This window comes from Scyliorhinus canicula, chromosome 2, assembly GCF_902713615.1.
Source record: "Scyliorhinus canicula chromosome 2, sScyCan1.1, whole genome shotgun sequence".
Classification (NCBI taxonomy): domain Eukaryota; kingdom Metazoa; phylum Chordata; class Chondrichthyes; order Carcharhiniformes; family Scyliorhinidae; genus Scyliorhinus; species Scyliorhinus canicula.
In genome coordinates, this window is record NC_052147.1 from 140,018,294 (window position 1) to 140,090,382 (window position 72,089).

The window sequence follows — 72,089 nt, forward strand, 5'->3', positions numbered from 1 at the left end:
TCACCTCTAAAAGTGAGTGTTTCATTGATGAACTGTCACAAGGCTTACAGAGAGTGTTTCATATCTTCATAACACCCCCAAGGGCCTCACAGCCAATGAATTATTATGGAGTGGGTTCACTGTTGTTTTTGAAACAGATGTGAGCCCAAGTTTGTACACAACACAGTCCCTTAAACAACCTATGGACGATGGACAAATCTCAGACACGATACCAGGGAAACTCCCTGCTCATTCATCAGATGACGTTATTGGGTCAGGTAGACAGGGCAACAACATTGTTCCCTCAGTATTGCACTGAAATGTCAGCATGGATAATTATCGTTAATTAATTGAGTCGGTCTTGAACACAGAATCTCCAGAAATTCTACCACTGAGGCTAGCTGGTACCTTCAGACTAAACGTGATAAGGAATCGGGCATTTGGATCATTATAGACCCGTTAATAATACAAGAGCTCACCACCTGGACTACTGCATATTGTTCAGAGCATTGCACCTCAGCGAGAAAATGTTGGAAAGGATTTGGTGCGATCCAGTCTAGATTCATTAGAATAATACCAGAGTTTAAACAGAATCTTCGAATCATAGAATCACAGAATTTTCAGTGCAGAAGGAGGTCATACGGCCTATTGAGTCTGCATCGGCCCTTACAAAGAGCACCCTACTCATAATAATAATAATAATAATCGCTTCTTGTCACAAGTAGGCTTCAATTAAGTTACTGTGAAAAGCCCCTAGTCGCCACATTCTGGCACCTGTTCGGGGAGGACGGTACGGAAATTAAACCTGCGCTACTGGTATTGTTCTGCATTACAAGCCAGCTGTTTAGTCCACTGTGCTAAACCTGCTCCTAACTAAACCCACGTCTCTACCCTATCCCCACAACCCAGTAACTCCCACTTAATTAAATTATGTTAAATTAAGAGGATAGATTGCATAGATTAGGTTTGTATTTCTTTGAGTATAAACGATAAAATTATGGCCATTCATAATTGCCTTGTCTGCCTTGTTGTTTTTGTTACCAAAGTGGATAACCTTGCCTTTCTCTAAATTATAATGCATCTGCCATTAATTTGCCCACTTACTTAACTTGTCCAAATCACACTGAAGGATCTCTGCATCCTCCTCACAGCTCACCCTCCCACCCAACTTGGTGTCAACTGCAAATTTGGAGATATTACATTTTGTTCCCTCATCTAAATCATTAATATATATTGTGAATAGCTGGAGTCCTGACACCAATCCCTGCCTCACTCCACTAGTCACTGCCTGCCAATTTGTAAAAGACCTGTTAATTCCACCAGTTTTCTATCCATCAATACATTACCCCTAATCCCATGCGCTTTAGTTTTACACACACTGGCTTCTAGTGGCGGGGATGTGCTGAGCAGTCGCACATCAGGTGACTCTTCTCGAGAAGACAGTAAAACAGTCACTTTTGGAAGAATTTAGCCCGATAATCCAGACTTATTCTCCCCTTAAACAGAAAAGGAAGAGAAAAAGAGGAATATGCCAGCAGGTGGAAGCTCAAAAGGCCACAGGGAAGCCAGAAGCGGGGGAAAAGGGCACAAGCAGCGAGCGAGTCAGCGGACCCACGAGGCGAGAGGCTCCTTGCCACCCCTGAGAGAGGGAGACAGGTGACCCAAACAGCAGGCACCTCCACCTCCCCCCTACCTGGAAAAGGATGAAGACATTCATGACCAAGGAATTGAACGCAATTAAGGAGGAATCAAAGTGGAGATCCAGGTGGCGGTAAAGGTGGCGATGGTGGAGATGCTAGTCGCCATGCAGACGGCGCATGATGGGATGGGGAAGAAGCTGGAGGCTCAGGGGAAGACGATAGAGAAGTTCGAAAAGGCATCTATTGACCAGAGCGACAGGATTGTGCCGTGGCCCCTCTTGCTTTCATACCTGTTGGCACTAGCTTTTCTCGTTAGCGTGGTGGCCCCATCCCGAGGCTAATCTTTCCCCACCTTATGCCCGGATTGTAGCTCTGAAAGGCGAGATAAAAAGCTCAGTGGCAACCCAAGGGAGCCTGAAGGGGAAGGTCGAGCATCAGGAGAACCGGTCACGGCATCAAAATATTCGAAGACTGGGCCTGCAAGAGGAGATATGGGCAGGGACCCATTCGACTATGTGGCCCAGATGCTGGGCAACTTGGTAGGAAGAGGCAGTTTCCCCAAGCTGCCAGAGGTCGAAAGGGCACACAGGTCACTCCGACCGAAGCCCAAGGCCAGGGAGCAGCAAATGGCGATAATCAACAAACTACGCAGGTACCAGAGGATCCTGCGTTAGGCTCGGCAGACCAAAGCGAGCAGTTGGAAAGGACACAGAATCCAGGTGTACCAAGACATTGGGAGACCTGGCAAAGCGTCGGACCGAGTTTAACCAAGCAAAATCTCCCCTGTACAAGAACGGAATAAAATTTGGTATGTTATTCCCAACCAGGCTCTGGGTGACATTGCAGAACAAAGGACATTATTTCACCACCCCATCTGTGTAAATAAATAAATGGCCTCGGCTAAAGGCAGACAAAGCAGCGATGAGGAATACGCAGGGAGAGAAAGGATAAAGAAAAGTGATGGACATGAACAATTTTTGCTCAAGAAAGTACTGCCCAGCTTTGAGCAAGAGCACCAGCTCACAGGAAGGAAAGGGCGAGGGCTGCGGAGCGCAGGAAAGGGTGAAGAGGAGACAGAGGGGACAGCAATTGATCGGGCATAAGGTGGGGAAAGATTAGCCTCGGGATGGGGCCACCACACTAACGAGAAAAGCTAGTGCCAACAGGTATGAAAGCAAGAGGGGCCACGGCACATCTCCAAGCGGGGATGGAGCATCTGGCAGGGTGGGGAGGGGGGAATCACAGGGGTAGGGAAGGGGAAGGTAGCGGGTGTGGTAGTCACCACTAGCTGTATTATATGTAATGCGGTAAGACACATATACTAGAGGTACAAGGGTAAATCCCTGCCTGCTGGCTCCGCCCAGTAGGTGGCGTATAAATCTGTGTGCTCGCCATTCTGGTAGCAGCTACAGGAGGCATAACATCTTTGCCCAATAAAGCCTCGATTATTCCACTACTCTCGTCTTTGTAGTAATTGATAATGCATCAACGGGGTGAATAGGAGAAGGGGCCATGGGGGGACAGGGGAGCGTAGAAAGGGTGGCAGAAGGGGAAAGGGGACCACAGGGGGGAGCATAATGATAAGGAAGGGAAGGGTTTTAGATTCGCTTCAGCAAGTCAGGTTTGGGTTGAGGGAACAATATGGCACCATAATCAACCACGTTGGAGGGTGCCTAAACAAAGGGAAACCCCAGAGTACAGAGGCTCACCCACGTGGCGTACATACAGTTGGAGGGCATGTTGGGTGGTTCTTGCACAAAGGGAAACCCCAGAGCGCAGGCCTCAGCCTCATGGTGAAAACGGTGACTACGGCCATTTCAGATGGCTCCCAACAAAGGGAAATCCCAGAGTACAGGGACGCATCCACAAAGGAAGTATGGTTGATCCCGCAGGAGTGGAGGGGGGGGGGACAGAAACCCCCACCAGTCACCTGGAATGTTAGAGGACTTAACGGCCTGGTGGAAAGATCCAGAATCTTCACCCATCTTTGACGTTTGAAAGCCAACATATTCTTTCTCCCAGAGATACGCCTGAGGGAGAAGGACCTGCGGGTAAGGCTTTACATCTCGGACCCGCAAATTGCATGAAAGAAATCATGACGTTCCTGGAAGAGTTCAGAGCCTTCTCGGGCTACAAACTCAACCTGTGCAAAAGTGAAGTTTTCCCGGTGAACCCAAAGCGGGTGAGGGGCAGAGCTGGAAAGTCTCCCATTTAAAATAGACCAAAACGAATTTGGCTACCGACGGATCCAGATAGCCCACGACTGGACACGGATCCACAAGTGGAACCCGACCAGACTGGCGGAGGAAGTTAAAAAGGACCTGCAGAGATGGGGTCCTCTCCTGCTTTCCCTGCCGGGGAGGGTACAAGCGATTACGTTGAACGTACTGCCAAGGTTCCTCTTCCTGTTTATCCGTAAGGCCTGTATCCAAAAAATAGACAATGGGATATTGGTGATTGTGTGGGGGTAGAAAGATGAAAAAATCCCTAGGACAACATTGCAGAGGAGAAGAAGCATGAGAGCCTGGCCCTCCCGAACCTGAAATACTACCACTGTGCAGAGAGAGTGAGGGGATGGGTAAAGAAACCAAACATGGAATGAGTGAGAATGGAGGAGTCCTCGTGCACGGGAATGGCCCTCTGAGCTCTCACCATGACAGTGCTCCTCAAATCACCAGCAAAACACACATCCAACCCAGTGATAGTAGCAACACCCAGAACCTGGAACCAGATGAGGCAGCACTTCAATTTAACTGAGGTGTCCACCATGACCCCCCCCCATCTGCAGCAACCACAGGTTCCCGCCAGCCATGCTAGATGCTATCTTTAAGAGGTGGCGATAGGACTGGAGGGGTGCTAGCGGTCAGGGACTTCTACACGGGGACGGACTTGAGACCTTAGAAGAGCTGATGGAGAGATTGGAACCACCGAATGGACAGAAACTCTAACATTTACAAGTCAAAAACATTCTCTGCAAGGAGACAATGAGGTCCCTGGAACACTGAAAGACAAAATGTTGGAAGAGCTACTGGACATGGACAGTATGCAAAAAGGGAACTGAAAGAACATATACGGATGACTTTTAGAAAGGAGGCACTCACCACTGGATGGGACAAGACAGAAATGGGAGGAAGAATACGGGACAGAAGTAGGGTGGGGACTCTGGAGTGAAGTGCTGAGCAGGGCAAACTCTACCTCCTGCTGAACAAGGCTGCCTCATGCAGTTCAAAGTAGTACACAGAGCACACCTGACAAGAACCCGAATGAACAGGTTCTTCCCGGAGGTAGAAGACAAGTGTGAACGGTGGCAGGGAGACCTGACCAACCACGCCCACATGTTCTGGGCCTGCCCCAGACTGTATCCAGTTCTGGACACCTTCTTTGAGGCAATGTCCAAGGTTGTTTCTGTGAGGGTGGAACCATGTCCGAGAGTGGCAGTCTTTAGGGTATCGGACCAGCTGTAACTTCATATGGGGAAGAGGGCCGTCGCCTTTGCATTCGCTTCCCTAACCGCCCGCTAGAGAATCCTGCTCAGCTGGCGATCAGCAGCACCACCCACAGCTGCAGACTGGCTGGCAGACCTATCGGAATTTCTCAATTTGGAGGAGATCAAATACACCATCCAAGGGTCAGACAATGACTTCTGCAAGACGTGGGGGCCATTCATCAGCCTGTTTCAAAACTTGTTCGAAGCAAATAATGGTGGGAAGGGGGCAGGGGGGTGCATGGGAACCACCATGGCCACAGAAAACAAACAGAACAAGGGTTCTGGGGGGGGGGGGGGGAGGGGAAGCAACAAGGAAATGCTAGGAGGGAATGCAGGGAGAGACCAACACAGGGACAACAATTGTACGCACTAATCTCTTATGCGGGACTTTATCAAAAGTCTTCTGAAAGTCTAAATATATCACGCCCACTAGCCCTCCCTCGTCAGCTCTACCAGTTACAACCTCAAAGAATTCCAGTAAATAATGGGCAGCATAGTAGCACAGTGGTTAACATTGTTGCTTCACAGTACCAGGGTTCCAGTTTCGATTCCTGACTTGGATCCCTGTCTGTGCGGAATCTGCACATTCTCCCTGTGTCTGCATGAGTTTCCTCCGGGTGCTCCGGTTTCCTCCCACAAGTTCCGAAAGTGGTGCTGTTAGGTAATTTGGACATTCTCAATCTCCCTCTGTATATCTGAGCAGGCACCGGAATGTGACAACTGGGGCTTTTCGCAGTAACTTCATTGCAGTGTTAATGTAAACCTACTTGTGACAATAATAAAGTTATTGTTATTATTAGATTTGTCAAGCATGATTTCCCCTTTATAAATCCATGCTGACTGTCCGATCTTTCCACTATTTTCAAAGTGCTCTGTTATAAAACGTTTGATAATAGATTCTAGAATTTTCCTCACTACTGAAATCAGGCTTACTAATCTATAATTCCCTGTTTTCTCTCTATCTCCCTGTTGAAATAATGGAGGTATATTAGCTACTTTCCAATCTGCAGGAACTATTCCAGATCTATAGAATCCTGGAAGGTGAACACCAATGCATCCATTATTTCTAGAGCCACTTTCCTTAAGTACTCTGGGATGTAGATTATCAGGTCCTGGAGATTTATCAGCATTCAATCCCATCAATTTCCCCAACACCATTTCTCTACTAATATCGATCTCCTTCCTTTCCTCCCTTTCACGAAACCCTGTGTTTCCTGACATTTCTGGTATCTGACTTATGTCCTCATTTGTGACATCAGGTCCAAAGTATGTGTTTAGTTGCTCAGCCATTTCTTTGTCCCCTATTATAAATTCCCTTGTTTCTAGTTGTAAGGGACCTACATTTGCCTTCATCAATCTTTTTCCCTTCATGTATATTTAAAAATATTTACAGTCAGTTTTTATCTTCCCTGGAAGCTTACACTTGTACTTCTCTTCTTAATCAATCCTTTGGTCCTTCTTTGCTGAATTCTAAACAGCTCCCGATCCTCAGACCTGTTGTTTTTCTTGGCCAATTTGTATACTTCTTCCTTGGATCTAATACTATCTCTAATTTTCCTTGTAAGCCATGGATTGGTCACCTTTCCCATTTTACTTTTTTTCCAGACAGGAATAAACATTGAAATTGATTTAGTTCCCCCATGTGCTCCTTGCATGTTTGCCTATCTACTGTCAATGCTTTAAGTAACGTTTCCCAATCTATCATAGCTCACTTCTGCCTCATACCATTGTAGTTTCCTTTATTAAAATTCAGGACTCTCGTCTCAGAATCAACTACTTCACTCTCCACCTTGGTGAAAAATTCCATTATATTATGGTCGCTCATCCCCAAAGGGTCTCCCACAACTGAACCTGTTACCTCTGGTGTAGGAGTCCAGAAGGAAGGAACTTAACCTTAAAATTAGTTGCGCTTCTTCACAGCGAGAGGTGTGGAAATCAAGAGATCTCCCTTCCTCACCATCCCTTCACTATCTCTGCTTGAAAAGGTTACTTGATGCCTGGGGTCAACTGAAAATATAAAAATGCGGGATTCATCAGTTTTCTTTGTTGGGCAAAGGTGTAAAGGGCATAAAATGTAGCGGGTGGATGGTGGTGTAGTGATATTGCCACTGAGCTTGTAATCTAGATGCCCAGCCTAATGCTCTGGGGACAGGGGTTCAGGAGGAGGTGAAAATAGAATTAGGGGCTGGTTTAGCACACTGGGCTAAATCGCTGGCTTTTAAAGCAGACCAAAGCAGGCCAGCAGCACGGTTCAATTCCCGTACCAGCCTCCCCAAACAGGTGCCGGAATGTGGCGACTAGGGGCTTTTCACAGTAACTTCATTTGAAGCCTACTTGTGACAATAAGCGATTTTCATTTCATTTCATTTCAAATCCCACCATGGCAGCTGGTGGAATTTAAATTGAATCAATAAATCTGGAATATAAAGCTGATCTCACATGAGTTTGTATCTGGTTCACAGATGTCCTTTAGGGAAAGAAATCTGCTGTCCTTACCTGGATCTAGCTTACTTGTGACTCACAGCAATGTGGTTGACTCTTACCTGCCCTCTGAAATGGCTCAGCAATCTACTCAGTTCAAGGGCAAAAATGGATGGGCGCACCCCATGAAATATACATTTTTTAAAGATGCAGATTGATTGTGATCTAACCGAACAGCAGAAAATGATGGAAGGGCTGCTTCTCAGTGCCTTTGATATGCATTTGAGGGCTTTAAATTGGCTTCAAGTATCTCTGGGCTAGCAAGGGGCCAATCAGCCTGGATCTCTGCTCCTTACTGCAATCCAAGGTCTTCCTGTGTTGCATGATTAAAATATGGCAACAATGGGAGAGGACAGCAGCAGATTTAGCTGTGTCACTAAAATAGCTCATTGACTCTTGCACATGTACAGTGTCTACTTTAGTCAAGTATTGGCTATCAGCCACAGAGCTGTTTCTCATCAAGAGGTGAAGAAAACTGAGAAGGAATGTGATCCACTACACAGGATGAGATTGCTATGTACAATTATGGCTAAAATCCCATCTGGCAGCTCAACATTGACAATGGGGCCATTTGGCCCTTTGAGCTTTCTCCCCCATTAATTATGATCATGGCTGATCATCAAGTTCAATACCCTGATCTTGTCTTCCCCCCATATCCTTTGATCTTTTTAGCCCCAAGAATGGCATGTAGTTCCAAGTTAGGATCGTGAGTGACTTGAAGGAGAATTTAGAGGTGTTGGCATCCACACATATGTAGCTTTTATCGTTCGGGAGAGTAGAGGTTGTGCATTTGGAAGGTGCTGTTGAAGAAACCTTGGCCAATTGCTTCAGTGTTTCTTGTTGGTACAAATGCTGTCACTGTGCACTGGTGGTGGAGGTAGTTTAAGGTGATGTATGGAGTGTCCACCAAACGGGGCTGTTTTGTCCTGGATGGTATTGTGCTTATGGAATGTTGCACTCATCCAGACAAGAGGAGACTATTCCATCACACTCCTGATTTGTGCTCTGTCGATGGTGGAAAGGCTTTGGAGAGTCAGGAGGTGAAGCATTCACCACAGAATTCCCAGATTCTGAAGTGCTCTTGTAGCCACAAATGTATATGGCCAAGTGTGGTTTCTGGTCAATGCTAACCCCATGAATGTTGAAAATGGGGTTCCGGCAATAGTATTGTCATTGAATGTTGGGAAGAGGTAGTTAACTTCTTTCTTCTTGGAGATGGTCATTGCCTGGTACTTGTTTAGCATGGATTTTACTTTCCACTTATCAGCACAAATCTGGATAGTATCTAGATCTTGCTGAATATGGGCATGGACTATTCAAGGATCTGAGGACAGTTCTGAAGAATTAGAAGAGGCTGTTGATCTTTTCAACCTGTGTTGATGAGAAATGAGGATGACGGTACAAATAGATCTCAAAACTCAAAATAGTTTTAATAAAAAATATAGATTTTGAAAAATAGGGAGACTTTAAACGGGCTGTGTTTAGAGCGCATTAACTTAGGCTGTGCTTGAGCATCTCTTTTAACATAATACAATGATGTTAATTTAAAGTCCATGACTTTTTCCATAAACAGGAAAGCATTTTTTCATAACATTTCTTGCAGCTGGGAATTCTTGAAACCGCAGAGAGCAGTTGGCACGCAAGAGAGCCTTCAATGCCAACTCTTTTAACTGGACAACGGTCATTATACATGGATGAGTGCTGGTCACGTCTTGTCATGGTGAGTGAACAGGATCATCTGAAATTGTTATCCAACTCATTATCTGCAGGCTCGTGCCTGAATCCTAACGAAGAATATCCCTCCTATTTTCCTGTGCTTTCCTCTGAAGGAACTGTCACTTGCTGCCATACACCCACTGAAAAAAAAACAACCTCAGGACATCCTAAAAGCACGTTGCTTGCAGCAAATCAAATATGATTGATTGCTGTTGTAACGTAGGAAACACAGCAACCAATTTACATGCAACATGGTCCCACAAACAGCAGTGAGGAAATGAGAAGATGATCTGCTTATTGAATGAAATAAAACAGAAACTGAGGGAAAAGCTCAGCAGGTCTGGCAGCATCTATAGAGGGAGAAACGGGGTTAACATTTTGAGTCCATACAACTCTTCTTGCTCTGAAAAAGAATCATTGGGACTCAAAATGTTAACTCTGTTTCTTGCTCCACAGACTCTACCAGATCTGGTGAGCTTTTCTAGATTTTCTACTTCATTTCAACTGCCCAGCTTCAGCAATATTTTACTTTTATGCTTAGTGAGTGATGTGGATTGTAGAATGCTGTGGGATCCTCAGATCACGGACACCAATGACTTTGAACAAAGGGAGTTTATTACCAAGCTCAACAGTTACACACAGTACTTGCGCTCTGCCCGAGATCCAGGGATGACTCCTGCACTCTTGCCACGTGATCTCTTATGTAGCCGTGTCATTACGTTCTCACATGTTCACTCGGTCTACATGGATTGAGGGGTGAAAATTGGGCAGGGCACTGAGAAGGTACCCCTGCTCATCTTGAATAGTGTCATGAGATCTTTCTAGCCGGGAGAGCAGTCAGGGCCACCCACTCGTCCCCGTGCTAACATGTCAGCACGCCTCTAGTGTTGCATCAGATTATAATAATAATTTAGTTTCCACAAGGTTTCTGTAGTGATCATTCATCCAATATCGTATGAACGCACTTAACGGTTACACAGAAAAGGTCTTGTTCGTTTTGCCCTCGTGTTGGTTCTTACACCACCTGCCACAGGCCCAGACTGGCATGTTATGTCCTTCAGGACTCAATTGGTAGTGCTTGCGTGCTGAAGATTCCCATCCGGACTATATTCTGTTGTCATGCAATCCTCAGGGCATCTTCCATGTGGTGTCTAGAGCTGTTCTGTCAGCTGAGGAAGGTTAATGTAATGAAATCCTTCTTGTCACAAGTAGCTTACATTGTAATGAAGTTACTGTGAAAAGACCCTAGTCGCCACATGTCGGCGCCTGCTCGGGCACACTGAGGGAGAATTCAGAATTATCTAACAGCATGTCTTTCGGGACGAGTGGGAGTAAACCGGAGCACCCGGAGGAAACCCACGCAGACACAGGGAGAACGTGCAGATTCAGCACAGTGACCCAGCTGGGACTCGAACCTGGGATGCTGGTGCTGTGAAGCCACAGTGCTAACCACAGTGCTACCCTATCTGCCTAGATCAAGCATCTAGGGTGTGACGTGAACGCACAGTCATCTAACTCAGAGGTGAGTGCTACCATTGAACCAAGGCTGACATCAAGGCAAACCAGCCAGGTATGAATACTAGATCCTTTTTGTGATCTTGAAGACTGGTGGTTGCCACAGCTAAGCCAGTGGGGGTATCAGCAATGCTCAATACTGATGTAGAATCTTACTATTAACAAGCATAGCTGCACAATCCGAGCACAATTGATATTGGATTACTGGTCTCGACACAGAATGAGGTTGGGACTCCAGTTTGAGCCTGATGAGCCTAAATATAAAGGGCGCGATTCTCCCAAAACGGGAGAAATCGTAAAGCTGCCGTAAAACCCGGGCGGGTTTTACGGCAGCGCGCCCCTTCCCGACCGGGGACCGATTCTGGTCCCCGGTCGGGGCTAGCAGCCCGACGCCGTAGGCTCCGGCAAGACGGGCTTAACGAAAATCGTTAAACCCGCTTGCCGGAGTTAGCGCCGGCTGACGCGTCATATGACGTCAGCCGCGCATGTGCAGTTTGGAAGACTCCAACCCGCGCATGCGCGGGTGACGTCATCGCGTTTTTGCGTGAAACCCGCGCATGCGCGGGCCGGGTTGCCCCTCAGCCGCCCCGCGAATGGATACTGCGGGGCAGCGGAAGGACAAGTAGTGCGCGGGCATCGGGCCCGCTGCCCGCGATCGGTGCCCACCGATCGCGGGCCCATGGCACCCTTGGCACGGCCGTGGTACGGCCGTGCCAATCAGTGCCATGGTTATTAATAGCGAGTTAGTCACGCCGTTTTTACGAACGGCAAGACCAGGTGTGTTTGCCGTTCGTAAAAACGACGTAAAGGGCTGGGGAGGGCTGGGACTTCGGCCCATCTAACAGCTGAGAATCGCTGCCGGCCGTAAAAAAAAACGGCGGCAGCGATTCGGGTCGGGACTTCGGCGGGGGGGGGGGGGGGGGGGGGGGGGGGAGAATAGCGGGAGGGCGGCAAAAATGTCGGGAAGGCCCTCCTGCTATTCTCCCACCCGTCGTGGGGGGCGGAGAATTTCGCCCAAAGTTTTGGCCCTTCTGTCTGGTCAAAGAGATCTGGTTTAAGCAGCAACAAGAAGAGGGTGAGGAAGAGGCAAAGAGGGTGAAGTGTTGGGCAGTGTAGACTTGTGAAGCAGACATATGCCACCAACACTGAAGAAGTTTCAACTCTATTTTATTAACTACTTATAAAATAATAGACATACGAGAACTGTGGGGGCGATTCTCCGCACTCACGACGGTGCGGAGAATAGCGGGAGTCGTAAATTTTTACGGCCACGCTGGTCTGACGCCCTCCCGCTATTCTACCCCCCCCCCCCCCCACGCCCGCCTCCCGATACGAATCGCTGCCCACTGTTTTTTTACGGCGAGCAGCGATTCTCAGCTGGCCGATGGGCCGAATTCCAAGCCCTTTACGACCGATTTTAGGAACGTCAAACACACCTGGTCTGACCGTTCGTAAAAACGGCCGTAAGGTCGCGATCTGGGGAACCATGGCACCGATTGGCACGGCAGTGCCACGGCCGTGCCAAGGGTGCCATGGGCCCGCGATCGGTGGGCACCGATCGTGGGCAGCGGGTACTTACCCCGTGCACTCTTTATCCTTCCGCCGCCCCGCTGTATCCATTCGCGGGGCGGCTGAGGGGCATCCCAGCCCGTGCATGCGCGGGTTTCGCGCAAATGCGTAATGACGTCATCCGCGCATGCGCGGGTTGGAGTCTTCCAATCCGCACATGCGCGGCTGACGTCATGTGACGCGCCAGCCGTCGCAAACTCTGGCAAGCGGGCTTAACGAAATTCATTAAGCCCGCGAAGCCGGAGTTCACGGCCGCGGGATGCTAGCCCCAACCGGGGACCAGAATCGGTTCCCGGTCGGGGAGGCGGAGGCTGGCGTCAAACCCGCCCGTTTTTGACGCCAGCCTCACGATTTCTCCCGGGTTCGGAGAATCACGCCCTGTGGGTTTAAACGATGCTAGTTTAACTTGAGGCCTGTGCCTGTCCGAACCAGTTGAATCTCCCAGCACGTGGTGTGAGTCTGTACTAAACTTGATGAGCTCTTGTGCTTCTGAGAGGCAACATCCAGAATGAACGGGAAAAGTGATGCCCTCTGTCTTTATAGTGCGTGTGTTCTAACTGGATTGGCTGCGGTGTTTGTGCATGTTGATTGGTCCTAGTGTATGTCCCTCAGTATGTGTCTGCACCATGATATACTGGTGTATATTATGACAGAGGGCATGAGAGGGAATTCCAGAAAAGACTGCCTAAAGAGCTGAAGCCTCAACTGCCAATGACATGGTGAAGACAAGGCAGAATGCACAAGAGACCAGAGGAAGAGATGGTGGAGGTCATTCACGGATTTGGATGTTGAAATGAGATTTTTAAAACGAGAGGCGATTACAGAGATGCAGCACCTTGAGTAGAGTACCAGCAGGTCAGAATGCAAGTCAAAACACTACAATTACCTTGTGCTATATTTATGGCTCACACTGTCATCTAGTCTGCCTCTGCTATCTAACATGGTCAGTCTACCTCGCCTTCTCCAGAAGGCACTCTCATTGAATTTACACTTTGCTATTTCTTAAAGCGTGCCAATGGGTGAAATCATGAGAGAATTGTAGACAGATTCCATGTCAAGAAGTTATAGATCATAGAATTTACAGTGCAAAAGGAGGCCATTCGGCCCATCGAGTCTGCACTGGCTCTTGGAAATGGTGACTCAATGGCCTTTGCCCATTCAATTTTTAAAATCTTTTCAACTGGTTCTTTTGCAACATTGTGTAGGTGTTAATCTGTTTCATACCGGAAAAAGGATGATGGATATCTTCAACAGCCAGAAATTGAGTTACTTTGGTCATCTGCTAAGGTGTGACAATATGCACAGAAGACTGCTCAAAGGCCGTATCAATGGTGAAAGGAGTTGAGGAAGACCAAGAATCTCTTGGACCAGCAGCATTAAGAAATGGGCAAACATGAGCCATTTGGAGGCTGAGAGGACATTGCATCCAATTCTCAGCAAGTGGGAGGAAGCTGAAAGAAGAAATCTGCCTTGAATAAGCTGTACCCTTTGGCAACTGGTCCACTAACCAGAGATTCAAGCAATCTAGAGGGGAGATGTGGAGAGACCTTTCCACTGAGAGAATTGTTGGGGAATGGAACACTCCACCTGAAAAGCTAACTCCAAAAATGATTTTGTAAAGGGAGTTGGGCAAGGTCTAGAAGATGAGGAACTTACAAGGTTAGGGACAAAAGGCAGGGGTGTGGGGTAAATATGACTACTCTTTCAAAGAGGCAGCGTAGGCATAATAGGTCAAATGGACTCCTTCAGTACTGTAAGTTTTAATGATTCTTCATTCTGTAGTTTTTGCCCCTTGATAAGATATTGGAGTGCCTGTGCATTATCCCCCACAGATGCTGGGACAAGTTTTTGGATGCTTTTAAGATGTTTTATAAAACAACATTATTAAATTCTGCACAGCATCTTGGAATGGTGTTGTCCTGTGTCCATGCCCTTGTTTCATTCACTCGTTAAAGTAAGAGCCCTTTAAGGGTGTCCAGCAGCATTTATGACCAGTGGGCAGATAGTGGCATAGTTGCTATCTCACTAGACTAGTATTCCAGGCTAATGTTCTGGAGAACAGATACAAATGCTACCCCAGAGGTTGGTGGAATTTAATTAATCAACAAAATAAAAATCTTGAATTGAAAGCTCGTCTCAGTAGTGCTGACCATGTCAATCATCATCGATTGTTTTTAAAACCCATCTGGTTCACTAATGCCCTTTAGGGAAGGAAATCTGCCACCCTTACCCGATCTGGCCTACATGTGACACCAGATCCATAGCAATGTGGTTGACTCTGAAATGACCTAACAAAGCCAATCAATTCTACTAAATTGCTGGCACTCTGAATGTCCCTGTACCAGATGGAGTGCAGAGATTCCAGAAGGTGGATCACCACCTTCTCAAGAGCACTGAGGGATGCTCTTGCCAGCGACATCCACATCCCAGGGGAGACTATTAAAAAACATTCCCCTTCCTGGCCATATCCCCCATTCCCATTCCCCCTACACTAACCAACCCCCGCCCCTCCCCCCAACAGCTGAATCAAGTGAGATGGTCTTACTTTGTATGACACCCCAGAGGCCTTGTGGTACAGTGGTAGTGCCCCTACTGCTGGCCCGAAGCTCTGGGTTCGAGTCCAAAGCCAGGACTTGACTATTCAATATGGTGCAATGGCTGATAATCTGCTCGCAAATCCTTCCACCACTTCCCCACTATTCCCCAAAGGGTAATAAAAAAGCATATGGTGTGAAGATACAACAACAAGAACTTTGTATGATGAGACTAACACAATAGAAGGAAAGACTCACATTTCTGGAGCACTTTTCATGACTTTAGGACATCTCAAACCTCTTTGCTGCTAATGAACTACTTTTTGAAGCTATGTTGTTATGTCGGAAATGTGATCGTCAATTTAAGAATTTAAGAACATTAGACCCGCTCTGCCATTCATGGCTGATGTGATTGTGACCTTAACTCCATTTTCCTGCCTGCCCCATAGCTCTTGACCTCGTTGTTAAAAATTTGTCTAACTCAGTCTCAATATATTCAATGAACCAGCCTCCACTGTTTTATAGGGAAGAGAATTTTAAAGACTGATGACCCTACTGGAGAAGAAATTTCTCTTCATCTCTGTCTGAAATATCTTGAAACTGTGTCTCCTGGTTCCCCATGAGAGGAGACATTCGCTCAGCATCAAGGCCACTCAGAATTTCACATGTCACAATTAGGTCATTACTCATTCGTCGAAACTCAAATGAGTATAAACCCAACCTGTTCAACCTTTCCTCATGAAGACATCATTCCAAAAATCAGTCCAAAGATGTGTAGGTTAGATGGATTGGCCATGCTAAATTACCCTTTAGTGAGCAAAGATGTGCAGGGTAAGTGGATTGGCCATGATCAATGCGCGGGGTTACAGGGATAGGGGGGGCTGGGGGGGGGGGGGGGGGGGGCAAGGTTGAGTGGTCTTTCAGAGGGCCAGTGCACACTTGCTGGATCGAAAGGCCTCCTTCTGCACTGTAGGGACTCTAAGGACAGTCAGCCTAATGAACGTTCTCTGAACCAATGCAAGTAAATCCATCCTTAGATAAGGAGACTAAAACTGTACAGAGTACTCGAGGAGTGTTCTCACCAATTCCCTGTATATTTGCTCCAAGACTGACTGACTCTTTTGTTTGCCAATAAAGGCCAACATTCCATTTGCCTTCATAACCAAGCTCTTCCAGCTTGGCAAAAGAAGCCCCCGCACCCCCTCCCCCCCCTCCCCGCCCCCTCCCCACACCCCATGTCATTTGTTTTAGCAAAGTTGATTGAGATGTGAATATTAGGTTGGACATCAAGGAGAAGTCCTCTGCTTCTTCTAAATAGCCTCAAGGAATCTTTTACATCCATCTAGAGAGGGCTGATTGGACCTCAGTTTAACAATTTATATTTGCAGCATAAAAACAACGTGAAGTACTCCAAGCAAGCAGGCACTCAAGGAGCCACACTTCAGGGTTACATCTTGTTCGACCTGCGTTATAGGTCTGTCTCCCAAAGTGATTTATTGGTTGCTTCAAATGATAATCCGATAATTTATAATTAGATTCCATGATGGAAGAGTAATTATTCCAGAACAGTCCCTTCAAATTTCTGATTGTTCTTACAGGTGTTCTCTACCTGGTGGGGGGCAGGAGGGGAGTGGTGGGGGTAAGGGCGGTGGTGCGGTAGAGAGAGCAGATTTTTGTCACACCAGAATGGTTTCTAACACATTGGAAGCTACATTCCAGACGTGCGAGGGCAGCCTGTTACACAATCCCCAGCCCAGTTAATTGACCTCGTTGTTTATGTCCCTAGCTGTAGCTTATCCAAGGGTCACAGGCACATAAATCCTGGTGGATAAAATTGTGGAGAGTAATGCATTAAAACAGTTAGCCATATATGGAAGGAACATTGTTTGCATTTGTAATTGATGCTGCTGGAAGTAAATCATAAATACTACTGTGCTCCTTAAAGATTTAAGAGCTGAGGGGAGAAGCTAAACCGGAACAGCTTGAAGCAATGATGAATATGGAGCGCACATCAACCTTGACCTTGCCGTTTTATCTTTGCTATCTGTAAGGAAGTAGGAGGAGCTTGGCAGATGGGATTAGCAGGGTCCAACAGTGCTAGAGGCATGTGACCATTCACTTTGAAGTCAAACCAGATGTGTCGCAGATCAACCATACACAGGCATGCTAAGCTGCTGATTTTCTATCTCTTTCTCTGTTTATTGTAGAGTAGACTGTACTTATAAACTGACAAATCCAGGTTTTATGGTAACTGTAGTAATCCAGCAGACTCAAAGATGAAGGTTGAAATAGGTTTATTCCAAACTCAAAAGTAAAGCTTCGTGTGCAGCGCACATCACAAGTGCCCCAGCCCGGAATGAACAGAAGCCCTGGTCTGGGACAGCAAGTAAAGGGCTCAGTAACGAGTCGCACTGGGTGAGCCTCCACCCGTTACCATGGGAACCTGTACTCCACAAGCCCCACGTGGAGATCGATGAGTGATCCCCGTGCGGATTATCACCACAACATTAATTTGTTAACTTCCAGACCAGTTAAAGCAAAAACAGTTGTACACATTGCTATGACCACGTGAGAATGGGTGAGAATGTGAACCGGCTCCCCTCTATTCAGCTTCCTTGGTTGGTCACAGCAAAGATTGTGGCTGCGATTCTCTGACCCTGTGCTGGGTCGGAGAATCCCCGGGGGGAGGCGCAAATCGGGGGCCGGCGGGATTCCCGCCACGCCATTCGGGGGCCATTGACAATGGTCCCCCCGGCGATTCTTCGGGCCCCGATGGGCCGAGTGACTGTAAAGTTTTGGCCAGTCCCGCCGGCGTGAATTACTCACCTCACGTACGGCGGGACCTGGCAGGTAAGTGCGCGGGTGCGGTCCTGGGGGGGTCGCGGGGTGATCCGACCCGGTGGCCTGGCCCGCAATTGGGGCCTACTGATCTGCGGGCAGGCTGGTTACGTGGGGGGCTTTTTTTCCTCCACGCCGTGCCCCTGTAGGACCCCGCCATATTGCCCAGGGGCCGGCACAGAGAAGGGAGACCCTGCGCATGTGTGGAAATACGCCAGCCAGTCCGTGCATGCGCGAGATCACGCTAGCCATTCCGCACATTCGCCGATGGTTGGAACGGCGCCAACCACTCCGGGGTCAACCTAGCCCCCTAAACATTGGAGAATTCCTCACTTTCGGGGGCTGTGGACACCAGAGTCGTTGGTGACGGTTTTCTCGCCGGCGTGGGGACTTACTCCCCAGAAGGGAGAATCCCGTCCTAAGTGTCTTTTTCACAAGGATGTGCCATTTTCTGAATTAAAATATATTTATCTATTTAAACTGAGCAATAAGGGGCCAATTAAACAAGGTGTTCTTGAGTTAAAGAAAGAGAAAATTTACTAACCACTAAACTGAAGGAAAGAAACAAATAAGAACGCAATGTCACACTCACAGGTATCGTAAAAAAGTTAGACTCCAATAATAAAAATTGTTAAATGCCCTTTGATTTTACTAGAGGCGTAGATTATTCAGCATTGCAGCTGATTTGGATTCGCTGATTTTGTGGACACGATCGGGTGTAAAAGATATTGCAAATATAATGAAATTGTGATTCGTTGGTAGATTTCTTATAAAATTGACTTCTGAATTAGGAGTGAGTCCAACTATCAGCCTATTTTTTGTGCTAGAAACTCACTCGCAATCTTTCTGTAATGGCTGCAGCCTGGCCAATTATACTTCACCCATTATGTATTCCCAAGGTGTTGGGGTGGATCTATTTATGGCAACCATTGTTTCAATATCCAGTACTTCGCATTTCAAAGCCTCTTCCTAAGACAGGGATGGGTTTTGATGGATCTCAGAATTATAGGAAATGTCTCTCTCTTCACACTTCCCTCAAGAGTTCCCCTTGGATTGTAGCCTTGTGCTTTAAAACATTTTTGCTCTGTCTCAGTTCAAGCTGGAAATTTTTAGTTTCTCAGCAGAACTTTTCAGAACCTGTTCAACTAGCAATATCAGACACTCAGGTGACTTGTGGCAGCCATCTTTAGTTAATGTCTGTTCTTGTCTTTGGAAAGTAAGTTTTAAACAGTACAATAGATATTGGGTCAGCTGGAAAAATTACAGATTCATGCAAAAGTCACACCATTGTGACAACATGACATGTAAAAAGGGAATCAGGTCATTGTAAATGGTGCTATCTGAGTAAGGAAAACTTGAATTTATATTGTGTCTTTCACAACCTCAGGTAATCCTAAAGAACTTTCCAGCTGGGGCAACTTATTGGATATCCAGTCATAGTTGTCATGTAGTCAATTTGCAAACAGCATGTCCCACAAACAGCAATATGATAAAAACTAAACAATCTGTTATAATGAACAGGATTGTGTCAGTGATGGTGCTTGGGGGAGTGTCAGAGATGGTGTAGGGGAGTGTCAGAGATGGTGGTGGGGAGTGTCAGAGATGCTGATGGGGAGTGTCAGCGATGGTGATGGGGAGTGTCAGATATGGTGATGGGGAGTATCGGGGTTGGTGATGGGGAGTGTCAGGGATGGTGATGGGGAGTATCGGGGTTGGTGATGGGGAGTGTCAGAGATGGTGATGGGGAGTGTCAGGGATGGTGATGGGGAGTATCGGGGTTGGTGATGGGGAGTGTCAGAGATGGTGATGGGGAGTGTCAGGGATAGTGATGGGGAGTGTCAGGGATGGTGATGGGGAATGTCAGGGATGGTGATGGGGAATGTCAGGGATGGTGATGGGGAATGTCAGGGATGGTGATGGGGAGTATCAGGGATGGTGATGGGGAGTGTCAGAGATGGTGATGGGGAGTATCAGGGATGGTGATGGGGAGTATCCGGAATGGTGATGGGGAGTATCGGGGTTGGTGATGGGGAGTATTGGGGATGGTGATGGGGAGTATCGGGGTTGGTGATGGGGAGTATCGGGGTTGGTGATGGGGAGTGTCTGAGATGGTGATGGGGAGTGTCAGGGATAGTGATGGGGAGTGTCAGGGATGGTGATGGGGAGTATCGGGGATGGTGATGGGGAGTATCAGAGATGGTGATGGGGAGTATCGGGGTTGGTGATGGGGAGTATCAGGGATGGTGGTGGGGAGTATCGGGGTTGGTGATGGGGAGTATCGGGGATGGTGATGGGGAGTATCGGGGATGGTGATGGGGAGTATCGGGAATGGTGATGGGGAGTATCGGGGTTGGTGATGGGGAATGTCAGGGATGGTGATGGGGAATGTCAGGGATGGTGATGGGGAATGTCAGGGATGGTGATGGGGAGTATCAGGGATGGTGATGGGGAGTGTCAGAGATGGTGATGGGGAGTATCAGGGATGGTGATGGGGAGTATCAGGAATGGTGATGGGGAGTATCGGGGTTGGTGATGGGGAGTGTCAGAGATGGTGATGGGGAGTGTCAGGGATGGTGATGGGGAGTGTCAGAGATGGCAATGGGGGAGAGTGTCAGGGATGGTGATGGGGAGTGTCAGAGATGGTGATGGGGAGTATCGGGAATGGTGATGGGGAGTATCGGGGTTGGTGATGGGGAGTATCAGGGATGGTGGTGGGGAGTATCGGGAATGGTGATGGGGAGTATCGGGGTTGGTGATGGGGAGTATCAGGGATGGTGGTGGGGAGTATCGGGGTTGGTGATGGGGAGTATCAGGGATGGTGGTGGGGAGTATCGGGGTTGGTGTTGGGGAGTATCGGGGTTGGTGATGGGGAGTGTCAGGGATGGTGATGGGGAGTATCGGGGTTGGTGATGGGGAATATCAGGGATGGTGATGGGGAATGTCAGGGATGGTGATGAGGAGTGTCAGAGATGGTGATGGGGAGTGTCAGAGATGGTGATGGGGAGTATCAGGGATGGTGATGGGGAGTATCGGGAATGGTGATGGGGAGTGTCAGGGATGGTGATGGGGAGTGTCAGAGATGGTGATGGGGAGTATCGGGGATGGTGATGGGGAGTATCGGGGTTGGTGATGGGGAGTGTCAGACATGGTGGTGGGGAGTATCGGGGATGGTGATGGGGAGTATCGGGGATGGTGATGGGGAGTGTCAGAGATGGTGGTGGGGAGTATCGGGGATGGTGATGGGGAGTGTCAGGGATGGTGATGGGGAGTATCGGGGATGGTGATGGGGAGTGTCAGACATGGTGGTGGGGAGTATCGGGGATGGTGATGGGGAATGTCAGACATGGTGGTGGGGAGTATCGGGGATGGTGATGGGGAGTATCAGGGATGGTGATGGGGAGTATCGGGGATGGTGATGGGGAGTATCGGGGATGGTGATGGGGAGTGTCAGAGATGGTGATGGGGAGTATCGGGGATGGTGGTGGGGAGTATCGGGGATGGTGATGGGGAGTATCGGGGATGGTGATGGGGAGTATCGGGGAAGGTGATGGGGAGTATCGGGGATGGTGATGGGGAGTATCGGGGATAGTGATGGGGAGTATCGGGGATGGTGATGGGGAGTATCGGGGTTGGTGATGGGGAGTATCGGGGAGCGTGATGGGGAGTGTCAGGGATGGTGATGGGGAGTGTCAGACATGGTGGTGGGGAGTATCGGGGATGGTGATGGGGAGTATCGGGGTTGGTGATGGGGAGTATCGGGGATGGTGATGGGGAGTATCGGGGATGGTGATGGGGAGTATCGGGGATGGTGATGGGGCGTATCGGGGATGGTGATGGGGAGTGTCAGAGATGGTGATGGGGAGTATCGGGGATGGTGATGGGGAGTATCGGGGTTGGTGATGGGGAGTATCAGAGATGGTGATGGGGAGTATCGGGAATGGTGATGGGGAGTATTGGGGTTGGTGATGGGGAGTATCAGGGATGGTGGTGGGGAGTATCGGGGTTGGTGATGGGGAATATCAGAGATGGTGATGGGGAGTATCGGGAATGGTGATGGGGAGTATCGGGGTTGGTGATGGGGAGTATCAGGGATGGTGGTGGGGAGTATCGGGGTTGGTGATGGGGAGTATCGGTGATGGTGATGGGGAGTATCAGGGATGGTGGTGGGGAGTATCGGGGTTGGTGATGGGGAGTATCGGGGATGGTGATGGGGAGTATCAGAGATGGTGATGGGGAGTATCGGGGTTGGTGATGGGGAGTATCAGGGATGGTGGTGGGGAGTATCGGGGTTGGTGGTGGGGAGTATCGGGGTTGGTGATGGGGAATATCAGAGATGGTGATGGGGAGTATCGGGAATGGTGATGGGGAGTATCGGGGTTGGTGAATGGGAGTATCAGGGATGGTGGTGGGGAATATCAGGGATGGTGGTGGGGAGTATCGGGGTTGGTGATGGGGAGTATCGGTGATGGTGATGGGGAATATCAGGGATGGTGGTGGGGAGTATCGGGGTTGGTGATGGGGAGTATCGGGGATGGTGATGGGGAGTATCAGAGATGGTGATGGGGAGTATCGGGGTTGGTGATGGGGAGTATCAGGGATGGTGGTGGGGAGTATCGGGGTTGGTGATGGGGAGTATCGGGGATGGTGATGGGGAGTATCGGGGATGGTGATGGGGAGTATCGGGAATGGTGATGGGGAGTATCGGGGTTGGTGATGGGGAGTATCAGACAAGGTGGTGGGGAGTATCGGGGTTGGTGCTGGGGAATATCAGAGATGGTGATGGGGAGTATCGGGAATGGTGATGGGGAGTATCGGGGTTGGTGATGGGGAGTATCAGGGATGGTGGTGGGGAGTATCGGGGTTGGTGATGGGGAGTATCGGTGATGGTGATGGGGAGTAACAGGGATGGTGGTGGGGAGTATCGGGGTTGGTGATGGGGAGTATCGGGGATGGTGATGGGGAGTATCAGAGATGGTGATGGGGAGTATCGGGGTTGGTGATGGGGAGTATCAGGGATGGTGGTGGGGAGTATCGGGGTTGGTGATGGGGAGTATCGGGGATGGTGATGGGGAGTATCGGGGATGGTGATGGGGAGTATCGGGAATGGTGATGGGGAGTATCGGGGTTGGTGATGGGGAGTATCAGACAAGGTGGTGGGGAGTATTGGGGATGGTGATGGCGAGTATCAGAGATGGTGATGGGGAGTATCGGGGTTGGTGATGGGGAGTATCGGGAATGGTGATGGGGAGTATCGGGGTTGATGATGGGGAGTGTCAGAGATGGTGATGGGGAGTATCGGGGTTGGTGATGGAGAGTGTTGGAAACGGTGATGGAGGACTGTCGGAGACGGTGAGCTGGGGAGTTTCAGGGGTGGTGATGGGGAGTTTCAGGGGTGGTGATGTGGGAGTTTCGGGGATGGTGATGGGGATCGAGAGATCGGGATGGGGAGTGTCGAAGATGATGTTCAGGTGCATCTAGGATAATGATGGGGTGGGTGTTAGAGATGGTGGTGGGGAGTATTGGGGATGGTGATAGGAGGCTTGTCAAGGATGGTGATGGGGGAGTGTCGGGGATGGTGTTGGGGAGTGTCAGAGATGGCAATGGGGGGAGGGTTGGGGATTGAGATGTGGGGGAGTGTCGGGGTTAGTGATGGAAGGGGTTTCAGAGATGGCAATGGGGAGTGTCAGTGATGGTGTTGGGGAGTGTCAGAGATGGTGATGCGGCGAGTGTCAGAGATAGTAATGGGGAGAAGGTTGGGGATGGAGATGTGGGGGAGTGTCGGGGTTGGTGATGGAAGGGGTTTCAGAGATGGCAATGGGGGGAGGGTTGGGGATGGCGATGTGGGGGAGTTTTGGTGATGTTGATGGTGGGTAAGGATCGAGGCTTCTGATGGGGTGGTGGAGAATTGAGGCCCGTTATGAGGGAGGGGGATTGGGGTTGGTGATGCGGGGACAGATCAGAGGTGGTGATGTGCAGGGAAGGGCAGTGATTGTGATGGGGGCAGAATTGGGACTGATGGTGTGTGGATCTTGGAGGGCTTGTGCCAGCGCCTGCACAACAGGGACTGGTGAAGGCACAGGGGAGCTGGGCAGCCTTGCACCCATGAGGGAGAGGAGGGAAGTTCTCTTCACAGAGGGTAGCAGGAGGAGACCAACTCTTCATTCAGCAGGGGCAACTCTTTGTTCAGCTGCATCGCTTTTTGCCTCAAATTCTTCCTCCACTCTTACGCACTGCTCCTCGCCTTGATGAGCTGTTCTCTTCCAAGGGCAGAGTCTCCCCAAGGTCCAAGTCTCTCTGAAGGGATATGTTATGGAGAATTCAGCAGACCACCATGATGACATTGCAACAGGTATTGGAGTTCACTAGCTGATTGGCCAGGCACCGGACACAGTGCCCTTGGAGCCTGTGATGCCTGTGATTAATTATGAGCCTGATGTATTATCCACCCTCGATGAAGAAGGGCAACTATCACCTGGATGATGCATCAACGTGCAGCTGCCTACGAGGTCCACAGAGTCCGATGAGGGCACAGATATCTGTGACCATCGACTGAGAAACTCACCGTGTTCCCAGTCACCTACAGGTCTCTTCAGCTCCACCTGTAGATCCTGTGCTCAGAGTAATGTCCCTTGATGCTCTGCTCATCCTGTTCATGTACCCATTGTCAGTTGCAGATTCCCTGGTTTTCAGGCAAATGCAAACAGCCTGGCCCACAGTTCCAATAACTGAGTGATGCTAGGACAGTGATGACCTCTATGAAGGTCATCTCCATGGTAGAGTTCATGTTGACTCCTCTCTGACCTCTGACAGACTGTTGCAAGTTTAACTTCAAATGGGTGCACCTTGTGCACTTTGAAAAGCATTTTTAATTCACTCTTTAAACTCTTCCCTCCTCCCTGACTTACCACAGACATGGTCCTAACCTCCATGAACCAGGTTTGGCACAGACCGCTCCTAAACACCGGCTCCCCACTCAAAATATTTCAAAAGATTTCATGAGTTGGGCTTATAATAAGCCCACAATTATGTCACTTGGCCTCATCGCCGGTGTGGTTCATTCCAAGGCCTGGAGCCATATCTGCCGCAGGCAAATCAGGGAGGCCGGAATCAAACTGGGGACTTATGGCCGCACAACTTTGAGGCCATTTTGTTTTTGACTTGTCCACCTCCGCCTGGTCCAATCAGGTTTGTGAAAATATGGCCCCTGGGTGGTAATGGAGGATGGCTGCATCAGCACCACTGGGGTGTGTGGAGAAGGTGAGGACGAGTGCTCAGGGTGGTGGTTTCAGTTCCCTTCCTCCTCACAATCCCGAGCAGAGATGTAAGTGGACAGAAGACTTAAATTAGAAGGTGAGATACACAGAGAGAGAGTAAGAAAGACAGTCAGTAAGATCAACGCTTTGCTGCTTGAAATATTCTCCTCTTAACTGATTCAGGCATGCAAAGGTGGGAAGGTGTGCTTCTCAGTGTCCATCCAGAGACTGACTGAATCATCAGTGCACACTAACTCCTGAAGCGCTATTCAAATCTCCAGCTGAAGCCAGCCTCAAATAGTCCGGTGAAAAATGTAGAAATGGAAGGAGTTAAATCAGGCGCTGACCGGCAAGCCAATGGTCAAGGAACAATTGAGATAAACCTGTGCATATGGAGGCAACAGCATTGAGAATAACAGTTTCGGCCTAGATTCTCTAGAGTTTAGAAGAATGAGGGGAGATCTAATTGAGGTCTGCAAGATGCTAAAAGCTATGGATAAAGTAGACGTGGAGTTGATGCTTCCTTTTGTTGGGCATTCTAAAATGAGAGGTCATAATCTTAGAATAAGAGGTAGCAAATTTAAAACAGTTTTGAGGAAAAACTGCTTCTCTTAAAGGGTTGTGAATCTGTGAAATTCCCTAACGCAGAGTGTGGTGGATGCAGGGACAGTGAGTAAGTTTAAGGAGGAGTTGGACAGAATTTTAATTGGAATGGGTTGAAGGGTTCTGGAGAATGGGCAGAACGGTGGAGTTGAGGCCAGGATGGGATCAGCCATGATCACTTTGAGGGTGTTAGGCTTGGGAGGCTAAATTGCCTATTCCTGCTCCTAGGTCATGTGTTCTAGGGAGGAGATGCTCTGGCTGATTTTGCAATCTAGCTCTTAGTCTGCAACATTTTAGGTAGCAGATGAGGGACATATCAACCACGATAGAGTGGTGGAGCAGACTCGATGGGCCGAATGGCCTAATTCTGCCCCCATATCTTATCAACTTATGAACCAGAGGAGTTAACCAGAGTGATGGCAACAAAGAGAATCCAACAACTTAAACAACTGTGGTCACCAGGTTTCCAAAGGATTGGGATGATATCCCTCCTTTTTGTAACTAATGCCATGTTACAATGTGTAACTAGCTCTTCACATTGGCCGTTGCCACCATATTGCTCTCTCCTTAAAATCGGTTTATGCTAATGAGCATGGTATCTTTCTTTGCCGTGGTCTGCATTGTGAAACCAATCCTACAGCTTTAGCTGATGTAGCATGAGACTGTTGTTTGTTTTTTAAATGATGAGTAAGTATAAAATGTGGGGAGATCCAATCGTTGGATGCGGACAAACCCCATCAGCAGGCTCAGGAGCCTCACAACCAAACTGCTGAGAAATTCACTCAGTGAATCTGTCGCTATGCAGAGACAGGTATAAAGGTCACCCATCTCACAATGGTTGGAACATCATGATGAACCTGTGGGGACCGACATGAACTGGGTTTATCATCTCACAGTAAAGGTGGCACCAACCAACAATGCAACTCTCCATCAGTGTTGGACTGTCGACCTAGATTTTCTGTGCTCAAGTCTCTGGAGTAGGCCTCGAACCCACAACCTGCTGACTCTGAGGTGGCAGCGAGATACAGTAGGCACCATTGAGGCCGATGGAAAAGTTGGGAAAATAGCCGGGGAACTTTATCCAAATGTTGTTTCCGTAAGGGTTTCTCCTCCAATTTGAGCAGCCTGTCTGCTTGGCCTTTCAAAAATAAATGTATTATTATCATCCCTCTGAGGCCACCCTTGTTCTGAGGCACCCTAATGTTCCTACCTGCCTCAGCTGCACCCATCTCTCCCAGTGGAGCTGCCAAGGCTCCAGAGTTGCCGGCCCTCTGATTAGGCCCGCAGTATTGGAAGCCTGCCCAACTTCCTTCGTGAGCTTCTAGACACCCAATACAAGGCTGCCGGCAGGCATGTAGGTCCCCCACACCACCCCCAGTCCAGTTCCCAGGGCAAGCGTCAAGCTCAGGGTCCTTGTTTGATTTCAACATCGGGGTGGGACTGGGTACTTAACCTAACCGTACATAACTGGATTGAAGCAGCTCATAGTGCATCTTGATCTCTGGAGAAAGTGTGGCACTTTCTTGTTATGACAATTTAAAATTTTTGTCATCTTTCATTCAGATATTTTACGAGTAAGGTATAGTTGTGCAACAGCAAAAAAATCAAGCTGTTATTTATCCCACCTCCAACATGTTTAATGGCTAATAAACAAAAGTGTTCAATGAAATTGAAAAAAAGCACAGATATTTTTGATATAATTTTAATTTTTTCCCCATTGATCGCGGCAGCATCTTGGAGATTTACTTTTAATTCTGGCAAGCTGCTGGGCAATCTTTAAGGATTGACAACTCCCTGGTGGAAAATCAGGGCCCTACGTGTGTTAAATGCTGAAGCTCATGACGATTAAATGGTGGATTTTCCGCTTATGTTTAGTTGTTGGCCCAGCAGCCAGAGTGAGGGATTAAGCTGGATCAGAATTAGTGCTGTGTCCTGTGCCCAAATGACACATAAATGCAGCATTGATTCAGATTACATGTGGAAGTGGAGCCTCTTCCACCCACAGCTGGGGCTAGGGTCATGACTCACAAGCCGGGATATTAATGTGTGGAGAGAGCAGAACATGTGCTTTTAATAAGTGTGATTCAGAGTGACGTGGTTGATAAAATAAATACAGTAAAACCCGTGTGCTTGGTCTCACAATGTACTTCTTATGTGGCGGTTCTGTGTAGTATCAACATGCATTTAGCAAACCAGAGTTAAATTAGCTATTGCTAGGTGTAGAATGATAAGCCATGAATTTCCTCGTAATTGAAAAGAGAAAAAATGGGTGCGTGTTTGGAAAAATGAGGGGCGGAAAACGTTGTGCTGATGGTGTGGGATGGTCTCCCAGTGTTGTGACCTAAAGATATAAGCTAAAATTTTGTCTGCTGCCTGTAAGAATCATAGAATCCTACAGTGCAGAAGGAGGCCACTTGGCCCATCGAGTCTGCACCGATCTCTGAAAGAGCACCCTACCCAGGCCCAATCCCGATCCTATCTCCATAACCCACCGTGGGGCAATTTAACATGGACAATTCACCTAACCTGCACAACTTTGGACTGCGGGAGGAAACCGAAGCACCCGAAGGAAACCCACGCAGACACGGGAAGCATGTGCAAACTCCACATGGACCGTCATCCGAGGTCGAATTGAACCCAGAACTCTGCCGCGGTGAGGCAGGAGTGCTAACCAAGAGCTCAATGTGACAATGTAACAATGCACTTGCTCCTAAACTGTGAGAATTCGTTCCACCTGGACCAAAATTAACCGGGCTGGATTCACCGATTTTGAGATGATTTCTGGAGCATGTGTCTAGTCTTATGACGAAAATGTCGGTGCTGTGCCTGCACCAATGCTCTGCCCAGTGGGGGGCTATGAGCCGCGCCACGCAAAGCCTCGGCTTTATCGGCAGATATGGATGGAGAATTGCTGTGTCCGTGGCCACGCATGCACACGGCGGCGACCTGCGGCTGTCGTGTCGTACAACATGACGCCGGCCGCGCGTGGACCCAGCCTGCTATATCGTGCCTCCCCTGTAACCCCCCCTCGCCAACCCAGGACCACCCCCACCAGTTCCCCCAGCTCCCGCCGAAGGCCCCCCGGGCCAGCGGAACGGCTCCCCCCACACGCCCCACGGCGCTGGACACAACCCGCCGCCACCACGCGAGGTCCTTGAAAACTGTGAGCACACGTGACCCACACTGTTGGGAAGTTGGCCCATCTGGGATGGAGCATCGTGGGAGGGCCCTCAGGTGACATTGTGAGGCCGTCGCAATGGCGTGCGGCGTTTTGGAAGGGGCGGTGGGTTCCAGCCAATCGTCAAATGCGATTTTGGCGTCGGCAATGGGAGAATCCAGCCCACCATATCCTTTTCAATAAGATAATATGTGAAATGGAGAGTAACCACTGATGGAGCACATTGACCAGGAACATTACCACCTTTAAAAATCTCCTTGTGGCTCAATTAAGTTTGCAGGCAGAATAGTGTGGGTTCAGGTAAAAGTAAATTACTGCGGATGCTGGAATCTGAAACAAAAACAGAAAAGGCAATCTCAGCGAGTCTGGCAGCATCTGTGGAGAGAGAAGGGAGCTATCGTTTCGAGTCTGGATGACTCTTTGTCAAAGCTGGAGAGAACTGGAAATACGATGAGATTTATACTGTTGCGGGGGGAGGGGGAGCGTAGTGCGGTGGGGCTGAATAGAGGCCAGAAACAGGTAGCAAACAAAGATGTCGTGGACAGGAAGGCAAAGGGAATGCAAATGGTGGAGATAATGACCAAAAATGGTGCTGATAATGCCACATTAAAAGATCAGGGGCGGGATTCTCCCGTACCCGGCGGGGCGGGGGGGTGCTCCGGTGGGACGGAGTGGCACCTTTAGGGGCTGGGCCCGCCCTGGAGTGGTTGGCGCCCCGCCAGCTGGCGTGGAAAGCCTTTGGCACCACGCCAGCCGGGACCGAAGAGACTCGCCGGTCGGCGCGGGTCCATGCATGCGCGGGAGCGTCAGCGGCTGCTGATGTCATCCCTACGCATGCGCAGGGGGGGGAGGTTCACCTATGCATCAGCCATCATGGAGGCTGACATGGCCGGCGCGTAGGAAAAGAGTGCCCCCACGGCACTGGCCCGCCCGCGGATCGGTGGGCCCTGATCGCGGTCCAGGCCACCGTGGGGGCACCCCCCAGGGCCAGATTACCCAGCACCCCCTCAGGACCCCAGAGCCCGCCGGCGCCACCAGGTCCCGCCGGTAAGGGACCTAGTCCAATTAGCGCCGGCAGGACCAGCATAGAACCAGCGGGACTTCGGCCCATCGCGGGCCGGAGAATCGCCGGGGGTGGGGCCCGCCGACCGGCGCGGTGCCGGAGAATTCGGCGGCCGGCCGGCGGGGGCGGGATTGACGAAATGAAAATTAATTGATAGAAATTAAAAATGTGGTGAGGGTGGTGGAGAGAGTTCACAGCTGGAAGTTGTTGGACACAATGTTGAGCCCGGTAGGCTGTACCGTGCCTAATCGGAAGATGAGGTGCTGTGCCTCCAGTTTGCGCTGGGTTTCACTGGAACATTGCAGCAGGGCAATAACGGACATGCGGGCGAGGACAGGACGGTGAGTTGAAATAGCAAGGACAGGAAGGTCTGGGTCCTGCTTGCGGACGGACCGGTTCTACAAAGCGGTAATCCAGTCTGCGTTTAGTCTCTCCAATGTAGAGTAGACCGCATTGGGAACAGCCAATGCAATAGACCAGATTGAAGGAGGTGCACGTGAAGCGCTGCATCACTTGAAAAGAATGTTTAGGCCCTGGGATGATGAGCAGGCAGGAGGTAAAGAGGGAGACGTTACACCTTCTGCGATTGCATGGGAAGGTGCCGTGGGAAGAGGGTGAGGTGTTGGGGGTGATGGAGGAGTGAACCAGGGTACCCTGGAGGGAACAGTCTCTGCAGAATGATAACAGGGGGAGTTAGGGGAAGATATGTGGATCCAGGTCTCATTTCAGAGATTTAAGAATATATTTGAGAGTGACACTTCAATGTAGTACTGTCATTTTATGTTGCACTAGTAACTAAATTTCATTGGCTGTAAAATGCTCAGGGGTGGCCTGAGGTTTTGAAAAGCACTATATGTGGCTCATCGGAACGATAGCACTTTTGACAGCGCAAACCCACCCCCCAGAACATTATGCCCCAGCAACTCTGCCAAAGCTGGCCTGGGAAGTCTGCTGATTTTCAAGTTGAAGTGTCCAGCATGGCCACCAGAATGGCATTATTGGCCCCAGTGAAAAATGACAGACTAAATTTGACAGGATTTTGTAGAAATGCAGCACAGTACTACAGTAGCTTCACAGCTCCAGGGTCCCAGGTTCGATTCCCGGCTTGGGTCACTGTCTGTGCAGAGTCTGCACGTTCTCCCCGTGTCTGCATGGGTTTCCTCCGGGTGCTCCGGTTTCATCCCACAGTCCAAAGATGTGGAGCTCAGGGGGATTGGCTATGCTAAATTGCCCTTAGTGTCCATGAAAAGTTGGGTGGGGATAGGGTGGAGGTGTGGGGATAGGGTGGAGGTGTGGGATTCGATAGAGTGCCCTTTCCAAGGGCCGGTGCAGTCTCGATGGGCCGAATGGCCTCCTTCTGCACTGTAAATTATATGATTCTATGAAGTGTGCAATGTGATTACATGTCTATGAAGAAGATTGTATTCAGACGGCGATGCAACCTCCAATCAATAAGACTCAACGCAATAAAATACGGTGAAGTGTGAGATGGAGAGTTTCAAGTCTTGGGTAATGTAAACGAAAAATAGCACGTTGTCAAACAGCAGTTTAAGCTCCATGTTGGCCCACAGGCACAGCCTGACACGAGGCACATTGCGTTGTTGCTGATGGTAGCAGTTCCGCAAGCTATTGAAATTTACAATACATTTGCTTTCAATAGCGAAGAGGACACCGAGAAATATGATCAAGTGATAGAGTACTTAGATCTGCATTGCTCTCCCAAAAAGAATGAGTCAATTGAGAGATATATTTTCCCTACCTGTACCAAGAAACCTGGCGAATCTTTCAACAGTTTTGTCACTGATTTGAGGCTGAAGGCCCAGTCCTGCAATTTCAGTAGCCCGAAATCTTCTGTGATCCGCGACCAAATAGTATTTGAAATGATAAGCTCCATGAGAGATTGCTGTGGAGGAATGATTTAGTATTGGAAAAAGCAAGTCAGATTTGTCATGTGAGTGTGCTTGGCTTCACAGCAGATCAGTACACTCAGCTCAAAGTATTTTGGCGCCAACATGCAGGAAGGCACCAGCGTCATCAGAACTGTGGCGCAGTTCAATAAGAAACGTGGCCTCAGTGCCGGCTGCCATTTTAAGTGGATAACAGGAGCCACCACCTTGTGTAGAAATGTGGCAGCCGACATGGCCCATGGCACATATGGAAAAGTATGTTCCATATGTGGCCGTGCAAATCATTTTGCGAAACAATGTTTCTCGCGACCTTCAATGGACCAATCAGAGCAGTTAATGCAGTGGAGGAGATGCCTCTAGAAGAGCAGTTCATTACTGATTTAATTTCAGAAAAGGGCCAGAGCAGTCCAACCGAAACGAGTGAAGGAATCCGTCAGAATAGTCGTGAGCGGCTGTATGGGCCAGACACGCGTGGTCAGATGATTACTGCGGCTCGCTACAAGATGTGGCGGTACACACACTCAATGAGAAGCAAGCGAACGTCCAGGCAGAAGACGACAAATCCAATGAGGTGCTGGGAGAGCAAGAAGGAATTCCAGACTTCTGGTTAACAGTCTTCAAGAAAGTGTATATACTCAGCGGCATGATACAGGAGAATGATGAGCCCATATTAAACATCTACAGAATGTCAAATGTTCAGAGCATACACAGTCAAGGAGCTTCTGTCTGGAGTTTACGTTTATGCCACATGATTATTTTACAGCAAGTTAATGACAAAAGCGTATCGCAGCCTGACGAATTCTGCCTTTGTGATGAACCAGAAATCACGGGATGCACCAGATGCCAGATCGACTGGAAGACAGGAAAACACGTCACAGTGAAAACAATTAAAATGAAGCCACAGTATTGCGGTCGGAGCACTCGCAAAACAGCCACAAATACGGTACTGAATGATTCGTTCTTCAATTTCTTCAATCCCCAGAATCTCCGCAGCATGGAATGTTAATGAAAGGTTCTGCAGCAAAATTTGCTGCTGACTTTGAAATTGGTCGAATCCTGTGTGAACACATAATTCCCGTGTGCAATGTCGTATTTTACAGGAGAAATATTTGCAGATGATACTGACTCCGAATATGAGTATCTTCATGAATCCTATGAACATTAAGAAGAAATAAGCAAACGTTTGGATGATGAGCCGGAGTTGAACGAATATGCAACGCTCGTGAAGCTGTTTCGTGGGAAAGATGGCAAACTGAGTGAGGGAGCCTGTGCAGCGCTACGCCGATTGTTTGGTGGGAATGACGAGGTGATCACAAGGGACGCCCAGCCTGTGCTGGACACCGAGATATGCCAATACTCTGGGATGGCGCATGTAGAAATAAACAGCAAAATTGCTGCAGCAGACACCTCAGGCGAAACCAAAGTAGCTCCAGATCAACTGAAAACTGAGGACATTATACCAATTATGGAGAAACTAGCTCCAGGAACATATGGGGAACCGTCGAGGCCCCATGAAGAAGTTCAGGTAGTTCCACTGCAGAAGGAGTTCGGAGAGCAAATGAAGGCATCCGTCTGCAGCTCCATGTGGATGGTACCTATTTTATAATCCATGACAAGGATGAACCATGGCCCTGTACCTCTATGCAGCACCACCACAACTGTTGATACAGCATCAGAATGCAGTTCTATGGCACTGGATGACACACACATACATACTGTAACTCGAGGAGGATGATTCCCCACCTAGGGTATTGGCAGATGAGGTGTGCATAGTGCTCTCGAATGACAAGGAATCATCTGGGCCTCAACCACAAGAAAAAGGGGCAGTGTCCAGTGATGTGGATGCCAATCCTACCCAGACACCAGAATGTGCAGCAATCCAGACACTAGAGGGTAATCCATCCCAGTCACCAGAGTGCGAGGATTTGCAGTTGGTTGTTGAAGGTGCTGACTTAGCCACCACCACACGGTCCCTCAGAAGCATGTCGACATGAGACATCTTTACAGGTGACCCAAAACACACTAAATCCATGGTGCAGACCAGCGACAAGATGGGTGCTACCAGAACTAAACAAAAGATGGAAAAACTCAAAAGGCAGCTCACGAAGTAGATAAGAGGAGCGGTCGCGAGCTAACCATCAAAACAAAAAAGAGGAAGATAAGGAGAGTGGGAGATACTATGAGGCCACCGAGGACACCAAGGAGGAAGGCGTTAGCAATGGGCCCGACAGCCCAGAGACCACACAGCAGTACAGCAGCAGCAGAGAGCACCTTGAGAAATGAAGTTAAAAATTAAAATAGCTCATTGTCACGAGTAGGCTTCAATGAAGTTACTGTGAATAGCCCCAAGTAACCACATTTCGGTGCCTGTTCGGGGAGGCTGGTATGGGAATTGAACAGCTGGCCTGCCTTGGTCTGCTTTAAAAGCCAGCGATTTAGCCCAGTGTGCTAAACCAGCCCCTGAGCAGAAAGCAACGCAGCAACAGCAGAGAGCATCGTGAGGGCACACAGCAACGCAGCAACAGCAGAGCATCGCAAGAGTACACAACAACGCAGCAGCAGCAGAGAGCATCGTGAGGGCACACAGCAACGCAGCAACAGCAGAGCATCGCAAGAGTACACAACAACGCAGCAGCAGCAGAGAGCATCGTGAGGGCACACAGCAACGCAGCAACAGCAGAGAGCATCTTGAGGGCACACAGCAACGGAGCAACAGCAGAGAGCATCGTGAGGGCACACAGCAATGGAGCAACAGCAGAGAGCATCGCGAGGGCACACAGCAACGGAGCAACAGCAGAGAGCATCGCGAGAGCACACAGCAACAGCAGCAGAGCATCGCGAGAGCACACAGCAACGCAGCAACAGCAGAGAGCATCGCGAGAGCACACAGCAACGCAGCAACAGCAGAGAGCATCGTGAGGGCACACAGCAACGCAGCAACAGCAGAGAGCATCGTGAGGGCACACAGCAACGCAGCAACAGCAGAGAGCATCGCGAGAGCACACAGCAACGCAGCAACAGCAGAGAGCATCGTGAGGGCACACAGCAACGGAGCAACAGCAGAGAGCATCGCGAGAGCACACAGCAACGCAGCAACAGCAGAGAGCATCGTGAGGGCACACAGCAACGGAGCAACACCAGAGAGCATCGCGAGGGCACACAGCAACGCAGCAACAGCAGAGCATCATGAGGGCACACAGCAATGCAGCAACAGCAGAGAGCATCGTGACGGCACACACCAATGCAGCAACAGCAGAGAGCATCGCAAGAGCACACAGCAACGCAGCAGCAGCAGAGAGTATCGTCAGGGCACACAGCAACGCAGCAACAGCAGAGAGCATCGCGAGGGCACACAGCAACGGAGCAACAGCAGAGAGCATCGTGAGGGCACACAGCAATGGAGCAACAGCAGAGAGCATCGCGAGAGCACACAGCAACGCAGCAACAGCAGAGAGAATCGCGAGAGCACACAGCAACACAGCAACAGCAGAGAGCATCGCGAGGGCACACAGCAACGGAGCAACAGCAGAGAGCATCGTGAGAGCACACAGCAATGCAGCAACAGCAGAGCATCGTGAGAGCACACAGCAACGGAGCAACAGCAGAGAGCATCGCGAGGGCACACAGCAACGGAGCAACAGCAGAGAGCATCGCGAGGGCACACAGCAACGGAGCAACAGCAGAGAGCATCTTGAGGGCACACAGCAACGGAGCAACAGCAGAGAGCATCGTGAGGGCACACAGCAACGCAGCAACAGCAGAGCATCGCGAGAGCACACAGCAACGCAGCAGCAGCAGAGAGCATCGCGAGAGCACACAGCAACGCAGCAACAGCAGAGAGCATCGTGAGGTACACAGCAACGGAGCAACAGCAGAGAGCATCGTGAGGGCACACAGCAACGCAGCAACAGCAGAGAGCATCGTGAGGGCACACAGCTATGCAACGGCAGCAGAGAGCATCGTGAGAGCACACAGCAACGGAGCAACAGCAGAGAGCATCGCGAGAGCACACAGCAATGCAGCAGCAGCAGAGAGCATCGCGAGAGCACACAGCAACGCAGCAACAGCAGACCATCGTGAGGGCACACAGCAACGGAACAACAGCAGAGAGCATCGTGAGGGCACACAGCAACACAGCAACAGCAGAGAGCATCGTGAGGGCACACAGCAACGCAGCAACAGCAGAGAGCATCGCGAGAGCACACAGCAACGCAGCAACAGCAGAGAGCATCGTGAGGGCACACAGCAACGCAGCAACAGCAGAGAGCATCGTGAGAGCACACAGCAACACAGCAACAGCAGAGAGCATCGTGAGGGCACACAGCAATGGAGCAACAGCAGAGAGCATCGTGAGGGCACACAGCAACGCAGCAACAGCAGAGAGCATCGCGAGGGCACACAGCAACGGAGCAACAGCAGAGAGCATCGCGAGAGCACACAGCAACGCAGCAACAGCAGAGAGCATCGCGAGGGCACACAGCAACGGAGCAACAGCAGAGAGCATCGTGAGAGCACACAGCAACGCAGCAACAGCAGAGAGCATAGCGAGAGCACACAGCAATGCAGCAACAGCAGAGAATCGCGAGAGCACACAGCAACGCAGCAACAGCAGAGAGCATCGTGACGGCACACAGCTATGCAGCAACAGCAGAGAGCATCGCGAGAGCACACAGCAACGGAGCAACAGCAGAGCATCGCGAGAGCACACAGCAATGCAGCAACAGCAGAGAGCATCATGAGGGCACACAGCAATGGAGCAACAGCAGAGATCATCGCGAGGGCACACAGCAACAGAGCAACAGCAGAGAGCATCGCGAGAGCACACAGCAACGCAGCAACAGCAGAGAGCACACAGCAACGCAGCAACAGCAGAGAGCATCGTGAGGGCACACAGCAACGCAGCAACAGCAGAGAGCATCATGAGGGCACACAGCAACGGAGCAACAGCAGAGAGCATCGCGAGAGCACACAGCAACGCAGCAACAGCAGAGAGCATCGGGAGAGCACACAGCAACGCAGCAACAGCAGACCATCGTGAGGGCACACAGCAACGGAGCAACAGCAGAGAGCATCGTGAGGGCACACAGCAACGCAGCAACAGCAGAGAGCATCGTGAGGGCACACAGCAACGGAGCAACAGCAGAGCATCGTGAGGGCACACAGCAACGCAGCAGCAGCAGAGAGCATCGCGAGAGCACACAGCAATGCAGCAACAGCAGAGAGCATCGTGAGGGCACACAGCAATGCAGCAGCAGCAGAGAGCATCGTGAGGGCACACAGCAACGGAGCAACAGCAGAGAGCATCGCGAGAGCACACAGCAACGCAGGAGCAGCAGAGAGCATCGCGAGAGCACACAGCAATGCAGCAACAGCAGAGCATCGTGAGGGCACACAGCAACGGAGCAACAGCAGAGAGCATTGTGAGGGCACACAGCAACGCAGCAACAGCAGAGAGCATCGTGAGAGCACACAGCAACGCAGCAACAGCAGAGAGCATTGTGAGGGCACACAGCAACGCAGCAACAGCAGAGAGCATCATAAGAGCACACAGCAACGCAGCAACAGCAGAGCATCGTGAGGGCACACAGCAATGCAGCAACAGCAGAGAGCATCGTGAGGGCACACAGCAACGGAGCAACAGCAGAGCATCGTGAGGGCACACAGCAACGCAGCAACAGCAGAGAGCATCGTGAGGGCACACAGCAACGCAGCAACAGCAGAGAGCATCGTGAGGGCACACAGCAACGCAGCAACAGCAGAGAGCATCGTGAGGGAACACAGCAACGGAGCAACAGCAGAGCATCGTGAGGGCACACAGCAACGCAGCAACAGCAGAGAGCATCGTGAGGGCACACAGCAACGCAGCAACAGCAGAGAGCATCGTGAGGGCACACAGCAACGCAGCAACAGCAGAGAGCATCGTGAGGGCACACAGCAACGCAGCAACAGCAGAGAGCATCGCGAGAGCACACAGCAACGCAGCAACAGCAGAGAGCATCGTGAGGGCACACAGCAACGCAGCAACAGCAGAGAGCATCGTGAGAGCACACAGCAACGGAGCAACAGCAGAGAGCATCGTGAGGGCACACAGCTACGGAGCAACAGCAGAGAGCATCGTGAGGGCACACAGGAACGCAGCAACAGCAGAGAGCATAGCGAGAGCACACAGCAATGCAGCAACAGCAGTGCATCGCAAGGGCACACAGCAACGGAACAACAGCAGAGAGCATCGTGAGGGCACACAGCAATGGAGCAACAGCAGAGCATCGCGAGGGCTCACAGCAACGCAGCAACAGCAGAGAGCATCACGAGGGCACACAGCAACGCAGCAGCAGCAGAGAGCATCATGAGGGCACACAGCAACACAGCAACAGCAGAGAGCATCGTGAGGGCACACAGCAATGGAGCAACAGCAGAGAGCACCGTGAGGGCACACAGCAACGGAGCAACAGCAGAGAGCATCGTGAGGGCACACAGCAACGGAGCAACAGCAGAGAGCATCGTGAGGGCACACAGCAACGCAGCAACAGCAGAGCATCGCGAGGGCACACAGCAACGGAGCAACAGCAGAGAGCATCGTGAGGGCACACAGCAACGCAGCAACAGCAGAGAGCATCGCGAGAGCACACAGCAACGGAGCAACAGCAGAGAGCATCGTGAGGGCACACAGCAACGCAGCAACAGCAGAGAGCATCACGAGAGCACACAGCAACGCAGCAACAGCAGAGCATCGCGAGGGCACACAGCAACGGAGCAACAGCAGAGAGCATCGCAAGAGCACACAGCAACGCAGCAACAGCAGAGAGCATCGCGAGAGCACACAGCAACGCAGCAACAGCAGAGAGCATCGTGAGGGCACACAGCAATGCAGCAACAGCAGAGAGCATCTTGAGAGCACACAGCAACGCAGCAACAGCAGAGAGCATCGTGAGAGCACACAGCAACGGAGCAACAGCAGAGAGCATCGTGAGGGCACACAGCAATGCAGCAACAGCAGAGAGCATCTTGAGAGCACACAGCAACGCAGCAACAGCAGAGAGCATCGTGAGAGCACACAGCAACGGAGCAACAGCAGAGAGCATCGTGAGAGCACACAGCAACGGAGCAACAGCAGAGAGCATCGTGAGGGCACACAGAAACGCAGCAACAGCAGAGAGCATCGCGAGAGCACACAGCAACGGAGCAACAGCAGAGAGCATCGTGAGGGCACACAGCAACGCAGCAACAGCAGAGAGCATTGTGAGAGCACACAGCAACGGAGCAACAGCAGAGAGCATCGTGAGGGCACACAGCAACGCAGCAACAGCAGAGCATCGCGAGGGCACACAGCAACGCAGCAACAGCAGAGAGCATAGCGAGAGCACACAGCAACGGAGCAACAGCAGAGAGCATCGTGAGGGCACACAGCAACGCAGCAACAGCAGAGAGCATAGCGAGAGCACACAGCAATGCAGCAACAGCAGAGAATCGCGAGAGCACACAGCAACGCAGCAACAGCAGAGAGCATCGTGAGGGCACACAGCTATGCAGCAACAGCAGAGAGCATCGCGAGAGCACACAGCAACGGAGCAACAGCAGAGCATCGCGAGAGCACACAGCAATGCAGCAACAGCAGAGAGCATCATGAGGGCACACAGCAATGGAGCAACAGCAGAGATCATCGCGAGGGCACACAGCAACAGAGCAACAGCAGAGAGCATCGCGAGAGCACACAGCAACGCAGCAACAGCAGAGAGCATCGTGAGGGCACACAGCAACGGAGCAACAGCAGAGAGCATCGCGAGAGCACACAGCAACGCAGCAACAGCAGAGAGCATCGTGAGAGCACACAGCAATGCAGCAACAGCAGAGAGCATCGCGAGGGCACACAGCAACGCAGCAACAGCAGAGCATCGTGAGGGCACACAGCAACGGAGCAGCAGCAGAGAGCATCGTGAGGGCACACAGCAATGCAGCAACAGCAGAGAGCATCGTGAGGACACACAGTAATGCAGCAACAGCAGAGAGCATCGTGAGGGCACACAGCAACGCAGCAACAGCAGAGCATCGCGAGGGAACACAGCAACGGAGCAACAGCAGAGAGCATCGCGAGAGCACACAGCAACGCAGCAACAGCAGAGAGCATCGTGAGGGCACACAGCAACGCAGCAACAGCAGAGCATCGCGAGGGCACACAGCAACGGAGCAACAGCAGAGAGCATCGCAAGAGCACACAGCAACGCAGCAACAGCAGAGAGCATCGCGAGAGCACACAGCAACGCAGCAACAGCAGAGAGCATCGTGAGGGCACACAGCAATGCAGCAACAGCAGAGAGCATCTTGAGAGCACACAGCAACGCAGCAACAGCAGAGAGCATCGTGAGAGCACACAGCAACGGAGCAACAGCAGAGAGCATCGTGAGGGCACACAGCAACGCAGCAACAGCAGAGAGCATCGTGAGAGCACACAGCAACGGAGCAACAGCAGAGAGCATCGTGAGGGCACACAGCAACGCAGCAACAGCAGAGCATCGCGAGGGCACACAGCAACGCAGCAACAGCAGAGCATCGCGAGGGCACACAGCAACGCAGCAACAGCAGAGAGCATCGTGAGGGCACACAGCAACGCAGCAACAGCAGAGAGCATCGTGCGGGCACACAGCAACGCAGCAACAGCAGAGAGCATAGCGAGAGCACACAGCAACGGAGCAACAGCAGAGAGCATCGTGAGGGCACACAGCAACGCAGCAACAGCAGAGAGCATAGCGAGAGCACACAGCAACGCAGCAACAGCAGAGAATCGCGAGAGCACACAGCAACGCAGCAAAAGCAGAGAGCATCGTGAGGGCACACAGCTATGCAGCAACAGCAGAGAGCATCGCGAGAGCACACAGCAACGGAGCAACAGCAGAGCATCGCGAGAGCACACAGCAATGCAGCAACAGCAGAGAGCATCATGAGGGCACACAGCAATGGAGCAACAGCAGAGATCATCGCGAGGGCACACAGCAACAGAGCAACAGCAGAGAGCATCGCGAGAGCACACAGCAACGCAGCAACAGCAGAGAGCACACAGCAACGCAGCAACAGCAGAGAGCATCGTGAGGGCACACAGCAACGGAGCAACAGCAGAGAGCATCGCGAGAGCACACAGCAACGCAGCAACAGCAGAGAGCATCGTGAGAGCACACAGCAATGCAGCAACAGCAGAGAGCATCGCGAGGGCACACAGCAACGGAGCAACAGCAGAGAGCATCGTGAGGTACACAGCAACGGAGCAACAGCAGAGAGCATCGTGAGGGCACACAGCAACGCAGCAGCAGCAGAGCATCGTGAGGGCACACAGCAACGGAGCAGCAGCAGAGAGCATCGTGAGGGCACACAGCAATGCAGCAACAGCAGAGCATCGTGAGGGCACACAGCAACGGAGCAGCAGCAGAGAGCATCGTGAGGGCACACAGCAATGCAGCAACAGCAGAGAGCATCGTGAGGACACACAGTAACGCAGCAACAGCAGAGAGCATCGTGAGGGCACACAGCAACGCAGCAACAGCAGAGCATCGCGAGGGAACACAGCAACGGAGCAACAGCAGAGAGCATCGCGAGAGCACACAGCAACGGAGCAACAGCAGAGCATCGCGAGGGAACACAGCAACGCAGCAACAGCAGAGAGCATCGCGAGAGCACACAGCAACGGAGCAACACCAGAGAGCATCGCGAGGGCACACAGCAACGCAGCAACAGCAGAGCATCGTGAGGGCACACAGCAACGCAGCAACAGCAGAGCATCGTGAGGGCACACAGCAACGGAGCAACAGCAGAGAGCATCGTGAGGGCACACAGCAACGGAGCAACAGCAGAGAGCATCGTGAGGGAACACAGCAACGGAGCAACAGCAGAGAGCATCGCGAGAGCACACAGCAACGGAGCAACAGCAGAGAGCATCGCGAGAGCACACAGCAACGCAGCAACAGCAGAGAGCATCGTGAGGGCACACAGCAACGCAGCAACAGCAGAGCATCGTGAGGGCACACAGCAACGCAGCAACAGCAGAGCATCGCGAGAGCACACAGCAACACAGCAACAGCAGAGAGCATCGCGAGAGCACACAGCAACGGAGCAGCAAAGGACACTAGCAACAGACATATCATGTAAATTAAAGCACAGTTAAATCAACAGATTCTGTAGATTGAAGTTCAGGTAAACTCTGTAAAGATACATGCCACATGTGTTGAAACATAATGTAAATAATGATTCTATGTATTACAAAGGGTGTCTCTGTGTATAAATGTCACATCTCCAAAGGAAGGGGGTTGTGGTGATATGTCTGTGAATATGATTGTATGCAGATAGCAATGCGACCTCCAACCAGCTGGTGGCATCAGACCTTGGTAACGTGATATGGCAGACTCATCAGTAAGCGTATACAAGGACAGTCGCACATCGGGTAGTTCCAGAGTAACCTAGTCATGTAAAGCATTCTGCATGTTATCCTCCCATGTGTTAAATAATAAATCACCATTCTAAGTAACTCATCAACATTTCTGTTGAGTATCATTGCGCCAGCAAGGCGACAGAACTGTGGTGAATGTGATTCACACCGGATTATAATCTGTATATACATGTGTCTATATTGTAAGTGCAGTTGCACTACCTGTCCTCCAGGGGGAGTAGCTCTGGGAATGCTCGAGTTGTAAGGGGCTTCTCCCTTGGCTCTGCCCAGGACTCCTCCCCCGGAAGCTGCTGTATAAAGATCAGTGCCACATGGTCAGCCGGCCAGTTCACTGAAAGTTCAATGGCTAATAGGCTGGCTCTGTTGTGAGTATATTAAAACCGCTATTCTAATCCTACAAGCATGTGTCCGTAGAATTGTTGGTTCCAACAATTTAATATACTCAGGAAACAGTCGAAGAAATCATGGCAGCAGCCCTCAAGCCCGGACGCCTAGAACTCGACCCACAGGATGCAGAGGCTAAGGAAATTTTTTACCACTGGCTGAGATGTTTTAAAGCCTACCTGGCAGAAGCCAGCACCGCCGGAACAACGGAGGAATAAAAACTCAGCCTACTGCACGTGAGGGTAAGCCACAGAATCTCCACACAGCTAAATCCGGCTGGTTCTTACACCGCAGCGCTGGCAATATTGGACAAAATGTACGTTAGGCCCATTAACGAGGTTTATGCACACCACGTGTTTACGACTCGCCGTCAGCGGCCTACAGAAACGCTAGCCGAGTTTGTAAGGGAATTGAACAATCTTTCCAATGACTGTAATTATCAAGCCGTTACCGCGGCTGAACATAGGGAGCTTGATGTGCGGGACTTTTTCTTAGCGGGCCTTAGGTCTAACTATGTGCGCCAAAGACTGCTAGAAAAGGGGGGTCAGGACTTAGACACTACTGTGGAGGCTGCTACCACTATGGAAGTTTCCTTCCGCAGCCTCACCTCATTTCCCGCGGACCCCGCGACCTCATCGTGGACCCCCGACCAACAGTCCCCCCAAGCCTGTGCCGCACGGCCCCCCAGCTACCGCGCTGCCAAAGCCAGTTACTCTGCTGCCCCAGCCAGTTACTCGGCTGCTTCAGCCTGCCATTTCTGTGGCCAAAGCCAGCACCCACGGCAGCACTGCCCGGCCCGTAACGCGACCTGCAGCAGCTGCGGGCAAAAAGGACACTATGCCAGAGTGTGTCTGGCGAAGAAAGACCCAGTCTCTAACCTTCCCACGACTCAAAGCACTCGTTCCCTGAATTCACAGGCCTGCAGGCCCCGAAATGCTGCAGCCTGTATGCTGACTCCGCCCCCACCCGACATGTGCGACTCATAGGGGCGACCATCTTGGCAATCCTCCTCCATGCGGCCGGCCATGTGCGACTCATGGGGGCAGCCATCTTGGCAATTCTCCTCCATGCGGCCGGCCATGTGCGACTCATGGGGGCAGCCATCTTGGCAATCCTCCTCCATGCGGCCGACCATGTGCGACTCATGGGGGCGGCCATCTTGGGATCCATCCCCTTCAAACTCTGAAACTCACCTCGATGACTACGAACTCAGAGAGCAGTCATCACGGGGCCACTCCAGCACAGCTGATCGAGCCGCCGACTACCCGCAACTCAGCGCAGTCACCCTGGATCAATCCCGCCCCAAGCACCTACGAAGTTCGATGGCGGAGGTCCAGATCAACGAGTACAGCACGCCATGCCTCTTTGACTCCGGGAGCACCGAGAGCTTTATACATCCAGAGCTGGTATGACGCTGTTCGCTTACTATGTTTCCGGTGAGCCAAACTATCGCCCTCGCTTCGGGCTCCCACTCAGTCCAAATCCAAGGACGCACCGTCGCTACGCTCACAATTCGAGGCACTAGTTATTCTAAATTTAAACTTTATGTCCTGCCTGACCTCTGCGCGCCACTCTTATTAGGCCTGGATTTCTAGTGCAACCTCAAGAGCCTCACCCTCAGCTTCGGCGGGCTCCTGCCCCCACTCACTATCTGCAGCCTCGCCACGCTGCGCATGGGGAGGTCGTCACCAATCTCCGCTCTTCACCAATCTCACTCCAGATTGCAAGCCAGTAGCTACTCGCAGCAGGCGATACAGCCTACAGGATAGGGTCTTTATCCGATCGGAGGTCCGACGGCTGCTCAGTGAGGGGATCATAGAGGCCAGTAATAGTCCCTGGAGAGCTCAGGTGGTGGTCGTCAAGACCGGGGAAAACTTTCGCATGGTCGTCGACTATAGCCAGACCATAAATCGCTTTACACTCCTAGACGCATATCCCCTCCCCAGAATTGCAGACATGGTTGATCAGATCGCCCAATATCGGCTATTTTCCACGGTGGATCTGAGGTCTGCATACCACCAGCTCCCAATCCACCCGGAGAACCGCCACGACACGGCATTCGAGGCCGATGGCCGCCTCTTCCATTTCCTCCGGGTCCCTTTCGGCGTCACTAACGGGATTTCGGTGTTCCAACGAGCAATGGACCGAATGGTAGACCAGTACGGGCTGCGGGCCACGTTTCCGTATCTGGACAATGTTACCATCTGCGGCTATGGCCAGCAGGACCATGACGCCAACCTCCACCGTTTTCTCCAGACGGCACAGAAATTAAACCTCACGTACAACAAGGAGAAATGCGTTTTCCGCACAAACAGACTGGCCATCCTCGGCTACGTCGTGGAGAACGGAGTCCTGGGCCCAGACCCGGACCGTATACGCCCCCTCTTAGAACTCCCCCTCCCTCATTGCCCCAAGGCCCTCAAACGGTGCTTGGGCTTCTTCTCCTACTACGCCCAGTGGGTCCCTCAATATGCGGACAAAGCCCGCCCACTCTTTAAGGCCACACAATTTCCCCTGTCAGCTGAGGCGCGCCAGGCCTTCAGCTGCATCAAGGAGGACATCGCCAAAGCAGCCATGCGGGCGGTGGATGAATCCACTCCCTTTCAGGTTGAGAGCGACACCTCAGAGGTAGCTCTAGCAGCCACTTTAAATCAGGCAGGGAGGCCCATTGCATTTTTCTCCCGTACCCTATCCGCTTCAGAACTCCGACACTCCTCAGTCGAGAAGGAAGCACAAGCCATCGTGGAGGCTGTTCGTCACTGGAGGCACTACCTCGCAGGTAGGAGGTTCACCCTCATCACCGACCAACGATCGGTTGCCTTTATGTTTGACAACTCGCAAAGGGGCAAAATAAAAAATGATAAAATCCTTCGGTGGAGGATCGAACTCTCCACCTATAGTTACAATATTAAATATCGACCGGGGAAGCTCAACAGGCCCTCGGATGCCCTATCCCGCGGGACATGCGCCAGCGCGCAGAACAGCCGTTTGAATGCCATCCACGTTGACCTCTGCCATCCAGGGGTCACCCGGCTCGCCCACTACATCAGAGCCCAAAACCTGCCTTTCTCCAACGAGGAGGTAAAAGCGGTCACCAGGGACTGCCCGATCTGTGCAGAGTGCAAACCGCACTTCTATAGACCAGACAGGGCCCACCTGGTCAAGGCTTCTAGGCCCTTTGAACGCCTTGCGATCGATTTCAAAGGGCCACTCCCCTCCACTAACAAGAACATTTATTTCCTCAACATCATCGACAAGTTCTCCCGATTCCCTTTTGCCATTCCATGCCCTGATATGACCTCCCACACAGTCATTAGGGCCCTGCATAGTGTCGTCACCCTGTTCGGTTTCCCCAGCTACGTGCACAGCGACCGGGGTTCGTCCTTTATGAGCGACGAGCTACGTCAGTACCTGCTCGACAAGGGCATCGCCTCGAGCAGGACTACCAGTTACAACCCCAGGGGGTACGGGCAGGTGGAGAGGGAGAACGCAACGGTCTGCAAGACCGTCCTACTGACCCTCCGGTCTAGAAAACTCCAAGTTTCCCAATGGCAAGAATTCCTCCCAGACGCGTTCCACGCAATCAGATCCCTCCTCTGTACAGCTACAAATCAAACCCCTCACGAGCGACTCTTCATTTTTTCTAGGGGAACTACCACGGGTGTCTCACTTCCGGCGTGGCTGAGGACACCAGGCCCGGTCCTCCTGAGGAAGCACGTCAGGGGGCACAAAACTGACCCCCTTGTTGAAAAGGTGCGCCTCCTCCATTCCAACCCCCAGTGCGCATTTGTGGAGTTCCCAGACGGTCGCCAGGACACAGTATCCCTTCGGGACCTGGCACCGGTTGGATCCAGCCCCCCCCCTACCACCGCTGAGGAACACCTTATCCCGTTCCCTGTGCTGCCGCCCCCTCGCGCCCCCGATTCCGCAAGCTCACTCCACCGGTTCCACGCACCAGAACCAGACCGCCCCCAGCGCCCCCAGTCTCCGGTCGAGACAGAGGTGTATAAAGTTCGGACGAGACCCGCCCCGGATTCTGCCATCGTACCCCAGCTCTCAACACCCACCCAGCCACCGCAAGAGGCTGCAACCCCGGTGCTCCGCAGATCGAAAAGAACAATTCATCCACCGGACAGACTAACTCTGTGAGCCACCACCCCCGCTGGACTCGATTTTTTTCACAGGGGGTGAATGTGGTGAATGTGATTCACACCGGATTATAATCTGTATATACATGTGTCTATATTGTAAGCGCAGCTGCACTACCTGTCCTCCAGGGGGAGTAGCTCTGGGAATGCTCAAGTTGTACGGGGCTTCTCCCTTGGCTCTGCCCGGGACTCCTCCCCTGGAAGCTGCTGTATAAAGATCAGTGCCACATGGTCAGCCGGCCAGTTCACCAAAAGTTCAATGGCTAATAGGCTGGCTCTGTTGTGAGTATATTAAAACCGCTATTCTAATCCTACAAGCACGTGTCCGTAGAATTGTTGGTTCCAACAAGAACACAGCATACAAGATCTGACAGGCATCTGGAAGAACAGATGGAGATAAACTGTGCCTGCTGGTAGAAGGGTCAAGAACCAGAGGGGAAGGATTTAAGTTGATTGGCAAATTAACCAGAGAGATGTGAGGAGAATCTTTTTTTACAAGGTCAGTGGTTGGGAGCTGGAATGCACTGCCTGAGAGTGTGCTGAATGCAAGTTCAATTGTGGCTTTCTAAAGGGAATTGGATAAATCACTAAAGAGTCGAGGCCTACAGGACTAAGGAACGAGACTACAGGATTAGCTCTAACAGAGAGCTGACATGGACACAATGGACCGAATGGCTTCTTTCTGTGCTGTAACCATTCCATGATTCTAAACAAAGCATTGCAGTTGCGCCTAATCCTTTCCTCACTTGATGTCTGCACATTGTTTAACAGGACAATGTCAGGAGTGGGAACCCTGGCTGATTTTTCTCGCCCCCTCCCTAACCCAGAGACAAGCACTGCAGTTCGTCAACTGCTGCCGAGTAGAGTTCAAACCAAAGATGCCCTGTTCTGTATAATTCACTCAGGTCACTCCAGAGACTTGAGCACACGGTCTTGGCTGTCAGTAATATTCCCCATTTTATATTCAGGAAGCAAAAGATCTCTCCTCTGAGCCCAAAAGGTTGTGGGTTCAAGTCTGACTCCAGTGATTTAAATGCATGATTCAGCTTAACTTTCCAAAACAGTGCTGAGGGAGTGCTGCACTGTCGAAGGTGCTGTCTTTCGGGTGAGACCACTTAACAAAGGCCATCTCAGGTGGCTGTACAAAATAAATGTGCTACTTTAAACAAGAGCAGGTCAATTCTCCCCAGTGTCCTGATCAATAGTTATCCCTCAACCAACATCACAAAAAATTGATCACCTGTTCACGACGGAACTGCGTTTTGTGGGATCTTGCTATGCACAAATTGACTGCCATGTTTCTCAGTACCTCAGCAGATATTATACTTCAAAAAGGTTTCACTGGCCACAGAGAACTTGGGACATCATCGAGTCCCTACAGTGCAGAAGGAGGCCATTCGGCCCAGTGAGTCTGTACAGACCCTCCAAAAGAACATTCTACCCTTGTGTGGCCATCTAGAACAATAGGTCACAGATATAGGTTGAGAGGCGGTAGATTTAAAACTTAAAAAATGAGGCATTACTTCTCGCAGAGGGTGGTGAATTTGTGGAACTTGCTCGCCCCATAGTCCGAATCATTAAAGAGTTTGAAGAGGGAAATGAATATATTTCTGATTTTAAAAAGTGATATGGGGAACAGGCAGGGAGGTGGATTTGAGACCAGGAAGATATCAGCCATGATCTGATTGAATGGCGGAGCAGGTACGAGGGGATGAATTGCCCACTTCTGCCCCCAATTCCTATGTTTCTCAATGTCTTTCGTCGCTTTCTCCACAGGACACTACATTTAGCCCAGGAGTTGAGAGAGTGCATTCATTTACATTCAAACTAAAATGTCAATGTTGCCTTCCAGCCTCCAACACTCATGTGTTTCATATGCCTGTGTACAGATTTTCTCTCCCTCCTGGGAGCGGTGAAAGATTTATTCTTTTAAATCGCATTTCATTTTCAACAGACACTCACTGGCTCAGAGTGTTGTATTTGAGCTGAATGTGACATTGAGCCAGTTTGGAGGCACACGCAGGAATGCATGGCTTTGGCACCTCATCTGATGTTGATCCAAAAACAAAGGACCTGATGGAGGATATAATCAGACTCGTTCTGATCTCTTCTTCGATTATTTAAAAGTGTGCTCTTTGCTTGTCCCTCTTGGTGCGGTGAGCGGCTGTGTCACACTGACCAGCAAGCCTCTGGTTTCATCTCTGCTCTATAATGACGAGCTAATTTGTCTCAGAGTGGTAGTTCAGAATTTATAATTGGCCTCAGTCACACTGATCGGCCAACCTTTCCTCTACCTCAGTGTTTTTCAAACATTTTTTCCAGGGACCCATTTTTACCATCCAGCCAACATTCAGGACCCACGCTGACCGACCTCCGCAACCCCCACCACCCAAACTTTGCAACCCACCATTTTCGCCTATCTTTAATGTGACAGATGAACCTGCTTGGACCTCATGATTTCACTTGCTTTGTCATTCAATGCTACATTTCTGTATAGGTTGTTAATCAGAGGCCCTGGAGTTCCCACCACTGCTTTGTCCTGCCGTGGACTCTCCTGGGATTCTCTCTCCAGTTATGAGATCCTGGTCTGTTTGTGTATCTGACTCTCTCTTCCTTAGTACAAAAAGATCCATCTTCAGTTCTTCACACAGTCCTGTTGCTTGCTTGCTGGCAGCTACAAAATAGAGGAAGCTCTCCTCAGTAATTTTGTGCCCAGAGCACATGAAGTCAGTGTACCGGGCGCGTGACCTGCTTTCTGCCGCTGCTTCTGGCGGGAAGACTCCGTTGATTTAAAAAATATGCTCCTGGGACAAAGCGCTGACATACGGAGAAGGCGGTCTGCCCCACTGGGCTCCAGGCCTGCACACTGCTACATGCATGAGACACACATGCGCCGGAATTCTTGAATGCTGGTTGAGGCCATTGGGCACTTGTTCCAGCGCTCAGGAACGCCGTGTCTGATTGCTCCATAAATCTCCTGACACGTGCCTGTGACCCATCCATGGGTCACAACCCTGAGTTTGAAAATGACAGCTCTCTCCCATTGTACATGTCTTACATTAAATGAGTTTGGGCAGTCATAACCCAGTCATGAGGGGGCATGGAGCACAGCAGAAAACTGCCTCGAGAATGGCAGGAGGTTGAGGTCACATGACATATTTGGATATTTCTAAGGTTGTACCTGAGATGTAACCAGAGTAAAATAGATGAAGCTTTACTTGACGTGGACGGTAACACTGGGAGGTCAAATTGGAATGTGTTCCATTCCAAGCAGCCCTCATTTTGACGAACAAAGCAGTCATAAAGAAATTGGGGAGAAAGTCAGCTTCACCATGTGGAATTTGTGTCTTCGTTTCTTTATATTTTTTGAGTGTACAGTGCATTCTTTTTACAGAGGAATAGAAATTGTGAGTGTTGCTAGCCTCCGTGAACTGATCAAAATTAATATCACACATCTGCTTGTCCTTGCTTTATCTCTGCCTTTTATTCAAGCCACAGTGCCATTTTAAAAATTAGCTTATCCACTACATTGCGACTCTTGCCAACACAAGATGGCTGCCAATACCAATCTGCGCATGCGCACAGGTCCGAGCTTGTGCAGAAATCAAATAATATGGGATGGATTCTCCGCAGCCCCGTGCCAACATTGCATTTGGCATGGGGCGGAGTGTGGGGACTGTATAAATACTGTTAATTCACCAGTATACTGTATTACGTTATACTATGTTATTAACCCTGTGGGCTCCATTTATGGGCCATTGTGTGGCTTCACCCACAGGGGGAGATGTTGGAGCATGTACAGGCTCTGCCCATGGCTCCGCCCTTTAGAGGAAGTATAAGAGTAGCAGACCTGCGGGAACGCCTTCAGTATTGTACCAGTCGCAGGCAGGCAAAGTTGTAAGTTGATTAAAACCACTGTTTACTTCGACACGTGGCTTCGAGTGAATTGATGGTCGCATCACGGAGAATCCACTTTTATGCCCTAATCGGGCCCGGCGCGATTTACGCAACGTGCTGGGGGCCAGTGCCAGAGGACAGCCCAGCGATGCTTCGGTCCCGACAGGCCGAATTTCCGACGACGTCGTTCTAACCACGCATGCGCGGGCTCGGCACCGGACGTGCGGGGGCCAGTATCCGCAGCTAAAGCTGCGAGAAGCACTCCGGGGCCCTGCCAGCCTGCTGCAGGTAGGTGAATAGGTCTTAATTTTTCCAAGGAAAGTCTGGCGTGAGACACCAGCATTTTTACGCCAGCGTGGGGACATAGCCCTATTTTTGGAGAATCCAGCACCATAAATCTACTGTGTGTCCAGCCTTTCTGCAGCTGCCGCAATGATGTCACCACATGGAAGTTGAGTTTCTTAAACGGCCTTGTAAACGGGGTGAATGCACCACCAACAATCCACACTCACCCGGTGCGGAGGGGGGCGGGGAAGGCGGAGTACCTGCTCCTGGGCCTGGCCAAATTAGCCATTTATCGGTCCAGGCAGCGGGTGATCGAGGGGGTCGTCCGGCCCGACTGCCTGCCCCTCTTCCGCGGCCACTTTCGTGGCCGGCTGTCCCTGGAGAGGGAGCATGCGGCGTCCACGGGCACACTTGAAGATTTCCGTGCTCGGTGGGCACCGCAGGGGTTGGATTGCTTTATCAATCCCAATATTTGCACTCTATTTTGACGGGTTTTTGGTAAGTTTTTGTTCCCTTTCTTGTTCCTTTTGGGCTGTGCTCCACTCGTTTTATCAGGAGCACTGCCTGGCTTTGTTTTATCCATTATTTACTTTGTGTTATTTTGCTTAGTTCTTTCACACCCAGCATCTTGCTGCGGCAGATGTTGGCTTAATTCCTGGACATACGCATAAATGTGCAGGTCTCAAACCCCCCCCCCCCCCCCCCCCCCCCCCCACAAAAAAAACCAAAAGACAGCTGTGGAGCCCAAAAACAGCCCAACAATCCACACCTCAAGAACAAGATTAACAGGAGGTTCATGGTCGCTAACACCCTCTTCAGGTTTGGTACTTTAAGAGAGATAGAGAACTGGCTTGCTCTTTGGAATTATGCCATGGGATCTTTTGTACTCACTTGAGAGGGTGGACAGGCCTCAGTATAATTTCTCTTCCAAAGGATAGCCCCTCTGAAAGTGTAGAGGAGTGCACTGAACTTTAGTAATATGACATTATGCTTTAATATTCTTGTTTCCTTCGTTGAATGCTCTGCCAGGGTGAATGGGGAAGCTAACAAGTCCATTAGAAGTACAATGGGACAAACAATTGTTCTGTGTTGCACCCATTTTAAATGTAAAACAGGCATAAAACAGTTTAGCAATGGCACAACCCACGTCCCGTCTGGACAACAGTTGGCCTCATTGCTAAAGTTGCGACCCCTTTTTAAAATGAAAGTTCGGGACCTAATGCTCAATGACTGCATCCAGGAATTTATCTGCAATGCACAGGGCAGGCAATAGGATTCTTCAGTGACCCACATGGTTACCAGCAAATTACTTTGTCCTTCTTAAGAAAGATATTTTCTGTGGAGCCAAGAGTGTTCCCCCAACAGGATCAGTTCCTTTCGCCTTCACTATAACTCACCCTAACTCCCCCTCTTCATTGAGCTACCTGAGGGTCAAGGCTGGTGAGGAAGGTGGCGCAACATTGATGTATTTTCTTGTGCAGATAAAATATGGAGGTACCACAGCACCACCAGAGCTCGCAGTTGTGCTAAGCCTGTCGGTGAGGCCCGAGAACCCAACATTGCATTGTGTTGACTGACTCCCTGCCTGAAAATGGGGCCAGACCAAAGTCAATCCCACTGACATAATGAGATAGGAAAATAAAGTGGAGAGATTGAAGTGATCACATTGTTACTTTCATGACATACCAAATTGCAACACCTTCAATTAAGTCTGTGCAGAACAAGATTGCATATAGTGCAATATGACCAACTTCCTTAGCAATATTGTTTGAGGGACAATCATGAGCCAGAACTCACCAAAGACTACCACAAATCCGTTCAGCAATACAGACATGGCATTGGATTAATATCCCATGCAAAAGCCAGTACAGCCTAGTTAGGGTACATGGAGCTGGTAGTTTAGTGGTAATGTGACTGGGTTAGTAATTCAGAGGTTCAGGCATTGGTCGACATGGGTTCAAAACCCATCATGGCAGCTGGTAGAGTTTAAATTCAATTAATTAAAGGTTTTTTAAAAACTAGAATTGAAAGCTCCTCACAGTCTCATATAACTACCGTTGAGTGTCATTGGTTCAATAATATCCTTTAGTGAATCAAATCAATATTCCTTATGTTGTGTCCCTAAGACATGAAAGAGATCAGAAACTGTTTAAATCAAACCTTACCATTTTACTTATTCAAAAAGTGGACTTTTCTGAACTAAACGATGGCTCCTACAGGCCACGCAATTCACAAGTTGGCTACAGTTTCTCGAAATTTCCAACAGGAGCTACAGGACAACCCTCAACCTTGTGAATTCTCACACCTTTCATTGTGAGGACACATTACAATAGAAAAAAACAGGAACCAGAAGACAATCTATCTCCCCAGCTGGACTATCAGAAAGGGAGAGCCATCAAAACATATTATACCTATGGAGATATTAATAACCACCACCTATCTCCTAAGATGGACATTGGATTTTGACCAGAGGCATAGAAATTGCTTGTTGGATTTCAACTGACTCATTAAAGGGCAACATCATATGACCTAAGCTTCTGACCTTTTGAAAGTTTAAAGATCAGGGGCGCGATTCTCCGTTCCCCAAGCCAGGTGGGAGAATCGCGGGAGGGCCCACACCTGGTCGCTGCCGTCGTGAAACGGGAGTGAGAAGCCCGTTTGGGGCTTGTAGGTGGCCTAGCAAGGAAAGAGCACCACGACTGTGCTCGGGAGAGGACAGGCCCGCAATCGGTGCCCACCGATCGTCGGGCCGGAGTCCAAATCGGACGCACTATTTCCCCTCCGCCGCTCCGCAAGATCAAGCCGCCACGTCTTGCAGGGTGGCTGAGGGGAAAGACGGCCACCGCGCATGCGCGGGTTCGTGCCATCAGCGTCATGACGTCAGCTGCGCATGCGCGGGTTGGAGCCGGCCAATCTGCGCATGCGCGGCTGACGTCATTAGGCGTGCCGGCCGCGTCATTCTTGGCGCGACGCCCCCGCGGCCGAGAGTTATGGAGCGCCGCTCCCGCCGGGAGGGGAGAATAGGGGGATAGGAGCGGCCTCCGAGGCCATCGTGAAACTCGGCCGAGTTCACGACGGCCCTCCCGATTTTTCCCGGGAGCGGAGAATTCCGCCCTACATTTCTATACTCACAACTCAGTCTGCTGTTAAAACTCCAGACTGAAAACATCCAATCAGGACTCTAGGCTTACCAACAGACTTCATCAAGTCTAAGCCTTCTTAGAGCCTATTGCCTCTGAAAGAGTCTTGCCATCAAGTACCAAACAGACCAAGTCTCTGCATATCAATCTCATCTTGCTGTGTCACAATCAACTTTAAAGGAATTCTGCAACTCCTACTTCAGCTTACTGGACCTGCTTGAAATGTAGCTTCTCTGTAATGGAATCCTCACTGGATTCTGACTTTCTGGACTCCAGCGATCACTTGAACTGATATTTATAACTAAGGTGCTTTTGTTCACGGTTTTGTCCCAGATCTCTTTCAACTTCACTCTGTGCTACTTCAACACCATTTGTGGCGCATGTGTGTTGTAGCTATCTTTTATTTTTGATGCACAGTGCACTTATCAGTATTCAATTCAACCTGCTCACTTACAGATTTTATTGGCGAGTACTTTGTTTTGGGGTGAGCGCTCATTTTGCTCCCTATCAAATTCCTCTCAATACGATATTAAATGGAGCTTTGACATGTTTATTTTAAACAGATTATTGATTCTGTTTCAAAATCCAAAAAGAATTTGATGCAAGGTTAAAATCACTGGCAGCACGGTAGCATTGTGGATAGCACAATCGCTTCACAGCTCCAGGGTCCCAGGTTCGATTCCGGCTTGGGTCACTGTCTGTGCGGAGTCTGCACATCCTCCCCGCATGTGCGTGGGTTTCCTCCGGGTACTCCGGTTTCCTCCCACAGTCCAAAGATGTGCAGGTTAGGTGGATTGGCCATGCTAAAATTGCCCTTAGTGTCCAAAATTGCCCTTAGTGTTGGGTGGGGTTACTGGGTTATGGGGATAGGGTGGAGGTGTGGTCTTGGGTAGGTGCTCTTTCCAAGAGCCGCTGCAGACTCGATGGGCCGAATGGCCTCCTTCTGCACTGTAAATTCTATGTATCTAACTCATTTTGCAGGTCCTAATTTGACTGCAGATTACTTTTTAGTTTGGTAGAGTGTTACATTTCACTCATAGGGTCCATGTCTCTGTGGCAACGTGCACTTTTACAGATATGTTGTAGTCTGGGCCTATGGATAGTGATGGTAGAGGTTCCAAAGTTCCTTTCATCACATGGCAGACCAGAAATCTCTCCTGCTTTTACCACCTGCCATTGACTTGTGTTGGAAAGATTTTTAGGTTGGTAATCAACCTGTTTAGCCATGTTATGAAGGCCTTCCATGGACATCAAGTCCTGGGATGGGATTCAAACCCAAAGCTTCTGGCTCAGACGCACCCACTGCACCACAAGATCTCCTGCTATTAGTTTGGTGCTGTCCCAATTCGACCTGTTCATATGGAGAGCCTGAATCGCGCTTGGAAATGTTAAAGTACGAAATCCCAATTGACATCTCTGGGAGATTAAACCTCAACTTCAACGTCATTCCCATTATCATACGAACATAGGAATAGGAATGAGGCCATTCAGCCCCCTGTCTTTTCCTGACATTGAGTTAGATCATAATTGATCTATGCCTTAACTCCACCCACCCACATGAAATCCTTAACCCTTCATATCCTTACCAAAGAACAATCCATCGGACTCATGTTTTGAAATTTTCAATTGGCTTTTGAGGAAAATAGTTCTAGATTTCCACTACCCTGGGTGTGAAAAGTGATCTTTTTGGACATTGAAGAAACTTTTAAGATATTGAGAGAAACCACAAATATGGGATTAGGTTGGGAAAGTGAAGTTGAGTTAGAAGGTCAACCATGATCTCATGACGGGCAGCACGGTGGCGCAGAGGGTTAGCCCTGCTGCCTCACGGCGCTGAGGGCTCGGGTTCGATCCCAGCTCTGGGTCACTGTCCGTGTGGAGTTTGCACATTCTCCCTGTGTCTGCGTGGGTTTCGCCCCCACAACCCAAAGATGTGCAGGTTAGGTGAATTGACCATGCTAAATTGCACCTTAAGTGGAAAAAAATAATTGGGTACTCTAAATTTATTTAAAAAACCAAAAAAAAAACATGATCTCATGATGATGGACCAGGCTCAAAGGGCTCCATGGCCCATGCCCCTACTCCTTTTCCTTATATTCCTATGTCCCTGCACTGTACTGGACTCTTCCAGAACCCCACATAGAATGAGAGGTCACCGGATATAGGTTGAGAAGCGGTAGATTTTTAACTGAGATGAGGAGGAACTACTTCTCTCAGAGGGTGGTGAATTTGTGGAACTCGCTGCCCCACAGTGCAGTGGAATCTGAGCCATTAATGTGTTTCAAGAAGGAGATAGATATATTTAGGATTTTAAAAATGGGTTAAAGGGATATGGGGAAGAGGTAGAGAAGTGGATTTAAGACCAGGAAGAGATCAGCCATGACCTGACTGAATAGCAGAGCAGCTCGAAGGACTGAATTGCCTACTTCTGGTCCTAATTCCTATGTTGGATTGGATTGGATGGATTGGATTTGTTTATTGGCACATGTACCGAGGTACAATGAAACGTATATTTCTGCAAGCAGCTCAACAGATCATTAAGTAAGTGAAATGAAAAAGAAATAAAAGAAAATACATAATAGGGCAACACAAGGTACACAATGTAACTACATAAGCACCGGCATCAGATGAAGCATACAGGGTGTAGTGTTAATGAGGTCAGTCCATAAGAGGAGTCTGGTAACAGCGGGGAAGAAGCTGTTTTTGAGTCTGTTTGTGTGTGTTCTCAGACGTCTGTGTCTCCTGCCCGATGGAAGAAGTTGGAAGAGTGAGTAAGCCGGGTGGGAGGGGTCTTTGATTCTGCTGCCCGCTTTCCCCAGGCAGCAGGAAGTTTAGATGGAGTCAATGGATGGAAGGCAAGTTTGTGTGATGGACTGGGCTGTGTTCACGACTCTCTGAAGTTTCTTGCCAAGCAGTTGCCATGCCAGGCTGGGATGCAGCCAGAAAGGATGCTTTCTATGGTGCATCTCTAAAAGTTGGTAAGAGTTAATGTGAACATGCCGAATTTCCTTAGTTTCTTGAGGAAGTATAGGCGCTGCTGTGCTTTCTTGGTGGTAGCGTCGACGTGGGTGGACCAGGACAGATTTTTGGAATGTGCACCCCTAGGAATTTGAAACTGCTAACCATTTCTACCTCAGCCCCATTGATGCTGACAAGGGTGTATGCAGTACTTTGCTTCCTGAAGTCAATGGCCAGCTCTTTAGTTTTGCTGGCATTGAGGGAGAGATTGTTGTCGCTGCACCACTCCACTAGGTTCTCTATCTCCCTCCTGTATTCTGACTCGTCAGTCCTATGTTCCTATATCAGCCCACTTATTATCCTTTCCCGGAATTTTCCTGGGATTTTGCTGCTTTAAGGTGTGAGTAGTAGCTTTTTGTTTGGAAGTGTGCCTGATGCTTCTTGGAATTCTCCGTATACCACGTTGCAAAGATTTTAACCGTCACTTCCTCAAGAGCGTCTATCCAAACTAATTGTACTCTGGAGGACATTTGGAGAACATTATTACCAGATGTACAGTTTATGAACCTCGGATGAGGAAACAGAAGGATTATTAACTGTGCGCATACTCCACTTATTAAAACAACGTTGTGTCGACCAGTTTGGAAACAGACGTAAATGAGCCAAGACCTTCAGTCTGAATGCAGTGATAGACTGGGACAGCGAGATTCCTCCTATATGCTGTCAGTTATGAATTATGATGGAAAATTGTGCTGTTCAAGAGCATTCTCTTGCTATTCACAAAACATTGCACTCATAATCATTAGTTAATATTTAATACTTCCCTATTTGTAAAATAACAATGGTTCAGGTATATATATGTTTTCACAAATGATTAATTTGTTCAAAAAATATCAGAGTTTATTATTGACAGGTTTGCATTTTAATCTGCTGTGTGGTCATTGCTGCATACCGAACTAGCCAAAAATCCAACGCTTGAATAGGGGCACACGTGAGGTCAGCAAGGGTAGGAGCGGATGTGAAACCTGCTCCCACCTGAGATTGCGTTGTTTAAACGGTGTTACAATGGAATGCCATACCCAAACTTTGTACATAAAATTCTAACCCAAGGCACAGTTCTGGACAAATTGAAAGGAATAGCGGGCGGAATTCTCCGACTCCGCGGCGGGTCGTTGAAGCGCAGGGAGGCCGCGCGAATCGCGCCACGTTGCCCCAATGCCGGCACTCGATTCGCTGCTCTGCGGAGCCATTGGGGCCAGCGTGGTTGGCACGGCACCGGTCGGAGGCCGCTCTACGCGGCCCCCTGCGATTCTTTGGCCCGGGTGGGCCGAGCGGCCGTAAAAAAAAAACGAGTCCCGGCGGCACCATTCTAACGTGCTCTGAGCCGGCGGGACCCCAGAGTTGAAGGGTCGGGTGGCAGCCTGTGGGGGCGAGGGGATGGTCTGACCCCGCAGGGGGCCTCAGATGTGGCCTGGCTTGCGATCGGGACCCACCGATCGGTGAGCTGGCCTCTCTGGCTGGGGGCCTCCTTTCCTATGCGCCAGCCCCTGTAGCCCTGCGCCATGTTGCGTCGGGGCCGGCGCGTTGAAGGAGGCCACTGCGCATGCGTTGGCGCCGGCGCTACTGCGCATACACAGATCCCATGGAGCCCAGTTCACGCCGGGATTGCCAGCTGGAGCAGCGTGAACTACTCCAACACCGTGCTGGCCCCATGTAGTAATTAGTCCTGGAAGCAGCCTGTTCACGCCGTCGTAAAACACGACGGCGTTTATGACGACATGGACACTCTGCCACAGGATGAGAGAATCCTGCCCAGCTTGTCTGATTGATAATCACTCTCAACTCAAACCTTCATACTCTCCCATTGTAACCATGTTTGTCTAGTTTGTTAACATTACCATGATCATCGCTCTTCTTACAAACTTTACATGCTTTATAAGCTTCAATATGCCAGTGATATGAAAGTGCTTCACTCTCAGTATCGACTCCTGATCCACGATCAATTGCACAAAGACTTGAGTTGGATACAACTGAGGCTTTATTGCACTAAGATGTGTGGCCTCCCACAGCAGCTGGCGAAATGGCTGCAGCATGGAGGACACACATATTTATACTCCGCCTACTAGGCGGAGCCAGCAGGCAGGGACTACCAACCTACCTGGAGTACAGGTCCTACCATACATCCTCTAACAGAGGTGCAACAGTGGTTTACCACAACTCCAAACTTTGGTCCTCTTCCTGGCAACTGTCTGAGGCTGCACCAAATTGTTCACAAGATGAACTTCTGACCGCATATCTTCACCTTCATTAAACTTCTGCCTCCGTCACATCGCCCAACTTAACCCTGTCTCAGCTCATCTACTGCTGAAATCCTCATACATGCCTTTGTTATCTCGAAATGTAGCTATTCTATCGCAATTCTAGCTGGTCTCCATAAACCACCCTCCATAAACCTGGCCACATAATAATCTAATAATAATCTTTATTATTGTCACAAGTAGGCTTGCATTAATAATACAATGAAGTTGTTGTGAAAAGCCCCGAGTCGCCACATTCCGGCGCCTGTTCGGGTACACAGAGGGAGAGTTCAGGATGTCTAAATTATCTAACAAGCACGTCTTTCAGGACTTGTGGGAGGAAACTGGAGCATCCAGAGGAAACCCACGCAGACACAGGGAGAACGTGCGGACTCTGCACAGTGACCCAAGCTGGGAATCGAACCTGGGAACCTGGCACTGTGAACAACAGTGCTACCCACTGTGCTAACGTGCCGCCCATGAAATTGTGATAGCAATAGTATTATATTCCAATTAATCAACACCATCATCTCATCTGCCTTACCCACAAGACTCCTTGCATTAAAATAAATGTCATCCAGCCTTGCATACTACTCCCTTGTGCCTTTACTTGTCTACAATCTCTCTGCCTTTCGGGCCAACTAGTTTTTTCTTCGATTTGGCTGTGCATCACTCTACCTCCATATCCCACTCCCCTGCCATATTAGGTTAACCCACCCCAATCCAAACAGCACTTCCTGTGAATATGTTAGTCCCATTCCAGTTAGATGTAACTTGTCCCATCTTCCCCAGAAACAAGCCTATTGATCCTGAAATCTAAAGCCCTCCCTCCTGTACCATCTCTTCAGCCACAGTTTAATATGCTCTATCCTCCTGTTCCTATACTCACTGGCACATGGCACTGGGTGTAATCCAGAGATTACAACCTTTAAAATCCTGCTTTTCAATCTGCTACCTAGCTCCCTAAATTCCTGTTGCGGGACCTCATCCCTTTTTCTACCTATGTCATTGGTGATAATATGAATGTCGACCTGTCTGTTCGCCCTCTCCCTTCAGAATGCCCTGCAGCCATTCAGTGACATCCCTGAACCTGGCACCAGGGAGGCAACACACCATCCATCTCAGGCCGCAGAAACGCCTGTCTGCACCCCTCACTATTGAATCTCCTACCACTATTGTTCTTCCACTCTTACTCCTTCCCCTTAGTGAGGTGTGTTAAAATCTTTATTGGAAGCGTGTGCTTATTGTGCTTGCAAGCCTTTTTCCTCATGGCACACTATCGGGTGAGGTTAGCTCTGCAGCTTTGAAGGATTAGCAACAGTTGTGGCTTCTCAGTGCCACTGCCAGAGGACAAGACCTGGACGGAGCATGATAGCCTCAACCCTGTCCTTATCCCACTGCCCATTGTAATTTCTCATTAATCTGACAATGACTGCATCAAGTAAGTTGCTGCAATGTTCTCACTGTTCTGTCAACTTTCACTCCCCAGAGTGACTGCATACAGGTGCACCATTGAGCTTAGAGATGATGACCTGGTCAATCATGGGGCTGGAAGGTGCAAGCCTGAATTCTGAACATGCTCTTGATGTGGCTGGTTGGACATGCCTTTCAATGCAATGGAATAGCGTATAGGAATAGGAGAAATGTGGGCATCCCGCATTGCCTTCACTTTATTCCTCCTGGAATCTGGTAGCAATTCAAGTGCCACAAGTATGTCTTCCATGCCATGCTTCCTCAATGCCATCATCCCATGGAAGCTCATCTTCATCAGCATTTTTAAGTTCTTGGTCCTCCTGCTCTTCATCGTCCGAGGAGCTCTCATCCTCCTCCATTTCTCCCTCTGGCTCGGGATATCCCTCCCCTCCCCACTGCCAGGTTGTAAAGGGTGCAATACAAAACAATGATGTGGGATATTTTATCTGGTGTGTACTGCAGTGCCCCACCAAGCAGTCCAAATATCAGGTGCATCTTCAGAATGCCAACGGTCTGCTCAATTAGGGACTGTATGGAGCTGTGAGCTGTGTTATATCTCTCTTCCAAAGTACTCTGAGGCTGACGCATGGGTGTCATAAGCCAGCATTTCAGTGGGGGCCCCTTATCACTAAGCAGACATCTCTGTGGACATTCAGACCCTTTGAACATCTGAGGCACCTGGGAGTGACTCAGGATGTAGGAGTCATGGGAGCTCCGAGGGTACCTGACTAAAACGTGCATTATGGGCTTCTGATGATCACAGACCAGTTGAACATTGATGGAATTAAACGCTTTTTGGCTGCTGCCAAGGAGGTTTTAAAGCCACAAGGGTGCAGTCGGTTGCACCCTGCACTGTGGGAAGTTTGAGATAACTGCAATCTCATTAAATCTTGCAGCCTCACTATATTCTTTGAATACAAACCTCAAAAAGTGATGTACATAGAACAGTTCAGCACAGAACAGGCCCTTTGGCCCTCGATGTTGTGCCGAGCCTTGTTTAGCCGCAACTAAAATCAAGCTATCCCACTCCCTGTCATTCTGGTGTGCTCCATGTGCCTATCTAATAACCGCTTGAAAGTTCCTAAAACTGTCCGACTCCACCATCACAGCAGGCAGCCCATTCCTAACCACTCTCTGAGTAAAGAACCTACCTCAGACATCCCTCCTATATCTCCCACCCTGAACCCTATAGTTATGCCTCCTTGTAACAGCTACATCCACCCAAGGAAATAGTCTCTGAACGTCCTCTCTATCTATCCCCCTCATCATCTATGTGTGGTGGGCTGCGAGATGCTGCACGGGTCCCCTCTGGGTTCCTGGAACAATCCGTAGATAAAGAAATTGAGCACAAAGGTCATATTCATGGCTACTGGCAGGGGATAGCCACCCACTCCGTGGGGCATTAGTTCCTCCCAAAGAATGTAGCAGATGTTATCCACTAGTTCTTGGGACAAACACAAATGAGAACAGCATTTTCTGTCACTTAGCTGCAAATAGGAGTTTTCTTTGGTAGACTCTGATTCAGCGAGTCAACACCATGGTCTGGATCTACCCTCCTGATCCTTATGCTCTTACTGTGGCTTCACTGCACCCTGGATCTCAGGCGAGGTGTCCTCCTGAAGTTGCTCTCAATGTTGCTTTGTATCTGAGTCACTAACAGGTACTTTGAGGTGACCAAGATGCTGTCCCTGAGATTTAACATCAGAACCTCACAGAGGTTGGAGAAGGTTTGGATGATCTGCGTGAAACTGACTTAACTCAATGCTCCAGTCTTAGATCTGCCATACTAATCAACAATAAGTTGCTCATGATGAATGGCTGGATGCCCTTAGACCAGTTATGAACGGCAAATCCAGAAATCACATGGAAGTATTTCATTGACGGAATGCCAGAAATGTAGCAGCTATGCTTAATGATTACCAATTTTCACAGTCTTGTGTGTTAATGTTGAAATCCAGCAACTGTGATGTTAAGCCAGTGACTCCTCCGTTTCCCTGTTACAGTGGCAAATGGCAATGGGTTCTTGTGATAAACCTCACGAGGATCATGAGGAATTATTAATTCCCATGGCAATGGGCTGAGGCCTGTCCAGCTGGGGCTTGTTATCGAGTTCTTTAAATACCGTCCCAGACCTGAACTGGGAGCTCCTGTTAGTCCTGGGCTGCGACCCTAGTGTTGAATGCCACAGGTGTGGCTTTACTTCTGAGTTAAAATAAATTTTGTTTAGCCTTCACCTTTGTGCCTCCTGGATTACTACAGTTCCAATGGCTCCCTTCTCGAAGAGGTCTTCCTCCTTCCTCTCAGCTCTGACTCAATTTTAAATTGGTGACACCACCAAGCTGGGGCTACCCCCAGAAAGGGCCCCTTAATCCAGCAATGTGCCCCTTCCATACTACCTCAGAACCCACCTGTGCAGATTCGCTTCTACCTTTGATTTATAACTGCGCCATTTTTTCGAGAGTATAAGATGGTCATCCTTTTTGAGGGGGAATCACATAGAAACCTATAAAATTATAACAGGATGAGACAAGGTAGATGCAGGAAGGTTGTTCCCGATGGAGGGGGAGTCCGGAACCTAGCTTTACAGTCTGAGGATACGGAGTAAACCATTTAGGACTGAGATGTTTCTTCACCCAGAGAGTGGTGAGCCTGTGGAATTCTTTACCACAGAAAGTAGTTGAGGCCAAAACATCACTTGTTTTCAAGGAGTTAGATATAGCTCTTGGGGTTAAAGTGATCATACGATGTGGGGGGAAAGTGGAAACAAGTTATGATGAGCCAAGATCATAATGAATGGCGAAGCAGGTTCGAATGGCCAAATGGTCTCCTCCTATTCCTATTTTCTATGTTTCTATGTTCTCCACTATTACTTCAAGACTAAGTTCGATGCTCCCCCTCACTGCTCACATCCCCAAAATGTATGTAGAACCTCATGATGTGCCCCGTCCTATTATTCTCCAGCCTCCCCCAATATTACTGGATCCCACTGTTGTTGTTGCCTCCCATCCCCATTGCCATCCCATCTGCTGACCAATACAGAACCAGACAAGCCAATGGACGCTGACTGATGAAACCGTCGTGCACAGCAAATTGTACATTATTCTAATTCAGCACACAGCACTTGCCCTTCCTGGAGTGGGACGACAAAGTGAGTGTCATTCATAGCCCTGTAGCATGGCCTGCTGTACCCTCAGCACTATCTCTACTCTCTGAGTTCTGACTGTGAGCCCAGGTATGCCCCTACTTTCTGAGTCCTGATTCTGAGTCCGAGGACAATCTGTCTTCTCTCACTCCTAAATGTGAGCTAAGTAGTGTCCCTACTCTCAGATTCTGATCTGCTGGCCCCAGACCAAGAACTTTGACTTTCGATGAGTTCCCCATTGCCCTCATGAATCAATATTACGACATCTCCCTTCCCACCCTCCCCCCACCTTTCATGAGTCTCAGTGCGACCCATCACCCTTGTGCTACATTAACACCTCCCACTAATCGTTTTTTCTACTCCAAGGTCTGCACGCATCTCCTTACACTTATTTATTTTATTTTATTTTGTTCCAATTAAGGGGCAATTTAGCATGGCCAATGCACACCTGCACACCTTTGGGTTGTGAGCATGAGACCCACGCAGACACGGGAAGAATGTGCAAACTCCACACGGACAGTAACCCGGGGATGGGATCGAACCCAGGTCCTTGGCGCCGTGAGGCAGCAGTGCCAAGCACTGCGCCACCATTTCGCCCCTTCCCTTCCCATTTATACATGTAGTATTTCATCAATCCCCTTGCTTGTCAGCATTTCAGCTTCCCAACCCTGCTATTAGTTCCCCTCCTCTTCCACGTCCTTGAACAGGCTTCCTGCCCCTCTGCCTTCCTTCTTTCCAAGGCCCCCCCATCCCTTTGTGATGCCTCTCTGTCGCCCCCACCTCCGTGTGTTCCCCTTTCCCCCATCCCTCTCAATATATTCCTGCCCCTTTGCCCCTCGGTATTCCCCCTGCCTTCCACCCCCTTGCAATGCCTTCCTGGATTTTTCCCCCTCTCCTGTGTCCATTATCTTTTCCTCAGTGCCACCAAACCCACCTCCCCCCCCCCCCCCCCCCCCCCCCCCCCACCCCCAGGTGTCTTTCCGAATGTTCAGGTCTTGCCCGAATACCAATGTGCAGATGCACCCATTTGGAGGTATCTGACCAACTCTATACCCGCATGCCAGATACCAGTCTCTGTCTGAATGTTCAGCCCTTTCTGCATACTGCTGCACAATGGTATTCTTCTGAACTACAGAGGGACCACACAGGAGCAGACCAACCCGACACCTCAGCTATGTGACATTCCACGGGTATTAAAATCAGACTGGCACGGCGCTGTGACAGGTAGGCTCTGAACAGAGCATTCGCCTTGAAGTCTCGAGCAAAATGAGGTTCGACCACTTCCGCCACTCTTTTTGAAATGTGATTCAGACCGGCGTCATTTTCTCTTGTCAAGGTGTGGTGAATGTATTATGGTAGCCATTCACCACTGTATTGCATTGTACTATGTTGTTGCCCTTGTGGGCTCCACCTATGGACCATTGTATTGTATTACACCGCATTGTATCAGGTTGGTGCCCTTGTGGGCTCCGCCCCCTTGGGGGGAGGTATATAGAGCTGCTGCCCTGTAGGCGGCACTCAGTACAGAGCAGTCGCAGGCAGGCACAGTTCTAGCTGATTAAAACCACTGTTCACTTCAACGCTCTGTCTCGTGTGGATTGATGGTCACATCACAAGATTGGAAGGCGGCACGTGATTCTGGTGAGCAGCAGATTTAAGGAGCTTTCAGAAGGTGACAATGAAATACAAATGGCTTTCGCGCCACAAGTCAGCGAGATAATAATAATAATAATCATCATTATTATTGTCACAAGTAAGCTTACGTTAACACTGCAATGAAGTTATTGTGAAAATTCTCAAGCGCCATATTTCTCCGCTTGTTCGGATACACAGAGGGAGAATTCAGAATGTGGGAGGAAACGGGAGCACCCGGAAGAAACCCATGAGGAAACGGGAAGAATGCACAGTGACCCAAGCCGGGAATCGAACCTCGGACTCTGGCACTGACCCACCATCAGGAGAATTGCTAATTCTTTTCACACCAGTTGGATTCAGATGTTTTAGTTCCCACTCAATGCTCCACTCCCACCCACCCACAAAACCCACCATGGAGAGGATGAGGAAAAGTCCACCCAATGTTTCAGAGCGATACTTGCAGTAGGTTAGGTTATCTTTGGGTCTAAAGGTGAACCATTTGTCATTCAACAGCCTGCCCAATTTTCTTTTACATCAACACCAATGAAAGGGAAATCCAACTGGATGTGTATCGAGTAACCAATTCAGTATTGGCCATTTAGTACTATCACCCAAAAATGCATAGACCCTCACAAAGAGAGAGGGAAAGAAATGGAAGGAGAGCAAAAGAGACAGATAAAAATGGAGAGTAAGTGGAAGAGAGAAAGAGAACAAATAAGAGAGCGAGAGGGAACATTATTATAGTTCCCCTTTGCGACGGAAAATTATTTTTTCAGTAACCTTCAATTACAACATCGCCGACATAGGAACTCCACTGACCACATTTTAAGAGAATTCCCAGGCTGCTTGCTCCTTGACACACTAACTCAAAAGCCACAGCTGTGACTAATTTCAGAAATTCCAGGATTTCTGTCAGGCAGATTCCTGATGGATTAATATTTCATTCTGCCAACCCGTCTGCCACAGGTGTCACAGGGTCCTTTAGTCCACAGGCCCTTCACAGTAGGCCGGGAGGGTGGAGGGCAAAGATAACTGGAAATTGGAAAGCAAGAAAGGGAATTTTAATTTGCAAAGCCTGGCAATAATTGGGGCAATTGTTGTAGCTTTTACAAAATCTTCTTTAATGGGGCAGCACGGTGGCACAGTGGTTAGCACAGTTGCTTCACAGCTCCAGGGTGCCAGTTCCGATTCCCGGCTTGGGTCACTGTCACTGCGGAGTCTGCACGTCCTCCCCGTGTCTGCGAGGGTTTTCTCCAGGTGCTCCGGTTTTCTTCCACAGCCCAAAGATGTCTGAGTTAGGTGGATTGGCTGTGCTAAATTGCCCTTAGTATCCAAAAAGGTTAAGTGAAGTTACTAGGTTATGGGCATAGGATGGAGGTGTGGGCTTGAGTAGGGTTCTCTTTCCAAGGGCCGGTGCAGACTCGATGGGCCGAATGGCCTCCTTCTGCACCGTAAATTCTATGATATGGGTTGTTGGCATCGCTGACAAGGTCAGCCTATGCTGCTCTTCCTTAATTGCCCTTGAACTGAGTGGCTTGTGAGGCCATTCCTGAGGGGAGATGGGAGTCAGTCATACATTTGGGTATCTGGAAACAGACATGTGTAGACCAGACAGGTACAGATGGCCGAATCCCTTCCCCAAAAGAACATTAGTGAACCAGATGGGTTTGTTACACCAATTGATGGTTGTTGTCATGGTTACCATTACTGAAACCAGCTTTATAAATCCAGAGTTATTAATTAATTAAATACATATCCACTCTACACTCCTGAACCCAAGTCTCCAGAGCATTTGCCTGGACATCTGGATTACTACTCCTGTCACATTACCACTACACCACCATCTCCTCCTTGCCAGGCCCTGGAGCAGCATGGGTGGCACAGTGATTAGCAATGCTGCCTCACAGCATCATAGGCCTGGGTTCGATTCCGACCTTGGGTGACTGTCTGTGTGGAGTTTGCACTTTATTCCTGTGTCTGCGGGGATTTCCGCTGGATGTGGCAGTTTCCTCCCACAGTCCAAAGATGTGCAGGTTATGGGTATAGAAGGCTAGTTTTGCACAGTGGGCTAAACAGCTGGCTTGTAAAGTGGAACAAGGGCAGCAGCGCGGGTTCAATTCCCGTACCAGCCTCCCCGAACAGCCGCCGGAATGTGGCGACTAGGGGCTTTTCACAGTACCTTCATTTGAAGCCTACTTGTGACAATAAGCGACTTTCAGGGTGGGTAGTGGGCCTAGATAGGGTGCCCTTCAAAATATCGGTGCAGACTCGATGGGCCAAATGGTCTCCTTCTGAACTGTAGGGTTGAATAACTGATACCAGTGAATGAGTTATTCCTAACAGTAGGACAGGTGGCCTGGATGCCAAAATGTCAGCCGCATAGTCCTTCCAGATGTCACATGCTTTGGAGGTCAGTTGGTGCATTGCATATTGTAGATCGTATACCCTCCAGCCATAATGCACAGATGGTGGAGAGAACAAATGTTTAAGTTGGTGGATGAGCTGCCGGTCACTCTGGGAACTACAGATAGAGAATCAATGTTTAGCACTTGTCCGGCCCCCAGCACCATTCCTTTGCAAAGTATCCATGACATTGTGGTCTCCAAAAACTGGAGTGGGAGGTGGTGGTTGGGGTGTGGAGGAACAAAATGTATATATGTGTGAGCTCACCTCTCCCTCACCCTTGGTATGACTCTGGACCAATTCTGTCCCGCTCTTGCTCCCTCAAGTGCTGTTAGAGATGGAGTATTAAACACAAGCCGAATTCCTTGCTTTCATCCGAGAGCATATGCTGTCATCCTATTGAGCATATTCAGCTTTGAGAAGGAAGACAAACAGCAGCATCCGGTGTGAGGGAAAAGGGAATGAGTCAGTGTGCCAAGAGCATTTGTGCGCGAACAGACATTACCCCTCAGTCTCTATTTTGCACTCTATCCAAGTTTACAGCAATGGTTATAGCAAAGACGGAAACAGCAAATAACTCCCTGGGCTCTCCTTAATGTCCATGAGGAATTTTCAAAATCTTCCCTTTCTCTGACATTGTATTCCACTGGCGATTCTTGGGCCTATTACTTCTTCTTATTCCTGTGCTACACACAAAAGAAATATGACTGCAAAGGGAGATAATTAAGGATTTCTTCAGGGAAACGGTATTGAAAAAAGAAAACAAATTTTGGAATGAAATCTCAGGCTGCTACTCGTTTTTATTCATTTTTTAAAAATGTATTTACGGGATGTGGGCATCGCTGGCCAGAAAGGCATTTGTTACACCTCCCGAATTATCCTTGACGAGATACAAGTTATTCACCCTCTCGAACCGCTGCAGACCATGTGATGTAGGTACACCCTTAGTGTATTAGGGATAGAGCTCCAGGATTTTGAACCAGCGACAATGTCGGAACAGCCAATATATTTCCAAGTCAGGGTAATGAGTAGCTTGGGCGGGGGTGGGGGGTGGGGAAACTTGCAAGAGATAGCGTTACCAGGTATCTGCTGCCCTTGTCCTCCTAGATGGTCGTGGTCATGGGTTTGGAAGATGATGCCTCAGGAGCCCCTATCGTTTTCCATCCTCCTTTCGTTGTCAATCTTCATGCTGAATATGGTTCCCTGTGCTCCCTCCCAACCATCTAAACCTCCTTCCTTTTACATAATTACACCTTCCCACACATTATTCACCCCTTTCTTTATCACTATTATTTGGAACCGCCTCCATCTGTATAATTGGCTGTCTCGTGTCATGGGGATGTCCCTGTTAGAAATGTGTGCCTTTCAAATAGCTCCAGTGATGTCATTGTGGAGTGGAGATGGGTTGTGGCTCTGATTTTTAACTTTCGTTTTGAGCTGGGAGCTGGGCTGAGGCTCTGAGTTTTACTTTTGGTTTAAACAGTTGGAAGTTGCACTCAGACAAAGAAGGTTTATTTTGGTCTCTCTCTCTCTACATGCTAAAAGGTGTCCAGATCACTTGATACTTTAAAAGTGATAACATTTTTTCTGGAAAAAATTCAAACCTACTATTTTGGGTAAAAGTGTTTTTGTCTGGTTTATGGATGTTGTTACTTGAGTGAAACAGTAAAGGGGAGTTATTAAGTGGCTAGTTTAGCACAGTGGGGTAAACCGCTGGCTTGTATTGCAGAACAAGGCCAGCAGCGTGGGTTCAATTCCCGTACTGGCCTCCCCAAACAGGCGCTGGAATGTGGTGACTAGGGGCTTTTCACAGTAACTTCATTGAAGCCTACTTGTGACAATAAACTATCATTATTATTAAGGGTTAAATGTAGAGTACTGTGGCTGTGTGGGGTATTTATGTTTGTAGTTGATAAAAATGCTTATTGTGGGTGTTTATAAAATATTAACTGAATTCATAGAATAAACTTTGTTTTGTTTAAAAGTGTCCAAGGCCTCTGTTGAATAACACCTGAAAAGGTAGGCCCTTGTGATCCTTATAAGCAAAATCTATAAACAGTTGTAAGTCAGGTGAACTCTATGATATACTTTGATATATCCTGGCCCATAACACTGGAAAGGGATGTGTGGGTCCATCCTACCTCAGGTGGCACACATGTAAACATTTGTGCCACAGCTATTTTAAATAAAATGTAAACACGAAAAGAAAGTCAGGCATTGCAGTCATTTTTGATAAACATCCACAGGTAACAGCTCCTTGTGTCACTCACTACCTACTCATGTTACCCCTGCCCAACCCTCTTTTCATCTGTTTCCACTCCTGAAAAAAAATCTTTGTCCATTTTACTTGCAGAATTTCAAACTCCCAACAGCCTTGGGCTTTCTACTTGTGAAGTACCTCAGTTGATGTCAACCACTCTCTCACCTCTAACTTTGATACTTGCATTCAAGAAAACACCCAATATCTCTCATTCCCAGTCATATTCAGAGTTCCCATCATACCCAGAGTTCCCATCATTCCCAGTCATATTCAGAGTTCCCATCATACCCAGAGTTCCCATCATTCCCAGTCATATTCAGAGTACCATCATACCCAGAGTTCCCATCACACTCAGAGTTCCAGTCATACCCAGAGTTCCCGGTCATACCCAGAGTTCCCGGTCATACCCAGAGTTCCCAGCCGTACCCAGAGATCCGGTCATACCCAGAGTTCCAGGTCATACCCAGAGTTCCCGGTCATACCCAGAGTCCCCGGTTATACCTAGAGTATCTGGTCATACCTAGAGTTTCCGGTCATACCCAGAGTTCCCGGTCATGCCCAGAGTTCCTGGTCGTACCCAGAGTTCCCGGTCATACCCAGAGTTCCCGGTCATACCCAGAGTTCCCGGTTATACCTAGAGTATCTGGTCATACCTAGAGTTTCCAGTCATACCCAGAGTTCCCGGTCATGCCCAGAGTTCCTGGTCGTACCCAGAGTTCCCGATCATACCCAGAATTTCTAGTCATACTCAGAGTTCAATGTCATACCCAGAGATCCCGGTCGTACCCAGAGTTCCGGTCAGACCCAGAGTTTCTGGTCATACCCAGAGTTTCTGTTCATACCTTGAGTTCCCAGTCATATCCAGAATTTCTAGTCATACCCAGAGTTCTTGGTCATACCCAGAGTTCCTGGTCATACCCAGAGTTCCCGGTCATACCCAGAGTACCCGGTCAGACCCAGAGTTTCTGGTCATACCCAGAGTTTCTGGTCATACCGAGAGTTCCCGGTCATCCCGGTTCCCTGCTCACAAGCCTGTTGTGTGGCACTGTATCAACTGCTTTTTTAAAACCCATATATACCACATCAACAGCAATGTCCTCATCAACCTATTACCTCCTCAAAAAACTCCAGCAAGTTAGTTGTACAGGATGTTCCCTGAATGAATCCATGTTGGTTTTCCTTAATTATCCTGCCTTTGTCTAAGTGACCATTGATTTATCCCAAACGACAGTTTACAGACGTTTGCCTACCACTGAAGTCAATCTGAATGGTCTGTAGTTAACGGCTTTAATCCTTGCGCCGCTTTTTGAAAAAGGGTGCAACATTCACAATTCTCCAGTCCTCTGGCACCGTTCGTGTGTCTAAAGAAGACTGGAAGATTATAGTTTATTAACATTTGGTACCCTTGGATACATCTCGTCTGGCCCTATCAATTTTAAGTAGAGATAGCCTTTTAACCTCCTCCTGCTCAATGGTAAATTCTTCTAGTGCATAGGTTACATCCCCTTTGCTAAGGTTTAAGCTATCTTTCTTGTACAGGCCCCACCTGCCCCAGAACCAGCTTCAGTGCCTCAGAAATCTAAAGTCATTCCTCCGACTCCATTTCCCAGTCACGTGTTGAACTGCTCGGCCTTCATATTCTTATGCTCACTAGAACCCAGCACTGCGAGTAATCCTGAGATTCCTGCTCTTGCGGTCCTGCCTTTTAATTCCTTTCCTAACTTCCTAAAATCTATCCTCAGGACAGATCCCTTTTCCTACTGTCATGCATCTGCTTGGAGACAGCAGCAGACAATATTGAAATGGCCTCAATTGGTATGTATCTCTCCTGTTAACAAGTTTCAAATGGCAGTTTAGATAATAATCAAATGT